Raw genomic sequence first — 71,073 nt, forward strand, 5'->3', positions numbered from 1 at the left:
GGCAACTGTGGCTGGTTTGACAGTGCCAAGTGCCTCCTGCAAACTGACATCAGGAACCTGGCCTGCTGAGTTTTGTTTTTCTGGGGAAAGGCCATGGTTGCTGTGCAGGGCTCTGTGGCGAGTAGTGGCCTGGCGCCTGCTGAAAGTCCTCACGGTTGAGGATAGCTCCCAGATGCAAGGTGCCCCCACAGGCAACTGTGGCTGGTTTGACAGTGCCAAGTGCCTCCTGCAAACTGACATCAGGAACCTGGCCTGGTGCCTTTTGCTTCTCAGGGGAAATGCCATGGTTTGTGTCCAGGGCCTAGTGGCCAGTAGTGGCCGGTCGTCTGCTGAAATTCCTCACAATTTAGGATACCTCCGAGATGCAAGGTGCCCCCACAGGCAACAGTGGCTGGTTTAACAGTGCCAAATGCCTCCTGCAAACTGACATCAGGAACCTGGCCTGGTGACTTTTGTTTCTCTGGGGAAACGCCATGATTCATGTCCAGTGCCCGGTGACATGGAGTGGCCGGCTGCCTGCTGAAATTCCGAACGGATCAGGATGCCTCCCAGATGCAAGGGGCCCCCACAGGCAACTGTGGTTGGTTTGACAGTGCCAAGCGCCTTCTGCAAACTGACATCAGGAACCTGGCATGGTGACTTTTGTTTCCCAGGGGAAAGGCTATGGCTCGTGTCCTGGGCCCTGTGGCCCGGAGTGGCCGGCTGCCTGCTGAAATTCCAAACGGATCAGGATACCTCCCAGATGCAAGGGGCCCCCACAGGCACCTGTGGCTGGTTTGACAGTGCCAAGTGCCTCCTGCAAACTGACATCAGGAACCTGGCCTGGTGACTTCTGTTTCTCTGGGGAAAGGCCATGGTTCAAGTCCAGGGCCGGGTGGCTAGGGTTGGCCGGCTGTCTGTTGAAATTCCGAACGGATGAGGATGCCTCCCAGACCTAAGGTAACACCACAGGCGCCTGTGGCTGGTTTGACAGTGCCAGGTGCCTCCTGCAAACTGACATCAGGAACCTGGCCTGGTGACTTTTGTTTCTCTGGGGAATGGCCATGTTTCGTGTCAAGTGCCCCGTGGCCTGGAGTGGCCGGATGCCTGCGGAAATTCCGAACGGATCAGTATACCGCCTAGATGCAAGGTGCCCCCACAGGCAACTGTGGCTGGTTTGACAGTGCCAAGTGCCTCCTGCAAACTGACATCAGGAACCTGGCCTGGTGACTTTTGTTTCTCAGGGGAAAGGCCATCGTTCGTGTCCAGTGCCCGGTGGCCTGTAGTGGCCGGCTGCCTGCAGAAATTCCGCACGGATGAGGATACCACAAGGATGCAAGATGCCCCCACAGGCAACTGTGGCTGGTTTGACAGTGCCAAGTGCCTCCTGCAAACTGACATCAGGAACCTGGCCTGGTGACTTTTGTTTCTCTGGGGAAAGGCCATGGTTACTGTGCAGGGCTTGGTGGCGAGTAGTGGCCGGCCGCCAGCTGAAATTCCTCACGGTTGAGGATACCTCCCAGATGAAAGGAGCCCGCACAGGCAACTGTGGCTGGTTTGACAGTGCCAAGTGCCTCCTGCAAACTGACATCAGCAACCTGGCCTGGTGACTTTTGTTTCTCTGGGGAATGGCCATGTTTCGTGTCAAGTGCCCCGTGGCCTGGAGTGGCCGGATGCCTGCGGAAATTCCGAACGGATCAGTATACCGTCTATATGCAAGGTGCCCCCACACGCAACTGTGGCTGGTTTGACAGTGCCAAGTGCCTCCTGCAAACTGACATCAGCAACCTGGCCTGGTGACTTTTGTTTCTCTGGGGAAAGGCCATCGTTCGTGTCCAGTGCCCCGTGGCCTGGAGTGGCCGGATGCCTGCGGAAATTCCGAACGGATCAGTATACCGTCTAGATGCAAGGTGCCCCCACACGCAACTGTGGCTGGTTTGACAGTGCCAAGTGCCTCCTGCAAACTGACATCAGGAACCTGGCCTGGTGACTTTTGTTTCTCTGGGGAAAGGCCATCGTTCGTGTCCAGTGCCCGGTGGCCTGGAGTGGCCGGCTGCCTGCAGAAATTCCGCACGGATGAGGATACCACAAGGATGCAAGATGCCCCCACAGGCAACTGTGGCTGGTTTGACAGTGCCAAGTGCCTCCTGCAAACAGACATCAGGAACCTGGCCTGGTGAGTTTTGTTTCTCTGGGGAAAGGCCATGGTTCCTGTGCAGGGCTTGGTGGCGAGTAGTGGCCGGCCGCCAGCTGAAATTCCTCACGGTTGAGGATACCTCCCAGATGAAAGGAGCCCGCACAGGCAACTGTGGCTGGTTTGACAGTGCCAAGTGCCTCCTGCAAACTGACATCAGCAACGTGGCGGGGGAGTTTTGTTTCTCTGGGGAAAGGCCATCGTTCGTGTCCAGTGCACGGCGGCCTGGAGTGGCCGGCTGCCTGCTGAAATTCCTCACGGTTGAGGATAGCTCCCAGATGCAAGCTGCCCCCACAGGCAACTGTTGGCAGTTTGACAGTGCCAAGTGCCTCCTGCAAACTGACATCAGTGACCTGGCCTGGTGAATTTTGTTTCTCTGGGGAAAGGCCATCGTTCTTGTCCAGTGCCTGGTGGCCTGGAGTGCCCGGCTGCCTGCTGAAATTCCGCACAGATGAGGATACCACCTCGAAGCAAATGCCCCCACAGGCACCAGTGGCTGGTTTGACAGTGCCAAGTGCCTCCTGCAAACTGACATCAGGAACCTGGCCTGGTGACTTTTGTTTCTCTGGGGAAAGGCCATCGTTCTTGTCCAGTGCCCGGTGGCCTGGAGTGGCCGTCCGCCTGCTGAAATTCCGCACGGATGAGGATACCACAAGGATGCAAGATGCCCCCACAGGCAACTGTGGCTGGTTTGACAGTGCCAAGTGCCTCCTGCAAACTGACATCAGGAACCTGGCCTGCTGAGTTTTGTTTTTCTGGGGAAAGGCCATGGTTCCTGTGCAGGGCTCTGTGGCGAGTAGTGGCCGGGCGCCTGCTGAAATTCCTCACGGTTGAGGATAGCTCCCAGATGCAAGGTGCCCCCACAGGCAACTGTGGCTGGTTTGACAGTGCCAAGTGCCTCCTGCAAACTGACATCAGGAACCTGGCCTGGTGCCTTTTGCTTCTCAGGGGAAATGCCATGGTTTGTGTCCAGGGCCTAGTGGCCAGTAGTGGCCGGTCGTCTGCTGAAATTCCTCACAATTTAGGATACCTCCGAGATGCAAGGTGCCCCCACAGGCAACAGTGGCTGGTTTAACAGTGCCAAATGCCTCCTGCAAACTGACATGAGGAACCTGGCCTGGTGACTTTTGTTTCTCTGGGGAAACGCCATGATTCATGTCCAGTGCCCGGTGACATGGAGTGGCCGGCTGCCTGCTGAAATTCCGAACGGATCAGGATGCCTCCCAGATGCAAGGGGCCCCCACAGGCAACTGTGGTTGGTTTGACAGTGCCAAGCGCCTTCTGCAAACTGACATCAGGAACCTGGCATGGTGACTTTTGTTTCCCAGGGGAAAGGCTATGGCTCGTGTCCTGGGCCCTGTGGCCCGGAGTGGCCGGCTGCCTGCTGAAATTCCAAACGGATCAGGATACCTCCCAGATGCAAGGGGCCCCCACAGGCACCTGTGGCTGGTTTGACAGTGCCAAGTGCCTCCTGCAAACTGACATCAGGAACCTGGCCTGGTGACTTCTGTTTCTCTGGGGAAAGGCCATGGTTCAAGTCCAGGGCCGGGTGGCTAGGATTGGCCGGCTGTCTGTTGAAATTCCGAACGGATGAGGATGCCTCCCAGACCTAAGGTAACACCACAGGCGCCTGTGGCTGGTTTGACAGTGCCAGGTGCCTCCTGCAAACTGACATCAGGAACCTGGCCTGGTGACTTTTGTTTCTCTGGGGAATGGCCATGTTTCGTGTCAAGTGCCCCGTGGCCTGGAGTGGCCGGATGCCTGCGGAAATTCCGAACGGATCAGTATACCGCCTAGATGCAAGGTGCCCCCACAGGCAACTGTGGCTGGTTTGACAGTGCCAAGTGCCTCCTGCAAACTGACATCAGGAACCTGGCCTGGTGACTTTTGTTTCTCTGGGGAAAGGCCATGGTTACTGTGCAGGGCTTGGTGGCGAGTAGTGGCCGGCCGCCAGCTGAAATTCCTCACGGTTGAGGATACCTCCCAGATGAAAGGAGCCCGCACAGGCAACTGTGGCTGGTTTGACAGTGCCAAGTGCCTCCTGCAAACTGACATCAGCAACCTGGCCTGGTGACTTTTGTTTCTCTGGGGAAAGGCCATCGTTCGTGTCCAGTGCACGGCGGCCTGGAGTGGCCGGCTGCCTGCTGAAATTCCTCACGGTTGAGGATAGCTCCCAGATGCAAGCTGCCCCCACAGGCAACTGTTGGTAGTTTGACAGTGCCAAGTGCCTCCTGCAAACTGACATCAGTGACCTGGCCTGGTGACTTTTGTTTCTCTGGGGAAAGGCCATGGTTCATGTCCAGTGCCCGGTGGCTAGGAGTGGCCGGCTGCCTGCTGAAATTCCGCACAGATGAGGATACCACCTAGAAGCAAATGCCCCCACAGGCACCAGTGGCTGGTTTGACAGTGCCAAGTGCCTCCTGCAAACTGACATCAGGAACCTGGTCTGGTGACTTTTGCTTCTCAGGGGAAAGGCCATGGTTCATGTCCAGGGCCTAGTGGCCAGTAGTGGCCGTTCGCCTGCTGAAATTCCTCACGATTTAGGATACCTCCGAGATGCAAGGTGCCCCACAGGTAACAGTGACTGGTTTAAAAGTGCCAAGTGCCTCCTGCAAACTGACATCAGGAACCTGGCCTGCTGAGTTTTGTTTTTCTGGGGAAAGGCCATGGTTCCTGTGCAGGGCTTGGTGGCGAGTAGTGGCCGGGCGCCTGCTGAAATTCCTCACGGTTGAGGATACCTCCCAGATGAAAGGAGCCCGCACAGGGAACTGTGGCTGGTTTCACAGTGCCAAGTGCCTCCTGCAAACTGACATCAGCAACCTGGCCGGGGGAGTTTTGTTTCTCTGGGGAAAGGCCATCGTTCGTGTCCAGTGCCCGGCGGCCTGGAGTGGCCGGCTGCCTGCTGAAATTCCTCACGGTTGAGGATAGCTCCCAGATGCAAGGTTCCCACATAGGCAACTGTGGCTGGTTTGACAGTGCCAAGTGCCTCCTGCAAACTGACATCAGGGACCTGGCCTGGTGCCTTTTGCTTCTCAGGGGAAATGCCATGCTTCATGTCCAGGGCCTAGTGGCCAGTAGTGGCCGGTCGCCTGCTGAAATTCCTAACGATTTAGGATACCTCCGAGATGCAAGGTGCCCCCACAGGCAACAGTGGCTGGTTTAACAGTGCCAAGTGCCTCCTGCAAACTGACATCAGGAACCTGGCCTGGTGACTTTTGTTTCTCTGGGGAAACGCCATGATTCATGTCCAGTGCCCGGTGGCATGGAGTGGCTGGCTGCCTGCTGAAATTCCGAACGGATCAGGATGCCTCCCAGATGCAAGGGGCCCCCACAGGCAACTGTGGTTGGTTTGACAGTGCCAAGCGCCTTCTGCAAACTGACATCAGGAACCTGGCATGGTGACTTTTGTTTCCCAGGGGAAAGGCTATGGCTCGTGTCCTGGCCCCGGTGGCCCGGAGTGGCCGGCTGCCTACTGAAATTCCGAACGGATCAGGATACCTCCCAGATGCAAGGGGCCCACACAGGCAACTGTGGCTGGTTTGACAGTGCCAAGTGCCTCCTGCAAACTGACATCAGGAACCTGGCCTGTGACTTTTGTTTCTCTGGGGAAAGGCCATCGTTCCTCTACAGGGCCCGGTGGCCCGGATTGGCCGGCTGTCTGTTGAAATTCCGCACGGATCAGGATGCCTCCCAGACCAAAGGTACCACCACAGGCGCCTGTGGCTGGTTTGACAGTGCCAAGTGCCTCCTGCAAACTGACATGAGGAACCTGGCCTGGTGACTTTTGTTTCTCTGGGGAATGGCCATGTTTCGTGTCAAGTGCCCCGTGGCCTGGAGTGGCCGGATGCCTGCGGAAATTCCGAACGGATCAGTATACCGTCTAGATGCAAGGTGCCCCCACACGCAACTGTGGCTGGTTTGACAGTGCCAAGTGCCTCCTGCAAACTGACATCAGGAACCTGGCCTGGTGACTTTTGTTTCTCTGGGGAAAGGCCATCGTTCGTGTCCAGTGCCCGGTGGCCTGGAGTGGCCGGCTGCCTGCAGAAATTCCGCACGGATGAGGATACCACAAGGATGCAAGATGCCCCCACAGGCAACTGTGGCTGGTTTGACAGTGCCAAGTGCCTCCTGCAAACAGACATCAGGAACCTGGCCTGGTGACTTTTGTTTCTCTGGGGAAACGCCATGATTCATGTCCAGTGCCCGGTGGCATGGAGTGGCTGGCTGCCTGCTGAAATTCCGAACGGATCAGGATGCCTCCCAGATGCAAGGGGCCCCCACAGGCAACTGTGGTTGGTTTGACAGTGCCAAGCGCCTTCTGCAAACTGACATCAGGAACCTGGCATGGTGACTTTTGTTTCCCAGGGGAAAGGCTATGGCTCGTGTCCTGGCCCCGGTGGCCCGGAGTGGCCGGCTGCCTACTGAAATTCCGAACGGATCAGGATACCTCCCAGATGCAAGGGGCCCACACAGGCAACTGTGGCTGGTTTGACAGTGCCAAGTGCCTCCTGCAAACTGACATCAGGAACCTGGCCTGTGACTTTTGTTTCTCTGGGGAAAGGCCATCGTTCCTCTACAGGGCCCGGTGGCCCGGATTGGCCGGCTGTCTGTTGAAATTCCGCACGGATCAGGATGCCTCCCAGACCAAAGGTACCACCACAGGCGCCTGTGGCTGGTTTGACAGTGCCAAGTGCCTCCTGCAAACTGACATCAGGAACCTGGCCTGGTGACTTTTGTTTCTCTGGGGAATGGCCATGTTTCGTGTCAAGTGCCCCGTGGCCTGGAGTGGCCGGATGCCTGCGGAAATTCCGAACGGATCAGTATACCGTCTAGATGCAAGGTGCCCCCACACGCAACTGTGGCTGGTTTGACAGTGCCAAGTGCCTCCTGCAAACTGACATCAGGAACCTGGCCTGGTGACTTTTGTTTCTCTGGGGAAAGGCCATCGTTCGTGTCCAGTGCCCGGTGGCCTGGAGTGGCCGGCTGCCTGCAGAAATTCCGCACGGATGAGGATACCACAAGGATGCAAGATGCCCCCACAGGCAACTGTGGCTGGTTTGACAGTGCCAAGTGCCTCCTGCAAACAGACATCAGGAACCTGGCCTGGTGAGTTTTGTTTCTCTGGGGAAAGGCCATGGTTCCTGTGCAGGGCTTGGTGGCGAGTAGTGGCCGGCCGCCAGCTGAAATTCCTCACGGTTGAGGATACCTCCCAGATGAAAGGAGCCCGCACAGGCAACTGTGGCTGGTTTGACAGTGCCAAGTGCCTCCTGCAAACTGACATCAGCAACGTGGCGGGGGAGTTTTGTTTCTCTGGGGAAAGGCCATCGTTCGTGTCCAGTGCACGGCGGCCTGGAGTGGCCGGCTGCCTGCTGAAATTCCTCACGGTTGAGGATAGCTCCCAGATGCAAGCTGCCCCCACAGGCAACTGTTGGCAGTTTGGCAGTGCCAAGTGCCTCCTGCAAACTGACATCAGTGACCTGGCCTGGTGAATTTTGTTTCTCTGGGGAAAGGCCATCGTTCTTGTCCAGTGCCTGGTGGCCTGGAGTGCCCGGCTGCCTGCTGAAATTCCGCACAGATGAGGATACCACCTCGAAGCAAATGCCCCCACAGGCACCAGTGGCTGGTTTGACAGTGCCAAGTGCCTCCTGCAAACTGACATCAGGAACCTGGTCTGGTGACTTTTGCTTCTCAGGGGAAAGGCCATGGTATGTGTCCAGGGCCTAGTGGCCAGTAGTGGCTGGTCGCCTGCTGAAATTCCTCACGATTTAGGATACCTCCGAGATGTAAGGTGCCCCCACAGGCAACAGTGGCTGGTTTAACAGTGCCAAGTGCGTCCTGCAAACTGACATCAGGAACCTGGCCTGCTGACTTTTGTTTCTCTGGGGAAACGCCATGATTCATGTCCAGTGCCCGGTGGCATGGAGTGGCCGGCTGCCTGCTGAAATTCCTCACGGATCAGGATGCCTCCCAGATCCAAGGGGCCCCCACAGTCAACTGTGGTTGGTGTGACAGTGCCAAGCGCCTTCTGTAAACTGACATCAGGAACCTGGCATGGTGACTTTTGTTTCTCTGGGGAAAGGCTATGGCTCGTGTCCTGGGCCCGGTGGCCCGGAGTGGCCGGATGCCTGCTGAAATTCCGAACAGATCAGGATACCTCCCAGATGCAAGGGGCCCCCACAGGCACATGTGGCTGGTTTGACAGTGCCAAGTGCCTCCTGCAAACTGACATCAGGAACCTGGCCTGGTGACTTCTGTTTCTCAGGGGAAAGGCAATGGTTCAAGTCCAGGGCCGGGTGGCCCGGATTGGCCGGCTGTCTGTTGAAATTCCGCACGGATGAGGATGCCTCCCAGACCTAAGGTAACACCACAGGCGCCTGTGGCTGGTTTGACAGTGCCAGGTGCCTCCTGCAAACTGACATCAGGAACCTGGCATGGTGACTTTTGTTTCTCTGGGGAAAGGCCATCGTTCGTGTCCTGTGCCTGGTGGCCTGGAGTGCCCGGCTGCCTGCTGAAATTCCGCACGGATCAGGATACCACAAGGATGCAAGATGCCCCCACAGGCAACAGTGGCTGATTTGACAGTGCCAAGTGCCTCCTGCAAACTGACATCCGGAACCTGGCCTGGTGACTTTTGTTTCTCTGGGGAATGGCCATGTTTCGTGTCAAGTGCCCGGTGGCCTGGAGTGGCCGGCTGCATGCTGAAATTCCGCACGAATGAGGATACCACAAGGATGCAAGATGCCCCCACAGGCAACAGTGGCTGGTTTGACAGTGCCAAGTGCCTCCTGCAAACTGACATCAGGAACCTGGCATGGTGACTTTTGTTTCTCTGGGGAAAGGCCATGGTTTCTGTACAGGGCCTGGTGGCCAGTAGTGGCCGGCCGACTGCTGAAATTCCTCACGGTTGAGAATACCTCCCAGATGCAAGGTGCCCCCACAGTCACCTGTGGCTGGTTTGACAGTGCCAAGTGCCTCCTGCAAACTGACATCAGGAACCTGGCCTGGTAACTTTTGTTTCTCTGGGGAAAGGCCATCGTTCGTGTCCAGGGCCTGGTGGCCTGGAGTGCCCGTCCGCCTGCTGAAATTCCGCACGCACCAGGATGCCTCCTGACCGAAAGTACCACTATATGCACCTGTGGTTGGTTTGACAGTGCCAAGTGCCTCCTGCAAACTGACATCACGAACCTGGCCTGGTGACATTTTTTCTCTAGGGAAACGCCATGATTCATGTCCAGTGCCCGGTGGCATGGAGTGGCCGGCTGCCTGCTGAAATTCCTCACGGTTGAGGATAGCTCCCAGATGTAAGGGGCCTCCACAGGCAACTGTGGTGGGTTTGACAGTGCCAAGCGCCTTCTGCAAACTGACATCAGGAACCTGGCATGGTGACTTTTGTTACTCAGGGGAAAGGCTAAGGCTTGTGTCCTGGGCCCAGTGGCCCGGAGTGGCTGGCTGCCTGTTGAAATTCCGAACGGATCAGGATACCTCCCAGATGGAAAGTGCATCCAAAGGCAACTGTGGCTGGTTTTACAGTGCCAAGTGCCTCCTGCAAACTGACATCCGGAACCTGGCCTGGTGACTTTTGTTTCTCTGGGGAAAGGCCATCGTTGTTATCCAGGGCACGGTGGACCGGAGTGGACGGATGCCTGCGGAAATTCCGAATGGATCAGTATACCTTCTAGATGCAAGGTGCCCCCACAGGCACCTGTGGCTGGTTTGACAGTGCCAAGTGCCTCCTGCAAGCTTACATCAGGAACCTGGCCTGGTGAATTTGTTTCTCTGGGGAAAGGCCATCGTTCTTGTCCAGGTCCTGGTGGCCCAGAGTGGCCGGCCGCCTGCTGAAATTCCTCACGGTTGAGGATACCACCTAGAAGCAAGTGCCCCCACAGGCAACTGTGGCTGATTTGACAGTGCCAAGTGCCTCCTGCAAACTGACATCAGCAACCTGGCCTGGTGACTTTTGTTTCTCTGGGGAAAGGCCATCGTTCGTGTCCAGTGCCTGGTGGCCTGGAGTGCCCGGCTGCCTGCTGAAATTCCGCACGGATCAGGATACCACAAGGATGCAAGATGTCCCCACAGGCACCTGTGGCTGGTTTGACAGTGCCAAGTGCCTCCTGCAAACTGACATCAGGAACCTGGCCTGGTGACTTTTGTTTCTCAGGGGAAAGGCCATCGTTCCTATTCAGGGCCCGGTGGCCCGGAGTGGCCGGATGCCTGCTGAAATTCTGAATGGATCAGTATACCGCCTAGATGCATGGTGCCCCCACAGGCACCTGTGGCTGGTTTGACAGTGCCAAGTGCCTCCTGCAAACTGACATCAGCAACCTGGCCTGGTGACTTTTGTTACTCAGGGGAAAGGCCATTGTTCCTATCCAGGGCCCGGTGGCCCGGAGTGGCCGGATGCCTGCTGAAATTCTGAATGGATCAGTATACCGCCTAGATGCATGGTGCCCGCACAGGCAAATGTGGCTGGTTTGACAGTGCCAAGTGCCTCCTGCAAACTGACATCAGGAACCTGGCCTGGTAACTTTTGTTTCTCTGGGGAAAGGCCATCGTTCGTGTCCAGGGCCTGGTGGCCTGGATTGGCCGTCCGCCTGCTGAAATTCCACACGGACCAGGATGCCTCCTGACCGAAAGTACCACTATATGCACCTGTCTCTGGTTCGACAGTGCCAAGTGCCTCCTGCAAACTGACATCAGGAACCTGGCCTGGTGACTTTTGTTTCTCTGGGGAATGGCCATGGCTCATGTCCAGTGCCCGGTGGCAAGGAGTGGCCGGCTGCCTGCTGAAATTCCGCATAGATGAGGATACCACCTAGAAGCAAATGCCCCCACAGGCAACAGTGGCTGGTTTGACAGTGCCAAGTGCCTCCTGCAAACTGACATCAGGAACCTGGCCTGCTGACTTTTGTTTCTCTGGGGAAAGGCCATGGTTCATGTTCAGTGCCCGGTGGCATGGAGTGGCCGGCTGCCTGCTGAAATTCCGCATGGATGAGGACGCCACCAGGATGAAAGATGCCTCCACAGGCACCTGTGGCTGGTTTGACAGTGCCTAGTGCCTCCTTCAAACTGACATCAGGAACCTGGCCGGCTGAGTTTTGTTTCTCTGGGGAAAGGCCATCGTTCCGGTCCTGGTCCCTGTAGCCCTGAGTGGCCGGATGCCACTCAGGGATCAGTATAGCGCCTAGATGCAAGGTGCCCCCACAGGCAACAGTGGCTGGTTTGACAGTGCCAAGTGCCTCCTGCAAACTGACATCAGGAACCTGGCCGGGTGACTTTTGTTTCTCTGGGGAAAGGCCATTGTTCGTTTCCAGGGCCCGGTGGCCCTGAGTGGCCGGATGCCTGCTGAAATTCCGAATGGATCAAGATGCCTCCGAGATGGAAAGTGCCCCCACAGGCAACTGTGGCTGGTTTGACAGTGCCAAGTGCCTCCTGCAAACTGACATCAGCATCCTGGCCTGCTGAGTTTTGTTTCTCAGGGGAAAGGCCATCGTTCCTCTCTAGGGCCCGGTGGCCCAGAGTGGCCGGATGCCTGCTGAAATTTCGAACGGATCAGGATACCGCCTAGATGCAAGGTGCCCGCACAGGCAAATGTGGCTGGTTTGACAGTGCCAAGTGCCTCCTGCAAACTGACATCAGCAACCTGGCCTGGTAACTTTTGTTTCTCTGGGGAATGGCCATGGTTTCTGTACAGGGCCTGGTGGCCAGTAGTGGCCGGCCGACTGCTGAAATTCCTCACGGTTGAGAATACCTCCCAGATGCAAGGTGCCCCCACAGGCACCTGTGGCTGGTTTGACAGTGCCAAGTGCCTCCTGCAAACTGACATCAGGAACCTGGCCTGGTAACTTTTGTTTCTCTGGGGAAAGGCCATCGTTCGTGTCCAGGGCCTGGTGGCCTGGAGTGCCCGGCTGCCTGCTTAAATTTCGCACGGACCAGGATGCCTCCTGACCGAAAGTGCCACTATATGCACCTGTGTCTGGTTTGACAGTGCCAAGTGCCTCCTGTAAAATGACATCAGGAACCTGGCCTGGTGACTTTTGTTTCTCTGGGGAATGGCCATGGTTTCTGTACAGGGCCTGGTGGCCAGTAGTGGCTGGCCGCCTGCTGAAATTCCTCACGGTTGAGAATACCTCCCAGATGCAAGGTGCCCCCACAGGCACCTGTGGCTGGTTTGACAGTGCCAAGTGCCTCCTGCAAACTGACATCACGAACCTGGCCTGGTGACATTTTTTTCTCTGGGGAAACGCCATGATTCATGTCCAGTGCCCGGTGGCATGGAGTGGCCGGCTGCCTGCTGAAATTCCTCACGGATCAGGACGCCTCCCAGATGTAAGGGGCCTCCACAGGCAACTGTGGTGGGTTTGACAGTGCCAAGCGCCATCTGCAAACTGACATCAGGAACCTGGCATGGTGACTTTTGTTACTCAGGGGAAAGGCTAAGGCTTGTGTCCTGGGCCCGGTGGCCCGGAGTGGCTGGCTGCCTGTTGAAATTCCGAACGGATCAGGATACCTCCCAGATGGAAAGTGCATCCAAAGGCAACTGTGGCTGGTTTTACAGTGCCAAGTGCCTCCTGCAAACTGACATCCGGAACCTGGCCTGGTGACTTTTGTTTCTCTGGGGAAAGGCCATCGTTGTTATCCAGGGCACGGTGGACCGGAGTGGACGGATGCCTGCGGAAATTCCGAATGGATCAGTATACCTTCTAGATGCAAGGTGCCCCCACAGGCACCTGTGGCTGGTTTGACAGTGCCAAGTGCCTCCTGCAAGCTTACATCAGGAACCTGGCCTGGTGAATTTGTTTCTCTGGGGAAAGGCCATCGTTCTTGTCCAGGTCCTGGTGGCCCAGAGTGGCCGGCCGCCTGCTGAAATTCCTCACGGTTGAGGATACCACCTAGAAGCAAGTGCCCCCACAGGCAACTGTGGCTGATTTGACAGTGCCAAGTGCCTCCTGCAAACTGACATCAGCAACCTGGCCTGGTGACTTTTGTTTCTCTGGGGAAAGGCCATCGTTCGTGTCCAGTGCCTGGTGGCCTGGAGTGCCCGGCTGCCTGCTGAAATTCCGCACGGATCAGGATACCACAAGGATGCAAGATGTCCCCACAGGCACCTGTGGCTGGTTTGACAGTGCCAAGTGCCTCCTGCAAACTGACATCAGCAACCTGGCCTGGTGACTTTTGTTTCTCAGGGGAAAGGCCATCGTTCCTATTCAGGGCCCGGTGGCCCGGAGTGGCCGGATGCCTGCTGAAATTCTGAATGGATCAGTATACCGCCTAGATGCATGGTGCCCCCACAGGCACCTGTGGCTGGTTTGACAGTGCCAAGTGCCTCCTGCAAACTGACATCAGCAACCTGGCCTGGTGACTTTTGTTTCTCAGGGGAAAGGCCATTGTTCCTATCCAGGGCCCGGTGGCCCGGAGTGGCCGGATGCCTGCTGAAATTCTGAATGGATCAGTATACCGCCTAGATGCATGGTGCCCGCACAGGCAAATGTGGCTGGTTTGACAGTGCCAAGTGCCTCCTGCAAACTGACATCAGGAACCTGGCCTGGTAACTTTTGTTTCTCTGGGGAAAGGCCATCGTTCGTGTCCAGGGCCTGGTGGCCTGGATTGGCCGTCCGCCTGCTGAAATTCCACACGGACCAGGATGCCTCCTGACCGAAAGTACCACTATATGCACCTGTCTCTGGTTCGACAGTGCCAAGTGCCTCCTGCAAACTGACATCAGGAACCTGGCCTGGTGACTTTTGTTTCTCTGGGGAATGGCCATGGCTCATGTCCAGTGCCCGGTGGCAAGGAGTGGCCGGCTGCCTGCTGAAATTCCGCATAGATGAGGATACCACCTAGAAGCAAATGCCCCCACAGGCAACAGTGGCTGGTTTGACAGTGCCAAGTGCCTCCTGCAAACTGACATCAGGAACCTGGCCTGCTGACTTTTGTTTCTCTGGGGAAAGGCCATGGTTCATGTTCAGTGCCTGGTGGCATGGAGTGGCCGGCTGCCTGCTGAAATTCCGCATGGATGAGGACGCCACCAGGATGAAAGATGCCTCCACAGGCACCTGTGGCTGGTTTGACAGTGCCTAGTGCCTCCTTCAAACTGACATCAGGAACCTGGCCGGCTGAGTTTTGTTTCTCTGGGGAAAGGCCATCGTTCCGGTCCTGGTCCCTGTAGCCCTGAGTGGCCGGATGCCACTCAGGGATCAGTATAGCGCCTAGATGCAAGGTGCCCCCACAGGCAACAGTGGCTGGTTTGACAGTGCCAAGTGCCTCCTGCAAACTGACATCAGGAACCTGGCCGGGTGACTTTTGTTTCTCTGGGGAAAGGCCATTGTTCGTTTCCAGGGCCCGGTGGCCCTGAGTGGCCGGATGCCTGCTGAAATTCCGAATGGATCAAGATGCCTCCGAGATGGAAAGTGCCCCCACAGGCAACTGTGGCTGGTTTGACAGTGCCAAGTGCCTCCTGCAAACTGACATCAGCATCCTGGCCTGCTGAGTTTTGTTTCTCAGGGGAAAGGCCATCGTTCCTCTCTAGGGCCCGGTGGCCCAGAGTGGCCGGATGCCTGCTGAAATTTCGAACGGATCAGGATACCGCCTAGATGCAAGGTGCCCGCACAGGCAAATGTGGCTGGTTTGACAGTGCCAAGTGCCTCCTGCAAACTGACATCAGCAACCTGGCCTGGTAACTTTTGTTTCTCTGGGGAATGGCCATGGTTTCTGTACAGGGCCTGGTGGCCAGTAGTGGCCGGCCGACTGCTGAAATTCCTCACGGTTGAGAATACCTCCCAGATGCAAGGTGCCCCCACAGGCACCTGTGGCTGGTTTGACAGTGCCAAGTGCCTCCTGCAAACTGACATCAGGAACCTGGCCTGGTAACTTTTGTTTCTCTGGGGAAAGGCCATCGTTCGTGTCCAGGGCCTGGTGGCCTGGAGTGCCCGGCTGCCTGCTTAAATTTCGCACGGACCAGGATGCCTCCTGACCGAAAGTGCCACTATATGCACCTGTGTCTGGTTTGACAGTGCCAAGTGCCTCCTGTAAAATGACATCAGGAACCTGGCCTGGTGACTTTTGTTTCTCTGGGGAATGGCCATGGTTTCTGTACAGGGCCTGGTGGCCAGTAGCGGCTGGCCGCCTGCTGAAATTCCTCACGGTTGAGAATACCTCCCAGATGCAAGGTGCCCCCACAGGCACCTGTGGCTGGTTTGACAGTGCCAAGTGCCTCCTGCAAACTGACATCACGAACCTGGCCTGGTGACATTTTTTTCTCTGGGGAAACGCCATGATTCATGTCCAGTGCCCGGTGGCATGGAGTGGCCGGCTGCCTGCTGAAATTCCTCACGGATCAGGACGCCTCCCAGATGTAAGGGGCCTCCACAGGCAACTGTGGTGGGTTTGACAGTGCCAAGCGCCATCTGCAAACTGACATCAGGAACCTGGCATGGTGACTTTTGTTTCTCAGGGCAAAGGCTAAGGCTCGTGTCCTGGGCCCGGTGGCCCGGAGTGGCTGGCTGCCTGTTGAAATTCCGAACGGATCAGGATACCTCCCAGATGCAGGGGGCCCCCACAGGCACCTGTGGCTGGTTTGACAGTGCCAAGTGCCTCCTGCAAACTGACATCAGGAACCTGGCCTGGTGACTTTTGTTTCTCTGGGGAAAGGCCATCGTTGTTATCCAGGGCACGGTGGACCGGAGTGGACGGATGCCTGCGGAAATTCCGAATGGATCAGTATACCTTCTAGATGCAAGGTGCCCCCACAGGCACCTGTGGCTGGTTTGACAGTGCCAAGTGCCTCCTGCAAGCTTACATCAGGAACCTGGCCTGGTGAATTTGTTTCTCTGGGGAAAGGCCATCGTTCTTGTCCAGGTCCTGGTGGCCCAGAGTGGCCGGCCGCCTGCTGAAATTCCTCACGGTTGAGGATACCACCTAGAAGCAAGTGCCCCCACAGGCAACTGTGGCTGGTTTGACAGTGCCAAGTGCCTCCTGCAAACTGACATCAGGAACCTGGCCTGGTGACTTTTGTTTCTCTGGGGAAAGGCCATCGTTCGTGTCCAGTGCCTGGTGGCCTGGAGTGCCCGGCTGCCTGCTGAAATTCCGCACAGATGAGGATACCACCTCGAAGCAAATGCCCCCACAGGCACCTGTGGCTGGTTTGACAGTGCCAAGTGCCTCCTGCAAACTGACATCAGCAACCTGGCCTGGTGACTTTTGTTTCTCAGGGGAAAGGCCATTGTTCCTATCCAGGGCCCGGTGGCCCGGAGTGGCCGGATGCCTGCTGAAATTCTGAATGGATCAGTATACCGCCTAGATGCATGGTGCCCGCACAGGCAACAGTGGCTGGTTTGACAGTGCCTAGTGCCTCCTGCAAACTGACATCAGGAACCTGGCCGGGTGACTTTTGTTTCTCTGGGGAAAGGCCATCGTTCGTGTCCAGGGCCTGGTGGCCTGGATTGGCCGTCCGCCTGCTGAAATTCCACACGGACCAGGATGCCTCCTGACCGAAAGTACCACTATATGCACCTGTCTCTGGTTTGACAGTGCCAAGTGCCTCCTGCAAACTGACATCAGGAACCTGGCCTGGTGACTTTTGTTTCTCTGGGGAATGGCCATGGCTCATGTCCAGTGCCCGGTGGCAAGGAGTGGCCGGCTGCCTGCTGAAATTCCGCATAGATGAGGATACCACCTAGAAGCAAATGCCCCCACAGGCAACAGTGGCTGGTTTGACAGTGCCAAGTGCCTCCTGCAAACTGACATCAGGAACCTGGCCGGGTGACTTTTGTTTCTCTGGGGAAAGGCCATTGTTCGTTTCCAGGGCCCGGTGGCCCTGAGTGGCCGGATGCCTGCTGAAATTCCGAATGGATCAAGATGCCTCCGAGATGGAAAGTGCCCCCACAGGCAACTGTGGCTGGTTTGACAGTGCCAAGTGCCTCCTGCAAACTGACATCAGCATCCTGGCCGGCTGAGTTTTGTTTCTCAGGGGAAAGGCCATCGTTCCTCTCTAGGGCCCGGTGGCCCAGAGTGGCCGGATGCCTGCTGAAATTTTGAACGGATCAGGATACCGCCTAGATGCAAGGTGCCCGCACAGGCAAATGTGGCTGGTTTGACAGTGCCAAGTGCCTCCTGCAAACTGACATCAGCAACCTGGCCTGGTAACTTTTGTTTCTCTGGGGAATGGCCATGGTTTCTGTACAGGGCCTGGTGGCCAGTAGTGGCCGGCCGACTGCTGAAATTCCTCACGGTTGAGAATACCTCCCAGATGCAAGGTGCCCCCACAGGCACCTGTGGCTGGTTTGACAGTGCCAAGTGCCTCCTGCAAACTGACATCAGGAACCTGGCCTGGTAACTTTTGTTTCTCTGGGGAAAGGCCATCGTTCGTGTCCAGGGCCTGGTGGCCTGGAGTGCCCGGCTGCCTGCTTAAATTTCGCACGGACCAGGATGCCTCCTGACCGAAAGTGCCACTATATGCACCTGTGTCTGGTTTGACAGTGCCAAGTGCCTCCTGCAAACTGACATCAGGAACCTGGCCTGGTAACTTTTGTTTCTCTGGGGAATGGCCATGGTTTCTGTACAGGGCCTGGTGGCCAGTAGTGGCTGGCCGCCTGCTGAAATTCCTCACGGTTGAGAATACCTCCCAGATGCAAGGTGCCCCCACAGGCACCTGTGGCTGGTGTGACAGTGCCAAGTGCCTCCTGCAAACTGACATCAGGAACCTGGCATGGTGACTTTTGTTTCTCTGGGGAAAGGCCATCGTTCGTGTCCAGGGCCTGGTGGCCTGGAGTGGCCGTCCGCCTCCTGAAATTCCGCACGCACCAGGAGGCCTCCTGACCGAAAGTACCACTATATGCACCTGTGGCTGGTTTGACAGTGCCAAGTGCCTCCTGCAAACTGACATCAGGAACCTGGCCTGGTGAACATTTGTTTCTCTGGGGAAACGCCATGATTCATGTCCAGTGCCCGGTGGCATGGAGTGGCCTGCTGCCTGCTGAAATTCCGCATGGATGAGGAGGCCACCAGGATGCAAGATGCCTCCACAGGCACCTGTGGCTGGTTTGACAGTGCCTAGTGCCTCCTGCAAACTGACATCAGGAACCTGGCCGGCTGAGTTTTGTTTCTCTGGGGAAAGGCCATCGTTCCGGTCCTGGGCCCTGTAGCCCTGAGTGGCCGGATGCCACTCAGGGATCAGTATACCGCCTAGATGCAAGGTGCCCCCACAGGCAACAGTGGCTGGTTTGACAGTGCCAAGTGCCTCCGGCAAACTGACATCAGGAACCTGGCCTGGTGACTTTTGTTTCTCTGGGGAAAGGCCATCGTTCGTGTCCAGGGCCTGGTGGCCTGGATTGGCCGTCCGCCTGCTGAAATTCCACACGGACCAGGATGCCTCCTGACCGAAAGTACCACTATATGCACCTGTCTCTGGTTTGACAGTGCCAAGTGCCTCCTGCAAACTGACATCAGGAACCTGGCCTGGTGAACATTTGTTTCTCTGGGGAAACGCCATGATTCATGTCCAGTGCCCGGTGGCATGGAGTGGCCTGCTGCCTGCTGAAATTCCGCATGGATGAGGAGGCCACCAGGATGCAAGATGCCTCCACAGGCACCTGTGGCTGGTTCGACAGTGCCAAGTGCCTCCTGCAAACTGACATCAGGAACCTGGCCTGGTGACATTTTTTTCTCTGGGGAAACGCCATGATTCATGTCCAGTGCCCGGTGGCATGGAGTGGCCGGCTGCCTGCTGAAATTCCTCACGGATCAGGACGCCTCCCAGATGTAAGGGGCCTCCACAGGCAACTGTGGTGGGTTTGACAGTGCCAAGCGCCATCTGCAAACTGACATCAGGAACCTGGCATGGTGACTTTTGTTTCTCAGGGGAAAGGCTAAGGCTCGTGTCCTGGGCCCGGTGGCACGGAGTGGCTGGCTGCCTGTTGAAATTCCGAACGGATCAGGATACCTCCCAGATGCAGGGGGCCCCCACAGGCACCTGTGGCTGGTTTGACAGTGCCAAGTGCCTCCTGCAAACTGACATCAGGAACCTGGCCTGGTGACTTTTGTTTCTCTGGGGAAAGGCCATCGTTGTTATCCAGGGCACGGTGGACCGGAGTGGACGGATGCCTGCGGAAATTCCGAATGGATCAGTATACCTTCTAGATGCAAGGTGCCCGCACAGGCAACTGTTGCTGGTTTGACAGTGCCAAGTGCCTCCTGCAAGCTTACATCAGGAACATGGCCTGGTGAATTTGTTTCTCTGGGGAAAGGCCATCGTTCTTGTCCAGGGCCTGGTGGCCCAGAGTGGCCGGCCGCCTGCTGAAATTCCTCACGGTTGAGGATACCACCTAGAAGCAAGTGCCCCCACAGGCACCAGTGGCTGGTTTAACAGTGCCAAGTGCCTCCTGCAAACTGACATCAGGAACCTGGCCTGGTGACTTTTGTTTCTCTGGGGAATGGCCATGGCTCATGTCCAGTGCCCGGTGGCAAGGAGTGGCCGGCTGCCTGCTGAAATTCCGCATAGATGAGGATACCACCTAGAAGCAAATGCCCCCACAGGCACCAGTGGCTGGTTTGACAGTGCCAAGTGCCTCCTGCAAACTGACATCAGGAACCTGGCCTGGTGACTTTTGTTTCTCTGGGGAAAGGCCATGGTTCATGTTCAGTGCCCGGTGGCATGGAGTGGCCGGCTGCCTGCTGAAATTCCGCATGGATGAAGACGCCACCAGGATGCAAGATGCCTCCACAGGCACCTGTGGCTGGTTTGACAGTGCCAAGTGCCTCCTGCAAACTGACATCAGGAAACTGGCCGGCTGAGTTTTGTTTCTCTGGGGAAAGGCCATCGTTCCGGTCCTGGTCCCTGTAGCCCTGAGTGGCCGGATGCCACTCAGGGATCAGTATAGCGCCTAGATGCAAGGTGCCCCCACAGGCAACAGTGGCTGGTTTGACAGTGCCAAGTGCCTCCTGCAAACTGACATCAGGAACCTGGCCTGGTGACTTTTGTTTCTCTGGGGAAAGGCCAATGTTCGTTTCCAGGGCCCGGTGGCCCTGAGTGGCCGGATGCCTGCTGAAATTCCGAATGGATCAAGATGCCTCCGAGATGGAAAGTGCCCCCACAGGCAACTGTGGCTGGTTTGACAGTGCCAAGTGCCTCCTGCAAACTGACATCAGCATCCTGGCCGGCTGAGTTTTGTTTCTCAGGGGAAAGGCCATCGTTCCTCTCTAGGGCCCGGTGGCCCAGAGTGGCCGGATGCCTGCTGAAATTTCGAACGGATCAGGATACCGCCTAGATGCAAGGTGCCCGCACAGGCAACTGTGGCTGGTTTGACAGTGCCAAGTGCCTCCTGCAAACTGACATCAGCAACCTGGCCTGGTAACTTTTGTTTCTCTGGGGAATGGCCATGGTTTCTGTACAGGGCCTGGTGGCCAGTAGTGGCCGGCCGACTGCTGAAATTCCTCACGGTTGAGAATAGCTCCCAGATGCAAGGTGCCCCCACAGGCACCTGTGGCTGGTTTGACAGTGCCAAGTGCCTCCTGCAAACTGACATCAGGAACCTGGCCTGGTAACTTTTGTTTCTCAGGGGAAAGGCCATCGTTCGTGTCCAGGGCCTGGTGGCCTGGATTGGCCGTCCGCCTGCTTAAATTCCGCAGGGACCAGGATGCCTCCTGACCGAAAGTGCCACTATATGCACCTGGGTCTGGTTTGACAGTGCCAAGTGCCTCCTGCAAAATGACATCAGGAACCTGGCCGGCTGAGTTTTGTTTCTCTGGGGAAAGGCCATCGTTCCGGTCCTGGGCCCTGTAGCCCTGAGTGGCCGGATGCCACTCAGGGATCAGTATACCGCCTAGATGCAAGGTGCCCCCACAGGCAACAGTGGCTGGTTTGACAGTGCCAAGTGCCTCCTGCAAACTGACATCAGCATCCTGGCCGGGTGACTTTTGTTTCTCTGGGGAATGGCCATTGTTCGTTTCCAGGGCCTGGTAGCCCTGAGTGGCCGGATGCCTTCTGAAATTCCGAATGGATCAAGATGCCTCCCAGATGGAAAGTGCCCCCACAGGCAACTGTGGCTGGTTTGACAGTGCCAAGTGCCTCCTGCAAACTGACATCAGCAACCTGGCCGGCTGAGTTTTGTTTCTCTGGGGAAAGGCCATCGTTCGTGTCCAGGGCCTGGTGGCCTGGAGTGCCCGTCCGCCTGCTGAAATTCCACCAGGACCAGGATGCCTCCTGACCGAAAGTAACACTATATGCACCTGTGTCTGGTTTGACAGTGCCAAGTGCCTCCTGCAAACTGACATCAGGAACCTGGCCTGGTGACTTTTGTTTCTCTGGGGAATGGCCATGGTTTCTGTACAGGGCCTGGTGGCCAGTAGAGGCCGTCCGACTGCTGAAATTCCTCACGGTTGAGAATACCTCCCAGATGCAAGGTGCCCCCACAGGCAACAGTGGCTGGTTTGACAGTGCCAAGTGCCTCCTGCAAACTGACATCAGGAACCTGGCCTGGTAACTTTTGTTTCTCTGGGGAAAGGCCATCGTTCGTGTCCAGTGCCCGGTGGCAAGGAGTGGCCGTCCGCCTGCTGAAATTCCGCACGCACCAGGATGCCTCCTGACCGAAAGTACCACTATATGCACCTGTGGCTGGTTTGACAGTGCCAAGTGCCTCCTGCAAACTGACATCAGGAACCTGGCCTGGTGACATTTGTTTCTCTGGGGAAACGCCATGATTCATGTCCAGTGCCCGGTGGCATGGAGTGGCCGGCTGCCTGCAGAAATTCCGCATAGATGAGGATACCACCTAGAAGCAAATGCCCCCACAGGCACCAGTGGCTGGTTTGACAGTGCCAAGTGCCTCCTGCAAACTGACATCAGGAACCTGGCCTGCTGACTTTTGTTTCTCTGGGGAAAGGCCATGGTTCATGTTCAGTGCCCGGTGGCATGGAGTGGCCGGCTGCCTGCTGAAATTCCGCATGGATGAAGACGCCACCAGGATGCAAGATGCCTCCACAGGCACCTGTGGCTGGTTTGACAGTGCCTAGTGCCTCCTGCAAACTGACATCAGGAAACTGGCCGGCTGAGTTTTGTTTCTCTGGGGAAAGGCCATCGTTCCGGTCCTGGTCCCTGTAGCCCTGAGTGGCCGGATGCCACTCAGGGATCAGTATAGCGCCTAGATGCAAGGTGCCCCCACAGGCACCTGTGGCTGGTTTGACAGTGCCAAGTGCCTCCTGCAAACTGACATCAGGAACCTGGCCTGGTAACTTTTGTTTCTCTGGGGAATGGCCATGGTTTCTGTACAGGGCCTGGTGGCCAGTAGTGGCTGGCCGCCTGCTGAAATTCCTCACGGTTGAGAATACCTCCCAGATGCAAGGTGCCCCCACAGGCACCTGTGGCTGGTGTGACAGTGCCAAGTGCCTCCTGCAAACTGACATCAGGAACGTGGCATGGTGACTTTTGTTTCTCTGGGGAAAGGCCATCGTTCGTGTCCAGGGCCTGGTGGCCTGGAGTGGCCGTCCGCCTCCTGAAATTCCGCACGCACCAGGAGGCCTCCTGACCGAAAGTACCACTATATGCACCTGTGGCTGGTTTGACAGTGCCAAGTGCCTCCTGCAAACTGACATCAGGAACCTGGCCTGGTGAACATTTGTTTCTCTGGGGAAACGCCATGATTCATGTCCAGTGCCCGGTGGCATGGAGTGGCCTGCTGCCTGCTGAAATTCCGCATGGATGAGGAGGCCACCAGGATGCAAGATGCCTCCACAGGCACCTGTGGCTGGTTTGACAGTGCCTAGTGCCTCCTGCAAACTGACATCAGGAACCTGGCCGGCTGAGTTTTGTTTCTCTGGGGAAAGGCCATCGTTCCGGTCCTGGGCCCTGTAGCCCTGAGTGGCCGGATGCCACTCAGGGATCAGTATACCGCCTAGATGCAAGGTGCCCCCACAGGCAACAGTGGCTGGTTTGACAGTGCCAAGTGCCTCCGGCAAACTGACATCAGGAACCTGGCCTGGTGACTTTTGTTTCTCTGGGGAAAGGCCATCGTTCGTGTCCAGGGCCTGGTGGCCTGGATTGGCCGTCCGCCTGCTGAAATTCCACACGGACCAGGATGCCTCCTGACCGAAAGTACCACTATATGCACCTGTCTCTGGTTTGACAGTGCCAAGTGCCTCCTGCAAACTGACATCAGGAACCTGGCCTGGTGAACATTTGTTTCTCTGGGGAAACGCCATGATTCATGTCCAGTGCCCGGTGGCATGGAGTGGCCTGCTGCCTGCTGAAATTCCGCATGGATGAGGAGGCCACCAGGATGCAAGATGCCTCCACAGGCACCTGTGGCTGGTTCGACAGTGCCAAGTGCCTCCTGCAAACTGACATCAGGAACCTGGCCTGGTGACATTTTTTTCTCTGGGGAAACGCCATGATTCATGTCCAGTGCCCGGTGGCATGGAGTGGCCGGCTGCCTGCTGAAATTCCTCACGGATCAGGACGCCTCCCAGATGTAAGGGGCCTCCACAGGCAACTGTGGTGGGTTTGACAGTGCCAAGCGCCATCTGCAAACTGACATCAGGAACCTGGCATGGTGACTTTTGTTTCTCAGGGGAAAGGCTAAGGCTCGTGTCCTGGGCCCGGTGGCACGGAGTGGCTGGCTGCCTGTTGAAATTCCGAACGGATCAGGATACCTCCCAGATGCAGGGGGCCCCCACAGGCACCTGTGGCTGGTTTGACAGTGCCAAGTGCCTCCTGCAAACTGACATCAGGAACCTGGCCTGGTGACTTTTGTTTCTCTGGGGAAAGGCCATCGTTGTTATCCAGGGCACGGTGGACCGGAGTGGACGGATGCCTGCGGAAATTCCGAATGGATCAGTATACCTTCTAGATGCAAGGTGCCCGCACAGGCAACTGTTGCTGGTTTGACAGTGCCAAGTGCCTCCTGCAAGCTTACATCAGGAACATGGCCTGGTGAATTTGTTTCTCTGGGGAAAGGCCATCGTTCTTGTCCAGGGCCTGGTGGCCCAGAGTGGCCGGCCGCCTGCTGAAATTCCTCACGGTTGAGGATACCACCTAGAAGCAAGTGCCCCCACAGGCACCAGTGGCTGGTTTAACAGTGCCAAGTGCCTCCTGCAAACTGACATCAGGAACCTGGCCTGGTGACTTTTGTTTCTCTGGGGAAAGGCCATCGTTCTTGTCCAGTGCCTGGTGGCCTGGAGTGCCCGGCTGCCTGCTGAAATTCCGCACGGATCAGGATACCACAAGGATGCAAGATGCCCCCACAGGCACCTGTGGCTGGTTTGACAGTGCCAAGTGCCTCCTGCAAACTGACATCCGGAACCTGGCCTGGTGACTTTTGTGTCTCTGGGGAAAGGCCATGGTTCCTGTGCAGGGCCTGGTGGCGTGTAGTGGCCGGCCGCCAGGTGAAATTCCTCACGGTTGAGGATACCTCCCAGATTAAAGGAGTCCGCACAGTCACCTGTGGCTGGTTTGACAGTGCCAAGTGCCTCCTACAAACTGACATCAGGAACCTGGCCTGGTGACTTTTGTTTCTCTGGGGAAAGGCCATGGTTCAAGTCCAGTGCCCGGTGGCTAGGAGTGGCCGGATGCCTGCTGAAATTCCGAATGGATCAGGATACCACCTAGAAGCAAATGCCCCCACAGGCACCAGTGGCTGGTTTGACAGTGCCAAGTGCCTCCTGCAAACTGACATCAGGAACCTGGCCTGGTGACTTTTGTTTCTCTGGGGAAAGGCCATGGTTCATGTCCAGTGCCCGGTGGCATGGAGTGGCCGGCTGCCTGCTGAAATTCCGCATGGATGAGGACGCCACCAGAATGCAAGATGCCTCCACAGGCACCTGTGGCTGGTTTGACAGTGCCAAGTGCCTCCTGCAAACTGACATCAGGAACCTGGCCGGCTGAGTTTTGTTTTTCTGGGGAAAGGCCATCGTTCCGGTCCTGGGCCCTGTAGCCCTTATTGGCCGGAAGCCAATCAGGGATCAGTATAGCGCCTAGATGCAAGGTGCCCCCACAGGCAACAGTGGCTGGTTTGACAGTGCCTAGTGCCTCCTGCAAACTGACATCAGGAACCTGGCCGGGTGACTTTTGTTTCTCTGGGGAAAGGCCATCGTTCGTGTCCAGGGCCTGGTGGCCTGGATTGGCCGTCCGCCTGCTGAAATTCCACACGGACCAGGATGCCTCCTGACCGAAAGTACCACTATATGCACCTGTCTCTGGTTTGACAGTGCCAAGTGCCTCCTGCAAACTGACATCAGGAACCTGGCCTGGTGACTTTTGTTTCTCTGGGGAATGGCCATGGCTCATGTCCAGTGCCCGGTGGCAAGGAGTGGCCGGCTGCCTGCTGAAATTCCGCATAGATGAGGATACCACCTAGAAGCAAATGCCCCCACAGGCACCAGTGGCTGGTTTGACAGTGCCAAGTGCCTCCTGCAAACTGACATCAGGAACCTGGCCTGGTGACTTTTGTTTCTCTGGGGAAAGGCCATGGTTCATGTTCAGTGCCCGGTGGCATGGAGTGGCCGGCTGCCTGCTGAAATTCCGCATGGATGAAGACGCCACCAGGATGCAAGATGCCTCCACAGGCACCTGTGGCTGGTTTGACAGTGCCAAGTGCCTCCTGCAAACTGACATCAGGAAACTGGCCGGCTGAGTTTTGTTTCTCTGGGGAAAGGCCATCGTTCCGGTCCTGGTCCCTGTAGCCCTGAGTGGCCGGATGCCACTCAGGGATCAGTATAGCGCCTAGATGCAAGGTGCCCCCACAGGCAACAGTGGCTGGTTTGACAGTGCCAAGTGCCTCCTGCAAACTGACATCAGGAACCTGGCCTGGTGACTTTTGTTTCTCTGGGGAAAGGCCAATGTTCGTTTCCAGGGCCCGGTGGCCCTGAGTGGCCGGATGCCTGCTGAAATTCCGAATGGATCAAGATGCCTCCGAGATGGAAAGTGCCCCCACAGGCAACTGTGGCTGGTTTGACAGTGCCAAGTGCCTCCTGCAAACTGACATCAGCATCCTGGCCGGCTGAGTTTTGTTTCTCAGGGGAAAGGCCATCGTTCCTCTCTAGGGCCCGGTGGCCCAGAGTGGCCGGATGCCTGCTGAAATTTCGAACGGATCAGGATACCGCCTAGATGCAAGGTGCCCGCACAGGCAACTGTGGCTGGTTTGACAGTGCCAAGTGCCTCCTGCAAACTGACATCAGCAACCTGGCCTGGTAACTTTTGTTTCTCTGGGGAATGGCCATGGTTTCTGTACAGGGCCTGGTGGCCAGTAGTGGCCGGCCGACTGCTGAAATTCCTCACGGTTGAGAATAGCTCCCAGATGCAAGGTGCCCCCACAGGCACCTGTGGCTGGTTTGACAGTGCCAAGTGCCTCCTGCAAACTGACATCAGGAACCTGGCCTGGTAACTTTTGTTTCTCAGGGGAAAGGCCATCGTTCGTGTCCAGGGCCTGGTGGCCTGGATTGGCCGTCCGCCTGCTTAAATTCCGCAGGGACCAGGATGCCTCCTGACCGAAAGTGCCACTATATGCACCTGGGTCTGGTTTGACAGTGCCAAGTGCCTCCTGCAAAATGACATCAGCAACCTGGCCTGGTGACTTTTGTTTCTCTGGGGAATGGCCATGGTTTCTGTACAGGGCCTGGTGGCCAGTAGTGGCCGGCCGCCTGCTGAAATTCCTCACGGTTGAGAATACCTCCCAGATGCAAGGTGCCCCCACAGGCACCTGTGGCTGGTGTGACAGTGCCAAGTGCCTCCTGCAAACTGACTCAGGAACCTGGCAGGGTAACTTTTGTTTCTCTGGGGAAAGGCCATCGTTCGTGTCCAGGACCTGGTGGCCTGGAGTGGCCGTCTGCCTCCTGAGATTCTGCACGCACCAGGATGCCTCCTGACCGAAAGTACCACTATATGCACCTGTGGCTGGTTTGACAGTGCCATGTGCCTCCTGCAAACTGACATCAGGAACCTGGCCTGGTGACTTTTGTTTCTCTGGGGAAAGGCCATGGTTCATGTCCAGTGCCCGGTGGCATGGAGTGGTCGGCTGCCTGCTGAAATTCCGCATGGATGAGGACGCCACCAGAATGCAAGATGCCTCCACAGGCACCTGTGGCTGGTTTGACAGTGCCAAGTGCCTCCTGCAAACTGACATCAGCAACCTGGCCTGGTGACTTTTGTTTCTCTGGGGAATGGCCATGGCTCATGTCCAGTGCCCGGTGGCAAGGAGTGGCCGGCTGCCTGCTGAAATTCCGCATAGATGAGGATACCACCTAGAAGCAAATGCCCCCACAGGCACCAGTGGCTGGTTTGACAGTGCCAAGTGCCTCCTGCAAACTGACATCAGGAACCTGGCCTGCTGACTTTTGTTTCTCTGGGGAAAGGCCATGGTTCATGTTCAGTGCCCGGTGGCATGGAGTGGCCGGCTGCCTGCTGAAATTCCGCATGGATGAAGACGCCACCAGGATGCAAGATGCCTCCACAGGCACCTGTGGCTGGTTTGACAGTGCCTAGTGCCTCCTGCAAACTGACATCAGGAAACTGGCCGGCTGAGTTTTGTTTCTCTGGGGAAAGGCCATCGTTCCGGTCCTGGTCCCTGTAGCCCTGAGTGGCCGGATGCCACTCAGGGATCAGTATAGCGCCTAGATGCAAGGTGCCCCCACAGGCACCTGTGGCTGGTTTGACAGTGCCAAGTGCCTCCTGCAAACTGACATCAGGAACCTGGCCTGGTGACTTTTGTTTCTCTGGGGAAAGGCCATTGTTCGTTTCCAGGGCCCGGTGGCCCTGAGTGGCAGGATGCCTGCTGAAATTCCGAATGGATCAAGATGCCTCCCAGATGGAAAGTGCCCCCACAGGCAACTGTGGCTGGTTTGACAGTGCCAAGTGCCTCCTGCAAACTGACATCAGCATCCTGGCCGGCTGAGTTTTGTTTCTCAGGGGAAAGGCCATCGTTCCTCTCTAGGGCCCGGTGGCCCAGAGTGGCCGGATGCCTGCTGAAATTTCGAACGGATCAGGATACCGCCTAGATGCAAGGTGCCCGCACAGGCAAATGTGGCTGGTTTGACAGTGCCAAGTGCCTCCTGCAAACTGACATCAGCAACCTGGCCTGGTAACTTTTGTTTCTCTGGGGAATGGCCATGGTTTCTGTACAGGGCCTGGTGGCCAGTAGTGGCAGGCCGCCTGCTGAAATTCCTCACGGTTGAGAATACCTCCCAGATGCAAGGTGCCCCCACAGGCACCTGTGGCTGGTTTGACAGTGCCAAGTGCCTCCTGCAAACTGACATCAGGAACCTGGCCTGGTAACTTTTGTTTCTCTGGGGAAAGGCCATCGTTCGTGTCCAGGGCCTGGTGGCCTGGATTGGCCGTCCGCCTGCTTAAATTCCGCACGGACCAGGATGCCTCCTGACCGAAAGTGCCACTATATGCACCTGTGTCTGGTTTGACAGTGCCTAGTGCCTCCTGCAAACTGACATCAGGAACCTGGCCGGCTGAGTTTTGTTTCTCTGGGGAAAGGCCATCGTTCCGGTCCTGGGCCCTGTAGCCCTGAGTGGCCGGATGCCACTCAGGGATCAGTATACCGCCTAGATGCAAGGTGCCCCCACAGGCAACAGCGGCTGGTTTGACAGTGCCAAGTGCCTCCTGCAAACTGACATCAGCATCCTGGCCGGGTGACTTTTGTTTCTCTGGGGAATGGCCATTGTTCGTTTCCAGGGCCTGGTAGCCCTGAGTGGCCGGATGCCTTCTGAAATTCCGAATGGATCAAGATGCCTCCCAGATGGAAAGTGCCCCCACAGGCAACTGTGGCTGGTTTGACAGTGCCAAGTGCCTCCTGCAAACTGACATCAGCAACCTGGCCGGCTGAGTTTTGTTTCTCTGGGGAAAGGCCATCGTTCGTGTCCAGGGCCTGGTGGCCTGGAGTGCCCGTCCGCCTGCTGAAATTCCACCAGGACCAGGATGCCTCCTGACCGAAAGTAACACTATATGCACCTGTGTCTGGTTTGACAGTGCCAAGTGCCTCCTGCAAACTGACATCAGGAACCTGGCCTGGTGACTTTTGTTTCTCTGGGGAATGGCCATGGTTTCTGTACAGGGCCTGGTGGCCAGTAGAGGCCGTCCGACTGCTGAAATTCCTCACGGTTGAGAATACCTCCCAGATGCAAGGTGCCCCCACAGGCAACAGTGGCTGGTTTGACAGTGCCAAGTGCCTCCTGCAAACTGACATCAGGAACCTGGCCTGGTAACTTTTGTTTCTCTGGGGAAAGGCCATCGTTCGTGTCCAGTGCCCGGTGGCAAGGAGTGGCCGTCCGCCTGCTGAAATTCCGCACGCACCAGGATGCCTCCTGACCGAAAGTACCACTATATGCACCTGTGGCTGGTTTGACAGTGCCAAGTGCCTCCTGCAAACTGACATCAGGAACCTGGCCTGGTGACATTTGTTTCTCTGGGGAAACGCCATGATTCATGTCCAGTGCCCGGTGGCATGGAGTGGCCGGCTGCCTGCAGAAATTCCGAACGGATCAGGATGCCTCCCAGATGTAAGGGGCCCCCACAGGCAACTGTGGTGGGTTTGACAGTGCCAAGCGCCATCTGCAAACTGACATCAGGAACCTGGCATGGTGACTTTTGTTTCTCAGGGGAAAGGTTATGGCTCGTGTCCTGGGCCCGGTGGCCCGGAGTGGCTGGCTGCCTGCTGAAATTCCGAACGGATCAGGATACCACAAGGATGCAAGATGCCCCCACAGGCACCAGTGGCTCGTTTGACAGTGCCAAGTGCCTCCTGCAAACTGACATCAGGAACCTGACCTGGTGACTTTTTTTTCTCTGGGGAAAGGCCATGGTTCCTGTGCAGGGCCTGGTGGCGTGTAGAGGCCGGCCGCCAGCTGAAATTCCTCACGGTTGAGGATACCTCCCAGATTAAAGGAGTCCGCACAGTCACCTGTGGCTGGTTTGACAGTGCCAAGTGCCTCCTGCAAACTGACATCAGCAACCTGGCCTGGTGACTTTTGTTTCTCTGGGGAAAGGCCATCGTTCGTGTCCAGTGCCCGGTGGCCTGGAGTGGCCGGCTGCCTGCTGAAATTCCTCACGGTTGAGGATAGCTCCCAGATGCAAGGTGCCCGCACAGGCACCTGTGGCTGATTTGACAGTGCCAAGTGCCTCCTGCAAACTGACATTAGGAACCTGGCCTGCTGACTTTTGTTTCTCTGGGGAAAGGCCATGGTTCATGTCCAGTACCCGGTGGCATGGAGTGGCCGGATGCCTGCTGAAATTCCGCACAGATGAGGATACCTCCTAGATGGAAATTGCCCCCACAGGCACCTGTGGCTGCTTTGACAGTGCCAAGTGCCTCCTGCAAACTGACATCAGGAACCTGGCCGGCTGAGTTTTGTTTCTCTGGGGAAAGGCCATCGTTCCGGTCCTGGTCCCTGTAGCCCTGAGTGGCCGGATGCCACTCAGGGATCAGTATACCGCCTAGATGCAAGGTGCCCCCACAGGCAACAGTGGCTGGTTTGACAGTGCCAAGTGCCTCCGGCAAACTGACATCAGGAACCTGGCCTGGTGACTTTTGTTTCTCTGGGGAAAGGCCATGGTTCAAGTCCAGTGCCCGGTGGCTAGGAGTGGCCGGCTGCCTGCTGAAATTCCGCACAGATGAGGATACCACCTAGAAGCAAATGCCCCCACAGGCACCAGTGGCTGGTTTGACAGTGCCAAGTGCCTCCTGCAAACTGACATCAGGAACCTGGCCTGCTGACTTTTGTTTCTCTGGGGAAAGGCCATGGTTCATGTCCAGTGCCCGGTGGCATGGAGTGGCCGGCTGCCTGCTGAAATTCCGCATGGATGAGGACGCCACCAGGATGCAAGATGCCTCCACAGGCACCTGTGGCTGGTTTGACAGTGCCAAGTGCCTCCTGCAAACTGACATCAGCAACCTGGCCTGCTGACTTTTGTTTCTCTGGGGAACGGCCATGGTTCACATCGTGGAGCCGAACGCCTGGAGTGGCTGGCTGCCTGCTGAAATTCCGAACGGATCAGGATACCTCCCAGATGCAAGGGGCCCGCCCAGGCACCTGTGGCTGGTTTGACAGTGCCAAGTGCCTCCAGCGAACTGACATCAGGAACCTGGCCTGGTGACTTTTGTTTCTCTGGGGAAAGGCCATGTTTCGTGTCAAGTGCCCCGTGGCCTGGAGTGGCCGGCTGCCTGCTGAAATTCTGCACGTCTGAGGATACCTCCCAGATGCAAGGAGCCCCCACAGGCACCTGTGGCTGGTTTGACAGTGCCAAGTGTCGCCTGCTAACTGACTTCAGGAACCTGGCCTGGTGACTTTTGTTTCTCTGGGGAAAGGCCATCGTTGTTATCCAGGGCACGGTGGACCGGAGTGGACGGATGCCTGCGGAAATTCCAAATGGATCAGTATACCTTCTAGATGCAAGGTGCCTGCACAGGCAACTGTGGCTGGTTTGACAGTGCCAAGTGCCTCCTGCAAGCTGACATCAGGAACCTAGCCTGGTGACTTTTGTTTCTCTGGGGAAAGGCCATCGTTCTTGTCCAGGGCCTGGTGGCCTGGAGTGGCCGTCCGCCTGCTGAAATTCCTCACGGTTGAGGATACCTCCCAGATTAAAGGAGTCCGCACAGTCACCTGTGGCTGGTTTGACAGTGCCAAGTGCCTCCTACAAACTGACATCAGCAACCTGGCCGGGGAGTTTTGTTTCTCTGGGGAAAGGCCATCGTTCGTGTCCAGTGCCGGGTGGCCTGGAGTGGCCGGCTGCCTGCTGAAATTCCGCACGGTTGAGGATAGCTCCCAGATGCAAGGTGCCCGCACAGGCACCTGTGGCTGGTTTGACAGTGCCAAGTGCCTCCTGCAAACTGACATTAGGAACCTGGCCTGCTGACTTTTGTTTCACTGGGGAAAGGCCATGGTTCATGTCCAGTGCCCGGTGGCTAGGAGTGGCCGGCTGCCTGCTGAAATTCCTCACAGATGAGGATACCTCCTAGATGGAAATTGCCCCCACAGGCACCTGTGGCTGGTTTGACAGTGCCAAGTGCCTCCTGCAAACTGACATCAGGAACCTGGCCTGCTGACTTTTGTTTCTCTGGGGAAAGGCCATGGTTCATGTGCAGTGCCCGGTGGCTAGGAGTGGCCGGCTGCCTGCTGAAATTCTGCACAGCTGAGGATACCTCTCAGATGCAAGGAGCCCCCACTGGCACCTGTGGCTGGTCTGACAGTGCCAAGTGCCTCCTGCAAACTGACATCAGCAACCTGGCCTGGTGACTTTTGTTTCTCTGGGGAAAGTCCATCGTTGTTATCCAGGGCACAGTGGACCGGAGTGGACGGATGCCTGCGGAAATTCCGAATGGATCAGTATACCTTCTAGATGCAAGGTGCCCCCACAGGCAACTGTGGCTGGTTTGACAGTGCCAAGTGCCTCCTGCAAACTGACATCAGGAACCTGGCCTGGTGAATTTGTTTCTCTGGGGAAAGGCCATCGTTCTTGTCCAGGGCCCGGTGGCCCAGAGTGGCCGGCCGCCTGCTGAAATTCCTCACAGTTGAGGATACCACCTAGATGCAAGTGCCCCCATAGGCAACTGTGGCTGGTTTGACAGTGCCAAGTGCCTCCTGCAAACTGACATCAGGAAACTGGCCTGCTGACTTTTGTTTCTCTGGGGAAAGGCCATGGTTCATGTCCAGTGCCCGGTGGCATGGAGTGGCCGGATGCCTGCTGAAATTCCGCACAGAAGAGGATACCACCTAGATGGAAATTGCCCCCACAGGCACCTGTGGCTGGTTTGACAGTGCCAAGTGCCTCCTGCAAACTGACATCAGGAACCTGGCATGGTGACTTTTGTTTCTCTGGGGAAAGGCCATGGTTCATGTCCAGGGCCTGGTGGCATGGAGTGGCCGGCTGCCTGCTGAAATTCCGCATGGATGAGGACGCCACCAGGATGCAAGATGCCTCCACAGGCACTTGTGGCTGGTTTGAAAGTGCCAAGTGCCTCCTGCAAACTGACATCAGGAACCTGGCCTGGTGACTTTTGTGTCTCTGGGGAAAGGCCATCGTTCCGGTCCTGGGCCCTGTAGCCCTGAGTGGCCGGATGCCACTCAGGGATCAGTATACCGCCTAGATGCAAGGTGCCCCCACAGGCAACAGTGGCTGGTTTGACAGTGCCAAGTGCCTCCGGCAAACTGACATCAGCAACCTGGCCGGCTGAGTTTTGTTTCTTAGGGGAAAGGCCATCGTTCCTATCCAGGGCCCGGTGGCCCGGAGTGGCCGGATGCCTGCTGAAATTCCGAACGGATCTGTATACCGCCTAGATGCAAGGTGCCCCCAAAGGCAACTGTGGCTGGTTTGACAGTGCCAAGTGCCTCCTGCAAACTGACATCAGGAACCTGGCCTGGTGACATTTGTTTCTCTGGGGAAACGCCATGATTCATGTCCAGTGCCCGGTGGCATGGAGTGGCCGGCTGCCTGCAGAAATTCCGAACGGATCAGGATGCCTCCCAGATGTAAGGGGCCCCCACAGGCAACTGTGGTGGGTTTGACAGTGCCAAGCGCCATCTGCAAACTGACATCAGGAACCTGGCATGGTGACTTTTTTTTCTCAGGGGAAAGGCTATGGCTCGTGTCCTGGGCCCGGTGGCCCGGAGTGGCTGGCTGCCTGCTGAAATTCCGAACGGATCAGGATACCACAAGGATGCAAGATGCCCCCACAGGCACCAGTGGCTCGTTTGACAGTGCCAAGTGCCTCCTGCAAACTGACATCAGGAACCTGACCTGGTGACTTTTTTTTCTCTGGGGAAAGGCCATGGTTCCTGTGCAGGGCCTGGTGGCGTGTAGAGGCCGGCCGCCAGCTGAAATTCCTCACGGTTGAGGATACCTCCCAGATTAAAGGAGTCCGCACAGTCACCTGTGGCTGGTTTGACAGTGCCAAGTGCCTCCTGCAAACTGACATCAGCAACCTGGCCTGGTGACTTTTGTTTCTCTGGGGAAAGGCCATTGTTCGTGTCCAGTGCCCGGTGGCCTGGAGTGGCCGGCTGCCTGCTGAAATTCCTCACGGTTGAGGATAGCTCCCAGATGCAAGGTGCCCGCACAGGCAACTGTGGCTGGTTTGACAGTGCCAAGTACCTCCTGCAAACTGACATTAGGAACCTGGCCTGCTGACTTTTGTTTCTCCGGGGAAAGGCCATGGTTCGTGTCCAGTGCCCGGTGGCATGGAGTGGCCGGCTGCCTGCTGAAATTCCGCACAGATGAGGATACCACCTAGAAGCAAATGCCCCCACAGGCACCAGTGGCTGGTTTGACAGTGCCAAGTGCCTCCTGCAAACTGACATCAGGAACCTGGCCTGGTGACTTTTTTTTCTCTGGGGAAAGGCCATGGTTCCTGTGCAGGGCCTGGTGGCGTGTAGAGGCCGGCCGCCAGCTGAAATTCCTCACGGTTGAGGATACCTCCCAGATTAAAGGAGTCCGCACAGTCACCTGTGGCTGGTTTGACAGTGCCAAGTGCCTCCTGCAAACTGACATCAGCAACCTGGCCTGGTGACTTTTGTTTCTCTGGGGAAAGGCCATCGTTCGTGTCCAGTGCCCCGTGGCAAGGAGTGGCCGGCTGCCTGCTGAAATTCCTCACGGTTGAGGATAGCTCCCAGATGCAAGGTGCCCCCACAGGCACCTGTGGCTGGTTTGACAGTGCCAAGTGCCTCCTGCAAACTGACATTAGGAACCTGGCCTGCTGACTTTTGTTTCTCTGGGGAAAGGCCATGGTTCATGTCCAGTGCCCGGTGGCATGGAGTGGCCGGATGCCTGCTGAAATTCCGCACAGAAGAGGATACCACCTAGATGGAAATTGCCCCCACAGGCACCTGTGGCTGGTTTGACAGTGCCAAGTGCCTCCTGCAAACTGAAATCAGGAACCTGGCCTGCTGACTTTTGTTTCTCTGGGGAAAGGCCATGGTATGTGTCCAGTGCCCGGTGGCTAGGAGTGGCTGGCTGCCTGCTGAAATTCCGCATGGATGATGACGCCACCAGGATGCAAGATGACTCCACAGGCACCTGTGGCTGGTTTGACAGTGCCAAGTGCCTCCTGCAAACTGACATCAGGAACCTGGCCTGGTAACTTTTGTTTCTCTGGGGAAAGGCCATCGTTCCGGTCCTGGTCCCTGTAGCCCTGAGTGGTCGGATGCCACTCAGGGATCAGTATACCGCCTAGATGCAAGGTGCCCCCACAGGCAACAGTGGCTGGTTTGACAGTGCCAAGTGCCTCCGGCAAACTGACATCAGGAACCTGGCCTGTGAGAGCTCAGTACATCACTCCAGATGTCCAGAGCTACCGAGACAACCCTTGGGGGGCTCGAAAGCCCTAGAATGTTGCCAAAAGTCCCTGGTAGCTTAACTTTGATCCTTTTAAAGAAATGACACCTGAAGGTAAAGAGATGAGAGAATTTCATGTCTAAATGGTGAGAGAATGTTATTCACTTGTTAGAACTTAAGTTAGAATGCACTGTACAGGGGGGTTTTATGTATTGTACAGGGGGGTCTAGAATTCTGTACATAAATCAAAAGTCCCAAGATAGAAGAATTTGAGCGTGCCCTGTCCTTCTTCTTTCTTCTCCTTAGCATCCATGTTCAGGATGATGTTGGCATGTGTGGATTGGTTCATGGAAAGAAGACACTTGCCAACAAAGGCAGAAAGTATTGGGAAGTAAAGGTAAATATCGAATACGTAATTTTCATTATAAAAGAGACAACCACCTCGTGGGCGGGGGAGAGTGCCTTTGGCTGTCTTGCTGATCAGACCTCGGCTGGACAGACAGAAAATCTTTGTAGATAAAAAATAATAAACTCGACTGAAGACCGAAAGCAAAAGTCCAGACTCCTTCTTCGAGAGCGCGACCTACCCAGAAACACCTTTTCCCGTGCTGGGGCAGAGACAAGCAACAGCCGACCCCGGCATCTGGCGTCCCTGGGTGGGCACGAAGGGGGGCCCGAAGGTGGGCACGAGGAGCGACAGCTCAAGCGGAGAGCCGAAGAGTGAGCTGCAAAGAGAACACCCAGGTGGGCAGCACCCGAGCGGGCAGCTCCCAGGCGGGCAGTTCCCGGAGCTGGACTCATTCCCAGGAGAGCACTGATAACTCCTTGGGAAGGCAGCCAGAAGAGTCTGAAGAAGCAGCAGCCAAAGAGAGAACACCGCACTCCACTTCTCCCGAAGAAACCTCGTATCAGAACAGCCCGGATCGGAATCGGAAAGGCGCCTCCGAATCCATCTCCTGTGACCTGCTGGACGGGAACCGGGAGCCTCCAGACTGCTCTGACGACACAAATTCGGTGAGAAGGTCAAAATTAAGAAACATGGGGAACACACTCACACAGGAACAAATAGAAACATTGTCAGCCTTACAAGGCGTGACAGAAGCGTACGCAGAGGGGGTTTCTAAAAAGGAGCTCAAAGAGTTATTATTGTGGGTCAGATATAATTATCCGTTTGCAGAAACACATGTGTTGTTTGAGGTGGGCTTTTGGCAAGAAGTTAACAGACATTTATATTTTTTAGCTACCAGAAAGGAAGAGACGGCTTTCAAGCTGTTATCTCCAGCGAGAATTATGTTAGAGGCTATCTCTGCAAGGTGTCGGAGATCAGCCAGGGAATTAGGTTCCACAACTCCCACAAGGGCGGGGAAAACAGAGCATGGCTCGGTGCAGAGATTGGCTCTGGTTCCAATTGGCCCGGGGGGGACAGCTCCCGAGGGAGAGGAGCAAGGGAAAAAGGCACTGCTTTCAGCCCTGTCATCCCAAAGTCCCAAGAGACCTCCAAAACGCCCTGAAACCCCAGAAACTGAGGGGGGTTCAGGCTCCGATTCAGACGCGAATACAATCCCAACCCCAGAACAGCTAAGATCTTCACCCAGCGAGATCGAGGGGTCGGGGACGATTGTTCCTAAATTTCGGATCTCGGGGAACGAAGGGGCGGGGGAAGCGGAAGAATCGGGAAGGGGGGTCCGCGGGGGATTGAAGGGGGATGGGGAAACGCTTTCTCGCGGCGGCGCGGCGGCGACGGCGGCGGTCGCGACCGGCGGGGGGGGCGCGGAAGCGGTGGGGAACACGAGTTTTGGCACGGGTTTTGGGGGACCCACACCGGGGGTGGCGGCCTTGGCGGGCGCCGTGCCAAAGACGCACGCGGGGGGCGAGACACGCGGGACATCCGGGAAGGGCTCCCAAATCACAGCGTCCACGTCAGACGCGGGCAACAAGCTCGGAGCAGCCGCGGAATTCCGAGCAGCACCCGTAAGTAGACGTAGGGGACGCACGGCGGTGACGCAGGACCCGGAAGTCGAACCGCGGCGGTCAGCTCGCATCGCGGAGCAAACACGGGCACGGGCGAAGCAGAGATCACACACACGGGGACGGGGTGTGGACACAGCATCAGAGAGGGAGGAGTCGGGGACAGACACTGGGGAGGAGACATCAGAAGGGGAGCGGGGTGGAGACAGTGACGTCAGTCCAGGGGAGACGGGAAGCATTCCCGAAAAAGCGCACACGCGAAAAGTGCGAGCGGAGCGCGGTCGGGGGCGGGTCCGATCCTCCGTGACGTCTCGGGCGAGGAGGGGCCGATCTCGGGGCTCCGTATCCCGGGGCTCCACCCCTTCTCCGGTTCCAGGTTCCTCAATCCCAACCCCTGTGGTTCAGACCACTCCCATCTCAGGGCGGTGCTCAGGTGTTCAACCTCCATTGCTAGCTCAGTCAAAATCCGTGCAGGCTCAGGTTCCACAAACACAACTGCTGCAGCCAATCGATGTGGCTGAAGAGCCGATCGAACTCGTGACATCATCGCACCTGTCCAGGCAACCCAGTGGGGGGATAACCGAAATGCAGGGCAGAGCCACAACGTTATCTCGTGGCAGGACTGCAACCATGCAGCAGTTTTTTCCGACAACATATAAAGGGAAGGCAACGTTAAAGAAAACAGTACCACAGTTAGAACTTAAAGATACATTATACGAGGATCAAGGGCAAGAAGAAGACGTGATACGAATCGCAGCATCAGAGGGAATTCCAGCATGGATGTTTTCAACAGCAGAAGCAAAGAAAGGATATATGCCATCATTCGATGCGATGAAAAGGGTGCAGACACAAGAGTTTCAAATTCCTTATTTAAGTCCAGGAGCGAGGCCAAAGACCTCGAGTCAAAGACTGTTTGAAAAACAATCACTGTTGACTTCGAAGACTCCACTGTGCATGCAATTGCCAAAGGAATTTCTACAGGAAGAAGAGAAACAACCAATGAAAATGGTGGATTGGAAACAAGTCAAAAAGGAACTAACAGAAGAAGCTTTGCTGCAAGGATCAAGAGATCTGACAATGCCAGTGACATATGATGCGCAGGGGCAGAATCCAAGATGGGAAAGATTGAATCATGATGTGATCAAAGACTTAGCGAGAGCTGTTCAACGCAATGGACTAGATTCACCATACTTTAAACAGCTCCTGAGGGGGACATTTACTATGTATGACCTGACGCCATTTGATATTCGAAGCCTTGTGTCAATGCTCCTCACAGACACGCAGAATCTCATCTGGGAAAGAAGATGGCGAAGATATCTCACAGAGTTGAGGAACAATTATCAAGGCGGGCCAAACGCGAACCTCACTGAAGCACAGTTGGCAGGAGATCCTCCAAATGACAATCCAACAGAACAAGCGGTACGTCTTCCAAGGCGAGTGTTGAATGACATCAAGGAAGCGGCGCGGAAAGCGATCTTGCAGATCGCTCCAGCAGGAGTTCCAGATGTCCCATTTTCAACCATCAGACAAGGTCCCACAGAACCATATTCATCATTCATAGATCGACTCACGCAAGCAGTGGATCGACAGGTAACCATCAAAGCTGCGAAGCGACCACTCTTGGAAAGTCTCGCATTCGGCAATGCCAACCCGGATTGCCAACGAGTCATCACTGCAATGCCAGGAAGACCATCCTTAGTAGAGATGGTGGAAACATGCAGCAAGGTGGGAACGCCTCAACATGTTGCGTCGATCGTGAGAGATGAATTGAGAGGAGAGTGGGAAAACCAGCTAAAAGAACACTCGGGAAAACGATCAAAAGAAGAGATGCTGGACAAAATATTTCAACAGCAGAATGAAATTCTTGCAACCATCAAAAAGAAAAACAATCCACCAAGAGGACAGTGACACAGGCCTTCAAAAACAATTCTTACAGATCTAGAAATGATGGCGCAAATCATCATCAAGGGGAGAACAAAGTTGTTAACAATGGCAAGACGAGAATTTTCAATCATTCATTTACCATTGAAAAAAGATTATTTTAAATAAGCGATGCAGAAATCAAAAAATTTAATAATTGCATTGTTAACTTTCCCAAGAACTTGCACAATTCATTTTCCACAACACAGAGTGCTGCAGTCGCAAATATGTTACAGGGCAAAGCCAAGAATAAGTGAAGAACCTCTGGACGGGATCACAGTATTCACTGATAGCTCAGGGAAGACACACAAGTCAGTGATCACATAAGTGAACTCAGAGACAGGGAAATGGGACTCAGATGTAAGGATGATTCAGGGTTCTCCACAAATTGTGGAATTGGCAGCAGTCACTCAAGCATTTCAGTTGTTTGAACAACCTCTCAATCTGATTACGGATTCCACATATGTCGCGGGGGTAGTCAGACGCTTGAAAGGTTCACTCTTGAAAGAGGCCAACAATGAAATATTGTATTCATATTTGGTGAGCATAAAAACTTTGTTGGAAAATAGAGAACATGAATATTTTATCACACACATCAAAACTCACACAACACTTCCAGAATTTTTAGCAGAGGGGAATGCTCGAGCAGACAAGTTGACAATGCCCATTTCACATTGTATGTGTTGAATTTTCTAAATAGTTCATCCTCAAAACCCAATCCTCCAATCTTGAGACATTTCTCAAACAGTTCACAAGCAAGATTAAGGGAGAATCCTTTAGTTTTGGTCAGAAACCCAGAATCAAGACAGATAGAAGGTCCTTTCAAACTAATCACTTAGGGCAAAGGTTTCGCTTGTGTTTCCACAGAGCAAGGTCCGAAGTGGGTGTCAACACGACATGTGAAGCCGTTTCGAACGCAAGAACAAAAGAACACAGATCCCAAAAACAGAGAAACAAGTACTCAGACAGAGGAGGAGACTCAAACTACAAGCAATAATCTAGAAGAAACAGAAGAATAAAAGACTTTGAAGGTTTTCTGAAAAACTTTGGGTGGAAAATGGTGATATTTAGTCAGAAAGGTGGGGTGATGAACTTTGCAATGTTCATGTATTTTGTCTCATTGCCAATGGTTTTGAACAACAAAACAAATTTACCAGTCAATCAGCCAAAGAAAAATGTTTGGGAAACTTTAACCCAAGCAGCAGATTTAAATAGCATTTGCCTAACGCATTCCAGACCAGGGAGGCCATTTTCAGCATGCATGATTGGATTGCCAGTGAATGAATGGCCAATTCCAAAACACACTGCAATCGAGATCTCACAGATCGTTAAAGATCCTGTGAATGAATGGTATACTTGGACACATTCTCTTCCTGTAGCTTCTTCTGAACCTCAGGAATTGGAGATTTTCGGGTCCATAACAATGAATGTATGCATGAAATTGGAAGTTTCAGGTACAGCAAAGCCAAACAAAACTATTGATGTTACTCCCAGTCATGAATTCTACAGAAATGCGTCAGCCTGGTGCAACAACACCATGGTGACAGACAAAGGGTCACTCCAAGTCCCAGTGCAACTGCCAAGGGAATTCTTTTTGATTTGTGGAGACAGGATTTGGCATGTTATTCCTGCGAATGCCAAGGGAGGTCCATGCAGCATTGGAAAAATTTCAATGCTGACGCCAGATTTAAAGATGCAGAGAGAACAAAAACATAAAGAAAAAAGATCTTTACAATATTTCGATGAGAATTGTGATGACAGGGTTTACACTTGGAGCAAAGCAAGGAAAATTGCGATAGCAATTTTCTCACCTCAGGCAGCATCAAGAATTGCTTTGACTCAATTGGATCGTATGGGTTGTTGGCTGAGCAAGCATGCTCAATCAGTCTCTCTTGCACTGAGTGACATGTTACAAAACATAAACAGTGTAAGACAGGCAACTCTACAAAACAGAGCAGCAATCGATTATCTTTTGCTTGCTCACGGCCATGGGTGCAAAAAATTTGAAGGAATGTGCTGTATGAATCTCTCCGACCATTCCAAGTCAATTCATGAAAATATCGAAAAAATAGAGGAGAGTGTGAAGAAACTTGGCGAGATCACTGGATCTTAGATTGAAGACATAGCAAAGTTTTTTGAGCTTTCACCTTTGGGAAAAGAAATTTTAAAGATAGGGTTTCAAATTTTGGTGATTCTCATAGTTCTCTTAATTGTAATTCCATGCATTCTTTTATGTGTGCGGGGTGTCATGAGTCGAGTTGTAAAAAGGGTGCTTTTGGTGCAAACAGAAGGGGGAGATGTGAGAGCTCAGTACATCACTCCAGATGTCCAGAGCTACCGAGACAACCCTTGGGGGGCTCGAAAGCCCTAGAATGTTGCCAAAAGTACCTGGTAGCTTAACTTTGATCCTTTTAAAGAAATGACACCTGAAGGTAAAGAGATGAGAGAATTTCATGTCTAAATGGTGAGAGAATGTTATTCACTTGTTAGAACTTAAGTTAGAATGCACTGTACAGGGGGGTTTTATGTATTGTACAGGGGGGTCTAGAATTCTGTACATAAATCAAAAGTCCCAAGATAGAAGAATTTGAGCGTGCCCTGTCCTTCTTCTTTCTTCTCCTTAGCATCCATGTTCAGGATGATGTTGGCATGTGTGGATTGGTTCATGGAAAGAAGACACTTGCCAACAAAGGCAGAAAGTATTGGGAAGTAAAGGTAAATATCGAATACGTAATTTTCATTATAAAAGAGACAACCACCTCGTGGGCGGGGGAGAGTGCCTTTGGCTGTCTTGCTGATCAGACCTCGGCTGGACAGACAGAAAATCTTTGTAGATAAAAAATAATAAACTTGACTGAAGACCGAAAGCAAAAGTCCAGACTCCTTCTTCGAGAGCGCGACCTACCCAGAACCACCTTTTCCCGTGCTGGGGCAGAGACAAGCAACAGCCGACCCCGGCACTGGCCTGGTGACTTTTGTTTCTCTGGGGAAAGGCCATGGTTCAAGTCCAGTGCCCGGTGGCTAGGAGTGGCCGGCTGCCTGCTGAAATTCCGCACAGATGAGGATACCACCTAGAAGCAAATGCCCCCACAGGCACCAGTGGCTGGTTTGACAGTGCCAAGTGCCTCCTGCAAACTGACATCAGGAACCTGGCCTGCTGACTTTTGTTTCTCTGGGGAAAGGCCATGGTTCATGTCCAGTCCCCGGTGGCATGGAGTGGCCGGCTGCCTGCTGAAATTCCGCATGGATGAGGACGCCACCAGGATGCAAGATGCCCCCACATGCAACTGTGGCTGGTTTGACAGTGCCAAGTGCCTCCTGCAAACTGACATCAGCAACCTGGCCTGCTGACTTTTGTTTCTCTGGGGAACGGCCATGGTTCACATCGTGGAGCCGAACGCCTGGAGTGGCCGGCTGCCTGCTGAAATTCCGCACGGATCAGGATACCTCCCAGATGCAAGGTGCCCCCACAGGCAACAGTGGCTGGTTTGACAGTGCCAAGCGCCTCCTGCAAACTGACATCAGGAACCTGGCCGGCTGAGTTTTGTTTCTCAGGGGAAAGGCCATCGTTCGTGTCCAGGGCCTGGTGGCCTGGAGTGGCCGTCCGCCTGCTGAAATTCCGCACGCACCAGGATGCCTCCTGGCCGAAAGTACCATTATATGCACCTGTGGCTGGTTTGACAGTGCCAAGTGCCTCCTGCAAACTGACATCAGGAACCTAGCCTGGTGACATTTGTTTCTCCGGGGATAGGCCATGATTCATGTCCAGTGCCCGGTGGCATGGAGTGGGCGCCTGCCTGCTGAAATTCCGAACGGATCAGGATGCCTCCCAGATGTAATGGGCCCCCACAGGCAACAGTGGCTGGTTTGACAGTGCCAAGCGCCTCCTGCAAACTGACATCAGGAACCTGGCCTGGTGACTTTTGTTTCTCAGGGGAAAGGCTATGGCTCGTGTCCTGGGCCCGGTGCCCCGGAGTGGCCGGCTGCCTGCTGAAATTCCGAACGGATCAGGATACCTCCCAGATGCAAGGGGCCCGCACAGGCACCTGTGGCTGGTTTGACAGTGCCAAGTGCCTCCAGCGAACTGACATCAGGAACCTGGCCTGGTGACTTTTGTTTCTCTGGGGAAAGGCCATGTTTCGTGTCAAGTGCCCCGTGGCCTGGAGTGGCCGGCTGCCTGCTGAAATTCTGCACGGCTGAGGATACCTCCCAGATGCAAGGAGCCCCCACAGGCACCTGTGGCTGGTTTGACAGTGCCAAGTGTCGCCTGCTAACTGACTTCAGGAACCTGGCCTGGTGACTTTTGTTTCTCTGGGGAAAGGCCATCGTTGTTATCCAGGGCACGGTGGACCGGAGTGGACGGATGCCTGCGGAAATTCCAAATGGATCAGTATACCTTCTAGATGCAAGGTGCCTGCACAGGCAACTGTGGCTGGTTTGACAGTGCCAAGTGCCTCCTGCAAGCTGACATCAGGAACCTAGCCTGGTGAGTTTTGTTTCTCTGGGGAAAGGCCATCGTTCGTGTCCAGGGCCTGGTGGCCTGGAGTGGCCGTCCGCCTGCTGAAATTCCTCACGGTTGAGGATACCTCCCAGATTAAAGGAGTCCGCACAGTCACCTGTGGCTGGTTTGACAGTGCCAAGTGCCTCCTACAAACTGACATCAGCAACCTGGCAGGGGAGTTTTGTTTCTCTGGGGAAAGGCCATCGTTCGTGTCCAGTGCCGGGTGGCCTGGAGTGGCCGGCTGCCTGCTGAAATTCCTCACGGTTGAGGATAGCTCCCAGATGCAAGGTGCCCGCACAGGCACCTGTGGCTGGTTTGACAGTGCCAAGTGCCTCCTGCAAACTGACATTAGGAACCTGGCCTGCTGACTTTTGTTTCACTGGGGAAAGGCCATGGTTCATGTCCAGTGCCCGGTGGCTAGGAGTGGCCGGCTGCCTGCTGAAATTCCTCACAGATGAGGATACCTCCTAGATGGAAATTGCCCCCACAGGCACCTGTGGCTGGTTTGACAGTGCCAAGTGCCTCCTGCAAACTGACATCAGGAACCTGGCCTGGTGACTTTTGTTTCTCTGGGGAAAGGCCATGGTTCATGTGCAGTGCCCGGTGGCTAGGAGTGGCCGGCTGCCTGCTGAAATTCTGCACAGCTGAGGATACCTCTCAGATGCAAGGAGCCCCCACTGGCACCTGTGGCTGGTCTGACAGTGCCAAGTGCCTCCTGCAAACTGACATCAGGAACCTGGCCTGGTGACTTTTGTTTCTCTGGGGAAAGGCCATCGTTGTTATCCAGGGCACAGTGGACCGGAGTGGACGGATGCCTGCGGAAATTCCGAACGGATCAGTATACCTTCTAGATGCAAGGTGCCCCCACAGGCAACTGTGGCTGGTTTGACAGTGCCAAGTGCCTCCTGCAAACTGACATCAGGAACCTGGCCTGGTGAATTTGTTTCTCTGGGGAAAGGCCATCGTTCTTGTCCAGGGCCCGGTGGCCCAGAGTGGCCGGCCGCCTGCTGAAATTCCTCACAGTTGAGGATACCACCTAGATGCAAGTGCCCCCATAGGCAACTGTGGCTGGTTTGACAGTGCCAAGTGCCTCCTGCAAACTGACATCAGGAACCTGGCCTGCTGACTTTTGTTTCTCTGGGGAAAGGCCATGGTTCATGTCCAGTGCCCGGTGGCATGGAGTGGCCGGATGCCTGCTGAAATTCCGCACAGAAGAGGATACCACCTAGATGGAAATTGCCCCCACAGGCACCTGTGGCTGGTTTGACAGTGCCAAGTGCCTCCTGCAAACTGACATCAGGAACCTGGCATGGTGACTTTTGTTTCTCTGGGGAAAGGCCATGGTTCATGTCCAGGGCCTGGTGGCATGGAGTGGCCGGCTGCCTGCTGAAATTCCGCATGGATGAGGACGCCACCAGGATGCAAGATGCCTCCACAGGCACTTGTGGCTGGTTTGAAAGTGCCAAGTGCCTCCTGCAAACTGACATCAGGAACCTGGCCTGGTGACTTTTGTGTCTCTGGGGAAAGGCCATCGTTCCGGTCCTGGGCCCTGTAGCCCTGAGTGGCCGGATGCCACTCAGGGATCAGTATACCGCCTAGATGCAAGGTGCCCCCACAGGCAACAGTGGCTGGTTTGACAGTGCCAAGTGCCTCCGGCAAACTGACATCAGCAACCTGGCCGGCTGAGTTTTGTTTCTTAGGGGAAAGGCCATCGTTCCTATCCAGGGCCCGGTGGCCCGGAGTGGCCGGATGCCTGCTGAAATTCCGAACGGATCTGTATACCGCCTAGATGCAAGGTGCCCCCAAAGGCAACTGTGGCTGGTTTGACAGTGCCAAGTGCCTCCTGCAAACTGACATCAGGAACCTGGCCTGCTGACTTTTGTTTCTCTGGGGAAACGCCATGATTCATGTCCAGTGCCCGGTGGCATGGAGTGGCCGGCTGCCTGCTGAAATTCCGCACAGATGAGGATACCACCTAGAAGCAAATGCCCCCACAGGCACCAGTGGCTGGTTTGACAGTGCCAAGTGCCTCCTGCAAACTGACATCAGGAACCTGGCCTGGTGACTTTTTTTTCTCTGGGGAAAGGCCATGGTTCCTGTGCAGGGCCTGGTGGCGTGTAGAGGCCGGCCGCCAGCTGAAATTCCTCACGGTTGAGGATACCTCCCAGATTAAAGGAGTCCGCACAGTCACCTGTGGCTGGTTTGACAGTGCCAAGTGCCTCCTGCAAACTGACATCAGCAACCTGGCCTGGTGACTTTTGTTTCTCTGGGGAAAGGCCATCGTTCGTGTCCAGTGCCCGGTGGCCTGGAGTGGCCGGCTGCCTGCTGAAATTCCTCACGGTTGAGGATAGCTCCCAGATGCAAGGTGCCCGCACAGGCACCTGTGGCTGGTTTGACAGTGCCAAGTGCCTCCTGCAAACTGACATTAGGAACCTGGCCTGCTGACTTTTGTTTCACTGGGGAAAGGCCATGGTTCATGTCCAGTGCCCGGTGGCATGGAGTGGCCGGATGCCTGCTGAAATTCCGCACAGAAGAGGATACCACCTAGATGGGAATTGCCCCCACAGGCACCTGTGGCTGGTTTGACAGTGCCAAGTGCCTCCTGCAAACTGACATCAGGAACCTGGCCTGCTGACTTTTGTTTCTCTGGGGAAAGGCCATGGTATGTGTCCAGTGCCCGGTGGCATGGAGTGGCTGGCTGCCTGCTGAAATTCCGCATGGATGATGACGCCACCAGGATGCAAGATGACTCCACAGGCACCTGTGGCTGGTTTGACAGTGCCAAGTGCCTCCTGCAAACTGACATCAGGAACCTGGCCGGCTGAGTTTTGTTTCTCTGGGGAAAGGCCATCGTTCCGGTCCTGGTCCCTGTAGCCCTGAGTGGCCGGATGCCACTCAGGGATCAGTATACCGCCTAGATGCAAGGTGCCCCCACAGGCAACAGTGGCTGGTTTGACAGTGCCAAGTGCCTCCGGCAAACTGACATCAGGAACCTGGCCTGGTGACTTTTGTTTCTCTGGGGAAAGGCCATGGTTCAAGTCCAGTGCCCGGTGGCTAGGAGTGGCCGGCTGCCTGCTGAAATTCCGCACAGATGAGGATACCACCTAGAAGCAAATGCCCCCACAGGCACCAGTGGCTGGTTTGACAGTGCCAAGTGCCTCCTGCAAACTGACATCAGGAACCTGGCCTGCTGACTTTTGTTTCTCTGGGGAAAGGCCATGGTTCATGTCCAGTGCCCGGTGGCATGGAGTGGCCGGCTGCCTGCTGAAATTCCGCATGGATGAGGACGCCACCAGGATGCAAGATGCCTCCACAGGCACCTGTGGCTGGTTTGACAGTGCCAAGTGCCTCCTGCAAACTGACATCAGCAACCTGGCCTGCTGACTTTTGTTTCTCTGGGGAACGGCCATGGTTCACATCGTGGAGCCGAACGCCTGGAGTGGCCGGCTGCCTGCTGAAATTCCGCACGGATCAGGATACCTCCCAGATGCAAGGTGCCCCCAAAGGCATCTGTGGCTGGTTTGACAGTGCCAAGCGCCTCCTGCAAACTGACATCAGGAACCTGGCCGGCTGAGTTTTGTTTCTCAGGGGAAAGGCCATCGTTCGTGTCCAGGGCCTGGTGGCCTGGAGTGGCCGTCCGCCTGCTGAAATTCCGCACGCACCAGGATGCCTCCTGGCCGAAAGTACCATTATATGCACCTGTGGCTGGTTTGACAGTGCCAAGTGCCTCCTGCAAACTGACATCAGGAACCTAGCCTGGTGACATTTGTTTCTCCGGGGATAGGCCATGATTCATGTCCAGTGCCCGGTGGCATGGAGTGGGCGCCTGCCTGCTGAAATTCCGAACGGATCAGGATGCCTCCCAGATGTAATGGGCCCCCACAGGCAACAGTGGCTGGTTTGACAGTGCCAAGCGCCTCCTGCAAACTGACATCAGGAACCTGGCCTGGTGACTTTTGTTTCTCAGGGGAAAGGCTATGGCTCGTGTCCTGGGCCCGGTGCCCCGGAGTGGCTGGCTGCCTGCTGAAATTCCGAACGGATCAGGATACCTCCTAGATGCAAGGGGCCCGCACAGGCACCTGTGGCTGGTTTGACAGTGCCAAGTGCCTCCAGCGAACTGACATCAGGAACCTGGCCTGGTGACTTTTGTTTCTCTGGGGAAAGGCCATGTTTCGTGTCAAGTGCCCCGTGGCCTGGAGTGGCCGGCTGCCTGCTGAAATTCTGCACGGCTGAGGATATCTCCCAGATGCAAGGAGCCCCCACAGGCACCTGTGGCTGGTTTGACAGTGCCAAGTGTCGCCTGCTAACTGACTTCAGGAACCTGGCCTGGTGACTTTTGTTTCTCTGGGGAAAGGCCATCGTTGTTATCCAGGGCACGGTGGACCGGAGTGGACGGATGCCTGCGGAAATTCCGAATGGATCAGTATACCTTCTAGATGCAAGGTGCCTGCACAGGCAACTGTGGCTGGTTTGACAGTGCCAAGTGCCTCCTGCAAGCTGACATCAGGAACCTAGCCTGGTGACTTTTGTTTCTCTGGGGAAAGGCCATCGTTCGTGTCCAGGGCCTGGTGGCCTGGAGTGGCCGTCCGCCTGCTGAAATTCCTCACGGTTGAGGATACCTCCCAGATTAAAGGAGTCCGCACAGTCACCTGTGGCTGGTTTGACAGTGCCAAGTGCCTCCTACAAACTGACATCAGCAACCTGGCCGGGGAGTTTTGTTTCTCTGGGGAAAGGCCATCGTTCGTGTCCAGTGCCGGGTGGCCTGGAGTGGCCGGCTGCCTGCTGAAATTCCTCACGGTTGAGGATAGCTCCCAGATGCAAGGTGCCCGCACAGGCACCTGTGGCTGGTTTGACAGTGCCAAGTACCTCCTGCAAACTGACATTAGGAACCTGGCCTGCTGACTTTTGTTTCACTGGGGAAAGGCCATGGTTCATGTCCAGTGCCCGGTGGCTAGGAGTGGCCGGCTGCATGCTGAAATTCCTCACAGATGAGGATACCTCCTAGATGGAAATTGCCCCCACAGGCACCTGTGGCTGGTTTGACAGTGCCAAGTGCCTCCTGCAAACTGACATCAGGAACCTGGCCTGGTGACTTTTGTTTCTCTGGGGAAAGGCCATGGTTCATGTGCAGTGCCCGGTGGCTAGGAGTGGCCGGCTGCCTGCTGAAATTCTGCACAGCTGAGGATACCTCTCAGATGCAAGGAGCCCCCACTGGCACCTGTGGCTGGTCTGACAGTGCCAAGTGCCTCCTGCAAACTGACATCAGCAACCTGGCCTGGTGACTTTTGTTTCTCTGGGGAAAGGCCATCGTTGTTATCCAGGGCACAGTGGACCGGAGTGGACGGATGCCTGCGGAAATTCCGAATGGATCAGTATACCTTCTAGATGCAAGGTGCCCCCACAGGCAACTGTGGCTGGTTTGACAGTGCCAAGTGCCTCCTGCAAACTGACATCAGGAACCTGGCCTGGTGAATTTGTTTCTCTGGGGAAAGGCCATCGTTCTTGTCCAGGGCCCGGTGGCCCAGAGTGGCCGGCCGCCTGCTGAAATTCCTCACAGTTGAGGATACCACCTAGATGCAAGTGCCCCCATAGGCAACTGTGGCTGGTTTGACAGTGCCAAGTGCCTCCTGCAAACTGACATCAGGAACCTGGCCTGCTGACTTTTGTTTCTCTGGGGAAAGGCCATGGTTCATGTCCAGTGCCCGGTGGCATGGAGTGGCCGGATGCCTGCTGAAATTCCGCACAGAAGAGGATAAAACCTAGATGGAAATTGCCCCCACAGGCACCTGTGGCTGGTTTGACAGTGCCAAGTGCCTCCTGCAAACTGACATCAGGAACCTGGCATGGTGACTTTTGTTTCTCTGGGGAAAGGCCATGGTTCGTGTCCAGGGCCTGGTGGCCTGGAGTGCCCGGCTGCCTGCTTAAATTTCGCACGGACCAGGATGCCTCCTGACCGAAAGTGCCACTATATGCACCTGTGTCTGGTTTGACAGTGCCAAGTGCCTCCTGCAAACTGACATCAGGAACCTGGCCTGGTGACTTTTGTTTCTCTGGGGAATGGCCATGGTTCCTGTACAGGGCCTGGTGGCCAGTAGTGGCTGGCCGCCTGCTGAAATTCCTCACGGTTGAGAATACCTCCCAGATGCAAGGTGCCCCCACAGGCACCTGTGGCTGGTTTGACAGTGCCAAGTGCCTCCTGCAAACTGACATCAGGAACCTGGCCTGGTAACTTTTGTTTCTCTGGGGAAAGGCCATCCTTCGTGTCCAGGGCCTGGTGGCCTGGAGTGGCCGTCCGCCTGCTGAAATTCCGCACGCACCAGGATGCCTCCTGACCGAAAGTACCACTATATGCACCTGTGGCTGGTTCGACAGTGCCAAGTGCCTCCTGCAAACTGACATCAGGAACCTGGCCTGGTGACATTTGTTTCTCCGGGGATAGGCCATGATTCATGTCAAGTTCCCGGTGGCATGGAGTGGGCGCCTGCCTGCTGAAATTCCGAACGGATCAGGACTCCTCCCAGATGTAAGGGGCCTCCACAGGCAACTGTGGTGGGTTTGACAGTGCCAAGCGCCATCTGCAAACTGACATCAGGAACCTGGCATGGTGACTTTTGTTTCTCAGGGGAAAGGCTAAGGCTCGTGTCCTGGGCCCGGTGGCCCGGAGTGGCTGGCTGCCTGTTGAAATTCCGAACGGATCAGGATACCTCCCAGATGCAGGGGGCCCCCACAGGCACCTGTGGCTGGTTTGACAGTGCCAAGTGCCTCCTGCAAACTGACATCAGGAACCTGGCCTGGTGACTTTTGTTTCTCTGGGGAAAGGCCATCGTTCGTGTCCAGTGCCTGGTGGCCTGGAGTGCCCGGCTGCCTGCTGAAATTCCGCACGGATCAGGATACCACAAGGATGCAAGATGTCCCCACAGGCACCTGTGGCTGGTTTGACAGTGCCAAGTGCCTCCTGCAAACTGACATCAGGAACCTGGCCTGGTGACTTTTGTTTCTCAGGGGAAAGGCCATCGTTCCTATTCAGGGCCCGGTGGCCCGGAGTGGCCGGATGCCTGCTGAAATTCTGAATGGATCAGTATACCGCCTAGATGCATGGTGCCCCCACAGGCACCTGTGGCTGGTTTGACAGTGCCAAGTGCCTCCAGCGAACTGACATCAGCAACCTGGCCTGGTGACTTTTGTTTCTCAGGGGAAAGGCCATTGTTCCTATCCAGGGCCCGGTGGCCCGGAGTGGCCGGATGCCTGCTGAAATTCTGAATGGATCAGTATACCGCCTAGATGCATGGTGCCCGCACAGGCAAATGTGGCTGGTTTGACAGTGCCAAGTGCCTCCTGCAAACTGACATCAGGAACCTGGCCTGGTAACTTTTGTTTCTCTGGGGAAAGGCCATCGTTCGTGTCCAGGGCCTGGTGGCCTGGATTGGCCGTCCGCCTGCTGAAATTCCACACGGACCAGGATGCCTCCTGACCGAAAGTACCACTATATGCACCTGTCTCTGGTTTGACAGTGCCAAGTGCCTCCTGCAAACTGACATCAGGAACCTGGCCTGGTGACTTTTGTTTCTCTGGGGAATGGCCATGGCTCATGTCCAGTGCCCGGTGGCAAGGAGTGGCCGGCTGCCTGCTGAAATTCCGCATAGATGAGGATACCACCTAGAAGCAAATGCCCCCACAGGCAACAGTGGCTGGTTTGACAGTGCCAAGTGCCTCCTGCAAACTGACATCAGGAACCTGGCCTGCTGACTTTTGTTTCTCTGGGGAAAGGCCATGGTTCATGTTCAGTGCCCGGTGGCATGGAGTGGCCGGCTGCCTGCTGAAATTCCGCATGGATGAGGACGCCACCAGGATGAAAGATGCCTCCACAGGCACCTGTGGCTGGTTTGACAGTGCCTAGTGCCTCCTGCAAACTGACATCAGGAACCTGGCCGGCTGAGTTTTGTTTCTTTGGGGAAAGGCCATCGTTCCGGTCCTGGTCCCTGTAGCCCTGAGTGGCCTGATGCCACTCAGGGATCAGTATAGCGCCTAGATGCAAGGTGCCCCCACAGGCACCTGTGGCTGGTTTGACAGTGCCAAGTGCCTCCTGCAAACTGACATCAGGAACCTGGCCTGGTGACTTTTGTTTCTCTGGGGAAAGGCCATTGTTCGTTTCCAGGGCCCGGTGGCCCTGAGTGGCAGGATGCCTGCTGAAATTCCGAATGGATCAAGATGCCTCCCAGATGGAAAGTGCCCCCACAGGCAACTGTGGCTGGTTTGACAGTGCCAAGTGCCTCCTGCAAACTGACATCAGCATCCTGGCCGGCTGAGTTTTGTTTCTCAGGGGAAAGGCCATCGTTCCTCTCTAGGGCCCGGTGGCCCAGAGTGGCCGGATGCCTGCTGAAATTTCGAACGGATCAGTATACCGCCTAGATGCAAGGTGCCCGCACAGGCAAATGTGGCTGGTTTGACAGTGCCAAGTGCCTCCTGCAAACTGACATCAGCAACCTGGCCTGGTAACTTTTGTTTCTCTGGGGAATGGCCATGGTTTCTGTACAGGGCCTGGTGGCCAGTAGTGGCCGGCCGACTGCTGAAATTCCTCACGGTTGAGAATACCTCCCAGATGCAAGGTGCCCCCACAGGCACCTGTGGCTGGTTTGACAGTGCCAAGTGCCTCCTGCAAACTGACATCAGGAACCTGGCCTGGTAACTTTTGTTTCTCTGGGGAAAGGCCATCGTTCGTGTCCAGGACCTGGTGGCCTGGAGTGGCCGTCCGCCTCCTGAGATTCCGCACGCACCAGGATGCCTCCTGACAGAAAGTACCACTATATGCACCTGTGGCTGGTTTGACAGTGCCAAGTGCCTCCTGCAAACTGACATCAGGAACCTGGCCTGGTGAACATTTGTTTCTCTGGGGAAACGCCATGATTCATGTCCAGTGCCCGGTGGCATGGAGTGGCCGGCTGCCTGCTGAAATTCCGCATGGATGAGGAGGCCACGAGGATGCAAGATGCCTCCACAGGCACCTGTGGCTGGTTTGACAGTGCCTAGTGCCTCCTGCAAACTGATATCAGGAACCTGGCCGGCTGAGTTTTGTTTCTCTGGGGAAAGGCCATCGTTCCGGTCCTGGGCCCTGTAGCCCTGAGTGGCCGGATGCCACTCAGGGATCAGTATACCGCCTAGATGCAAGGTGCCCCCACAGGCAACAGTGGCTGGTTTGACAGTGCCAAGTGCCTCCTGCAAACTGACATCAGCATCCTGGCCGGGTGACTTTTGTTTCTCTGGGTAATGGCCATTGTTCGTTTCCAGGGCCTGGTAGCCCTGAGTGGCCGGATGCCTTCTGAAATTCCGAATGGATCAAGATGCCTCCCAGATGGAAAGTGCCCCCACAGGCAACTGTGGCTGGTTTGACAGTGCCAAGTGCCTCCTGCAAACTGACATCAGCAACCTGGCCGGCTGAGTTTTGTTTCTCTGGAGAAAGGCCATCGTTCGTGTCCAGGGCCTGGTGGCCTGGAGTGCCCGTCCGCCTGCTGAAATTCCACAAGGGCCAGGATGCCTCCTGACCGAAAGTAACACTATATGCACCTGTGTCTGGTTTGACAGTGCCAAGTGCCTCCTGCAAACTGACATCAGGAACCTGGCCTGGTGACTTTTGTTTCTCTGGGGAATGGCCATGGTTTCTGTACAGGGCCTGGTGGCCAGTAGAGGCCGTCCGACTGCTGAAATTCCTCACGGTTGAGAATACCTCCCAGATGCAAGGTGCCCCCACAGGCACCTGTGGCTGGTTTGACAGTGCCAAGTGCCTCCTGCAAACTGACATCAGGAACCTGGCCTGGTGACATTTGTTTCTCTGGGGAAACGCCATGATTCATGTCCAGTGCCCGGTGGCATGGAGTGGCCGGCTGCCTGCAGAAATTCCGAACGGATCAGGATGCCTCCCAGATGTAAGGGGCCCCCACAGGCAACTGTGGTGGGTTTGACAGTGCCAAGCGCCATCTGCAAACTGACATCAGGAACCTGGCATGGTGACTTTTGTTTCCCAGGGGAAAGGCTATGGCTCGTGTCCTGGGCCCGGTGGCCCGGAGTGGCTGGCTGCCTGCTGAAATTCCGAACGGATCAGGATACCACAAGGATGCAAGATGCCCCCACAGGCACCAGTGGCTCGTTTGACAGTGCCAAGTGCCTCCTGCAAACTGACATCAGGAACCTGGCCTGGTGACTTTTGTTTCTCTGGGGAAAGGCCCTGGTTCCTGTGCAGGGCCTGGTGGCGTGTAGTGGCCGGCCGCCAGCTGAAATTCCTCACGGTTGAGGATAGCTCCCAGATTAAAGGAGTCCGCACAGTCACCTGTGGCTGGTTTGACAGTGCCAAGTGCCTCCTGCAAACTGACATCAGCAACCTGGCCTGCTGACTTTTGTTTCTCTGGGGAAAGGCCATGGCTCATGTCCAGTGCCCGGTGGCATGGAGTGGCCGGCTGCCTGCTGAAATTCCGCACAGATGAGGATACCACCTAGAAGCAAATGCCCCCACAGGCACCAGTGGCTGGTTTGACAGTGCCAAGTGCCTCCTGCAAACTGACATCAGGAACCTGACCTGGTGACTTTTTTTTCTCTGGGGAAAGGCCATGGTTCCTGTGCAGGGCCTGGTGGCGTGTAGAGGCCGGCCGCCAGCTGAAATTCCTCACGGTTGAGGATACCTCCCAGATTAAAGGAGTCCGCACAGTCACCTGTGGCTGGTTTGACAGTGCCAAGTGCCTCCTGCAAACTGACATCAGCAACCTGGCCTGGTGACTTTTGTTTCTCTGGGGAAAGGCCATCGTTCCGGTCCTGGTCCCTGTAGCCCTGAGTGGCCGGATGCCACTCAGGGATCAGTATACCGCCTAGATGCAAGGTGCCCCCACAGGCAACAGTGGCTGGTTTGACAGTGCCAAGTGCCTCCGGCAAACTGACATCAGGAACCTGGCCTGGTGACTTTTGTTTCTCTGGGGAAAGGCCATGGTTCAAGTCCAGTGCCCGGTGGCTAGGAGTGGCCGGCTGCCTGCTGAAATTCCGCACAGATGAGGATACCACCTAGAAGCAAATGCCCCCACAGGCACCAGTGGCTGGTTTGACAGTGCCAAGTGCCTCCTGCAAACTGACATCAGGAACCTGGCCGGCTGAGTTTTGTTTCTCAGGGGAAAGGCCATCGTTCGTGTCCAGGGCCTGGTGGCCTGGAGTGGCCGTCCGCCTGCTGAAATTCCGCACGCACCAGGATGCCTCCTGGCCGAAAGTACCACTATATGCACCTGTGGCTGGTTTGACAGTGCCAAGTGCCTCCTGCAAACTGACATCAGGAACCTAGCCTGGTGACATTTGTTTCTCCGGGGATAGGCCATGATTCATGTCCAGTGCCCGGTGGCATGGAGTGGGCGCCTGCCTGCTGAAATTCCGAACGGATCAGGATGCCTCCCAGATGTAATGGGCCCCCACAGGCAACAGTGGCTGGTTTGACAGTGCCAAGCGCCTCCTGCAAACTGACATCAGGAACCTGGCCTGGTGACTTTTGTTTCTCAGGGGAAAGGCTATGGCTCGTGTCCTGGGCCCGGTGCCCCGGAGTGGCTGGCTGCCTGCTGAAATTCCGAACGGATCAGGATACCTCCCAGATGCAAGGGGCCCGCACAGGCACCTGTGGCTGGTTTGACAGTGCCAAGTGCCTCCAGCGAACTGACATCAGGAACCTGGCCTGGTGACTTTTGTTTCTCTGGGGAAAGGCCATGTTTCGTGTCAAGTGCCCCGTGGCCTGGAGTGGCCGGCTGCCTGCTGAAATTCTGCACGGCTGAGGATACCTCCCAGATGCAAGGAGCCCCCACAGGCACCTGTGGCTGGTTTGACAGTGCCAAGTGTCGCCTGCTAACTGACTTCAGGAACCTGGCCTGGTGACTTTTGTTTCTCTGGGGAAAGGCCATCGTTGTTATCCAGGGCACGGTGGACCGGAGTGGACGGATGCCTGCGGAAATTCCAAATGGATCAGTATACCTTCTAGATGCAAGGTGCCTGCACAGGCAACTGTGGCTGGTTTGACAGTGCCAAGTGCCTCCTGCAAGCTGACATCAGGAACCTAGCCTGGTGACTTTTGTTTCTCTGGGGAAAGGCCATCGTTCGTGTCCAGGGCCTGGTGGCCTGGAGTGGCCGTCCGCCTGCTGAAATTCCTCACGGTTGAGGATACCTCCCAGATTAAAGGAGTCCGCACAGTCACCTGTGGCTGGTTTGACAGTGCCAAGTGCCTCCTACAAACTGACATCAGCAACCTGGCCGGGGAGTTTTGTTTCTCTGGGGAAAGGCCATCGTTCGTGTCCAGTGCCGGGTGGCCTGGAGTGGCCGGCTGCCTGCTGAAATTCCTCACGGTTGAGGATAGCTCCCAGATGCAAGGTGCCCACACAGGCACCTGTGGCTGGTTTGACAGTGCCAAGTGCCTCCTGCAAACTGACATTAGGAACCTGGCCTGCTGACTTTTGTTTCACTGGGGAAAGGCCATGGTTCATGTCCAGTGCCCGGTGGCTAGGAGTGGCCGGCTGCCTGCTGAAATTCCTCACAGATGAGGATACCTCCTAGATGGAAATTGCCCCCACAGGCACCTGTGGCTGGTTTGACAGTGCCAAGTGCCTCCTGCAAACTGACATCAGGAACCTGGCCTGGTGACTTTTGTTTCTCTGGGGAAAGGCCATGGTTCATGTGCAGTGCCCGGTGGCTAGGAGTGGCCGGCTGCCTGCTGAAATTCTGCACAGCTGAGGATACCTCTCAGATGCAAGGAGCCCCCACTGGCACCTGTGGCTGGTCTGACAGTGCCAAGTGCCTCCTGCAAACTGACATCAGCAACCTGGCCTGGTGACTTTTGTTTCTCTGGGGAAAGGCCATCGTTGTTATCCAGGGCACAGTGGACCGGAGTGGACGGATGCCTGCGGAAATTCCGAATGGATCAGTATACCTTCTAGATGCAAGGTGCCCCCACAGGCAACTGTGGCTGGTTTGACAGTGCCAAGTGCCTCCTGCAAACTGACATCAGGAACCTGGCCTGGTGAATTTGTTTCTCTGGGGAAAGGCCATCGTTCTTGTCCAGGGCCCGGTGGCCCAGAGTGGCCGGCCGCCTGCTGAAATTCCTCACAGTTGAGGATACCACCTAGATGCAAGTGCCCCCATAGGCAACTGTGGCTGGTTTGACAGTGCCAAGTGCCTCCTGCAAACTGACATCAGGAACCTGGCCTGCTGACTTTTGTTTCTCTGGGGAAAGGCCATGGTTCATGTCCAGTGCCCGGTGGCATGGAGTGGCCGGCTGCCTGCTGAAATTCCGCATGGATGAGGACGCCACCAGGATGCAAGATGCCTCCACAGGCACTTGTGGCTGGTTTGAAAGTGCCAAGTGCCTCCTGCAAACTGACATCAGGAACCTGGCCTGGTGACTTTTGTGTCTCTGGGGAAAGGCCATCGTTCCGGTCCTGGGCCCTGTAGCCCTGAGTGGCCGGATGCCACTCAGGGATCAGTATACCGCCTAGATGCAAGGTGCCCCCACAGGTAACAGTGGCTGGTTTGACAGTGCCAAGTGCCTCCGGCAAACTGACATCAGCAACCTGGCCGGCTGAGTTTTGTTTCTTAGGGGAAAGGCCATCGTTCCTATCCAGGGCCCGGTGGCCCGGAATGGCCGGATGCCTGCTGAAATTCCGAACGGATCTGTATACCGCCTAGATGCAAGGTGCCCCAAAAGGCAACTGTGGCTGGTTTGACAGTGCCAAGTGCCTCCTGCAAACTGACATCAGGAACCTGGCCTGGTGACATTTGTTTCTCTGGGGAAACGCCATGATTCATGTCCAGTGCCCGGTGGCATGGAGTGGCCGGCTGCCTGCAGAAATTCCGAACGGATCAGGATGCCTCCCAGATGTAAGGGGCCCCCACAGGCAACTGTGGTGGGTTTGACAGTGCCAAGCGCCATCTGCAAACTGACATCAGGAACCTGGCATGGTGACTTTTGTTTCTCAGGGGAAAGGCTATGGCTCGTGTCCTGGGCCCGGTGGCCCGGAGTGGCTGGCTGCCTGCTGAAATTCCGAACGGATCAGGATACCACAAGGATGCAAGATGCCCCCACAGGCACCAGTGGCTCGTTTGACAGTGCCAAGTGCCTCCTGCAAACTGACATCAGGAACCTGGCCTGGTGACTTTTGTTTCTCTGGGGAAAGGCCCTGGCTCCTGTGCAGGGCCTGGTGGCGTGTAGTGGCCGGCCGCCAGCTGAAATTCCTCACGGTTGAGGATACCTCCCAGATTAAAGGAGTCCGCACAGTCACCTGTGGCTGGTTTGACAGTGCCAAGTGCCTCCTGCAAACTGACATCAGCAACCTGGCCTGGTGACTTTTGTTTCTCTGGGGAAAGGCCATCGTTCGTGTCCAGTGCCCGGTGGCCTGGAGTGGCCGGCTGCCTGCTGAAATTCCTCACGGTTGAGGATATCTCCCAGATGCAAGGTGCCCGCACAGGCAACTGTGGCTGGTTTGACAGTGCCAAGTGCCTCCTGCAAACTGACATTAGGAACCTGGCCTGCTGACTTTTGTTTCTCTGGGGAAAGGCCATGGTTCATGTCCAGTGCCCGGTGGCATGGAGTGGCCGGCTGCCTGCTGAAATTCCGCACAGATGAGGATACCACCTAGAAGCAAATGCCCCCACAGGCACCAGTGGCTGGTTTGACAGTGCCAAGTGCCTCCTGCAAACTGACATCAGGAACCTGGCCTGGTGACTTTTTTTTCTCTGGGGAAAGGCCATGGTTCCTGTGCAGGGCCTGGTGGCGTGTAGAGGCCGGCCGCCAGCTGAAATTCCTCATGGTTGAGGATACCTCCCAGATTAAAGGAGTCCGCACAGTCACCTGTGGCTGGTTTGACAGTGCCAAGTGCCTCCTGCAAACTGACATCAGCAACCTGGCCTGGTGACTTTTGTTTCTCTGGGGAAAGGCCATCGTTCGTGTCCAGTGCCCGGTGGCCTGGAGTGGCCGGCTGCCTGCTGAAATTCCTCACGGTTGAGGATAGCTCCCAGATGCAAGGTGCCCGCACAGGCACCTGTGGCTGGTTTGACAGTGCCAAGTGCCTCCTGCAAACTGACATTAGGAACCTGGCCTGCTGACTTTTGTTTCTCTGGGGAAAGGCCATGGTTCATGTCCAGTGCCCGGTGGCATGGAGTGGCCGGATGCCTGCTGAAATTCCGCACAGAAGAGGATACCACCTAGATGGAAATTGCCCCCACAGGCACCTGTGGCTGGTTTGACAGTGCCAAGTGCCTCCTGCAAACTGACATCAGGAACCTGGCATGGTGACTTTTGTTTCTCTGGGGAACGGCCATGGTTCACATCGTGGAGCCGAACGCCTGGAGTGGCCGGCTGCCTGCTGAAATTCCGCACGGATCAGGATACCTCCCAGATGCAAGGTGCCCCCAAAGGCATCTGTGGCTGGTTTGACAGTGCCAAGCGCCTCCTGCAAACTGACATCAGGAACCTGGCCGGCTGAGTTTTGTTTCTCAGGGGAAAGGCCATGATTCATGTCCAGTGCCCGGTGGCATGGAGTGGGCGCCTGCCTGCTGAAATTCCGAACGGATCAGGATGCCTCCCAGATGTAATGGGCCCCCACAGGCAACAGTGGCTGGTTTGACAGTGCCAAGCGCCTCCTGCAAACTGACATCAGGAACCTGGCCTGGTGACTTTTGTTTCTCAGGGGAAAAGCTATGGCTCGTGTCCTGGGCCCGGTGCCCCGGAGTGGCTGGCTGCCTGCTGAAATTCCGAACGGATCAGGATACCTCCCAGATGCAAGGGGCCCGCACAGGCACCTGTGGCTGGTTTGACAGTGCCAAGTGCCTCCAGCGAACTGACATCAGGAACCTGGCCTGGTGACTTTTGTTTCTCTGGGGAAAGGCCATGGTTCATATCCTGGACCAGTTGGACCGGAGTGGCCGGCTGTCTGCTGAAATTCCGAACGGATCAGGATGCCGCCCAGATGAAAAGTGCCCAGCAGGCACCTGCGGTTGGTTTGACAGTGCCAAGTGCCTCCTGCAAACTGACATCAGGAACCTGGCCTGGTGACTTTTGTTTCTCTGGGGAAAGGCCATGGCCCATGTCCAGCGACAGGTGGCCCGGAGTGGCCGGCTGCCTGCTGAAATTCCGCATGGATCAGGATGCCTCCCAGACCGAAAACACCACCACAGGCAACTGTGGCTGGTTTGAGAGTGCCAAGTGCCTCCTGCAAACTGACATCAGGAACCTGGCCTGGTGACTTTTGTTTCTCTGGGGAAAGGCCATCATTCTTGTCCAGTACCCGGTGGCCCGGAGTGGCTGGCTGCCTTCTGAAATTCCTCACAGTTGAGGATACCTCCCAGACGCAAGGCGCCCCCAGAGGAAACTGTGGCTGGTTTGAGAGTGCCAAGTGCCTCCTGCAAACTGACATCAGGAACCTGGCCTGGTGACTTTTGTTTCTCTGGGGAAAGGCCATGGTTCATATCCTGGACCAGTTGGACCGGAGTGGCCGGCTGTCTGCTGAAATTCCGAACGGATCAGGATGCCGCCCAAATGCAAGGTGCTCCAACAGGCACCTGTGGCTGGTATGACAGTGCCCAGTGCCTCCTGCAAACTGACATCAGGAACCTGGCCTGGTGACTTTTGTTTCTCTGGGGAAAGGCCATCATTCTTGTCCAGGGCCCGGTGGCCCGGCGTGGCCGGCAGCCTGCAGAAATTCTGAACGGATCAGGATACCTCCCAGACCGAAAGTACCACGACAGGCAACTGTGGCTGGTTTGACAGTGCCTAGTGCCTCCTGCAAACTGACATCAGGAACCTGGCCTGGTGAGTTTTGTTTCTCTGGGAAAGGGCCATCATTCTTGTCCAGGGCCCGGTGGCCCGGTGTGGCCGGCAGCCTGCAGAAATTCTGAACGGATCAGGATACCTCCCAGACCGAAAATACCACCGCAGGCAACTGTGGCTGGTTTGAGAGTGCCAAGTGCCTCCTGCAAACTGACATCAGGAACCTGGCCTGGTGACTTTTGTTTCTCTGGGGAAAGGCCATGGTTCATATCCTGGACCAGTTGGACCGGAGTGGCCGGCTGTCTGCTGAAATTCCGAACGGATCAGGATGCCGCCCAGATGAAAAGTGCCCAGCAGGCACCTGCGGTTCGTTTGACAGTGCCAAGTGCCTCCTGCAAACTGACATCAGGAACCTGGCCTGGTGACTTTTGTTTCTCTGGGGAAAGGCCATGGCCCATGTCCAGCGACAGGTGGCCCGGAGTGGCCGGCTGCCTGCTGAAATTCCGAATGGATCAGGATGCCTCCCAGACCGAAAACACCACCACAGGCAACTGTGGCTGGTTTGACAGTGCCAAGTGCCTCCTGCAAACTGACATCAGGAACGTGGCCTGGTGACTTTTGTTTCTCTGGGGAAAGGCCATCATTCTTGTCCAGTGCCCAGTGGACCGGAGTGGCCGGCTGCCTGCTGAAATTCCGCATGGATCAGGATACCTCCCAGACGCAAGGTGCCCCCAGAGGAAACTGTGGCTGGTTTGAGAGTGCCAAGTGCCTCCTGCAAACTGACATCAGGAACCTGGCCTGGTGACTTTTGTTTCTCTGGGGAAAGACCATGATTCATGTCCAGGACCTGGAGGCCCGGAGTGGCCGGCTGTCTGCTGAAATTCCGCACGGATCAGGATGCCGCCCAAATGCAAGGTGCCCCCACAGGCCCCTGCGATTGGTTTGACAGTGCCCAGTGCCGCCTGCAAACTGACATCAGGAACCGAGCCTAGTGACTTTTGTTTCTCTGGAGAAAGGCAATCGTTCCTCTCCAGGACTCGGTGGCCCAGAGTGGCCGGCTGCCTGCTGAAATTTCGCACGGATCAGGACCGCCCAGATGCAAGGGGCCCCCACAGGCAACTGTGGCTGGTTTGACAGTGCCAAGTGCCTCCTGCAAAATGACATCAGGAACCTGGCCTGGTGATTTTTGTTTCTCTGGGGAAAGGCCATGGTTCATGTCCAGGGCCAGGTGGCCAGGAGTGGCCGGCTGCCTGCTGAAATTCCACACGGATCAGGATGCCGCCCAGATGTAAGGTGCCCCCACAGGCACCTGCGGTTGGTTTGACAGTGCCAAGTGCCTCCTGCAAACTGACATCAGGAACCTGGCCTGGAGACTTTTGTTTCTCTGGGAAAGGGCCATCATTCTTGTCCAGGGCCCGGTGGTCCGTCGTGGCCGGCAGCCTGCAGAAATTCTGAATGGATGAGGATACCTCCCAGACCGAAAATACCACCACAGGCAACTGTGGCTGGTTTGACAGTGCCTAGTGCCTCCTGCAAACTGACATCAGGAACCTGGCCTGGTGACTTTTGTTTCTCTGGGGAAAGGCCATGGTTCATATCCTGGACCAGTTGGACCGGAGTGGCCGGCTGCCTGCTGAAATTTCGAACGGATCAGGATGCCGCCCAGATGCAAAGTGCCCAGCAGGCACCTGCGGTTGGTTTGACAGTGCCAAGTGCCTCCTGCAAACTGACATCAGGAACCTGGCCTGGTGACTTTTGTTTCTCTGGGGAAAGGCCATGGTTCATATCCTGGACCAGTTGGACCGGAGTGGCCGGCTGTCTGCTGAAATTCCGAAGGGATCAGGATGCCGCCCAAATGCAAGGTGCTCCAACAGGCACCTGTGGCTGGTATGACAGTGCCCAGTGCCTCCTGCAAACTGACATCAGGAACCTGGCCTGGTGACTTTTGTTTCTCTGGTGAAAGGGCCATCATTCTTGTCCAGGGCCGGGTAGCCCGTAGTGGCCTTCTGCCTGCTGAAATTCCACACGGATCAGGACCGCCCATATGCAAGGTGCCCCCACAGGCAACTGCGGCTGGTTTGACAGTGCCACGTGCCTCCTGCAAACTGACATGAGGAACCTGCCCTGGAGACTTTTGTTTCTCTGGGGAATGGCCATGGTTCATGTCCAGCGCCACGTGGCCCGCAGTGGCCTGCGGCCTGCTTAAATTCCGCACGGATCAGGATACCTCCCATACCGAAAATACCACCACAGGCAACTGTGGCTGGTTTGACAGTGCCAAGTGCCTCCTGCAAACTGACATCAGGAACGTGGCCTGGTGACTTTTGTTTCTCTGGGGAAAGGCCATCATTCTTGTCCAGTGCCCAGTGGACCGGAGTGGCCGGCTGCCTGCTGAAATTCCGCACGGATCAGGATACCTCCCAGACGCAAGGTGCCCCCAGAGGAAACTCTGGCTGGTTTGAGAGTGCCAAGTGCCTCCTGCAAACTGACATCAGGAACCTGGCCTGGTGACTTTTGTTTCTCTGGGGAAAGGCCATGATTCATGTCCAGGACCTGGGGGCCCGGAGTGGCCGGCTGCCTGCTGAAATTCCGCACGGATCAGGATGCCGCCCAAATGCAAGGTGGCCCCACAGGCCCCTGCGATTGGTTTGACAGTGCCCAGTGCCGCCTGCAAACTGACATCAGGAACCGAGCCTAGTGACTTTTGTTTCTCTGGAGAAAGGCAATCGTTCCTCTCCAGGACTCGGTGGCCCAGAGTGGCCGGCTGCCTGCTGAAATTTCGCACGGATCAGGACCGCCCAGATGCAAGGGGCCCCCACAGGCAACTGTGGCTGGTTTGACAGTGCCAAGTGCCTCCTGCAAAATGACATCAGGAACCTGGCCTGGTGATTTTTGTTTCTCTGGGGAAAGGCCATGGTTCATGTCCAGGGCCAGGTGGCCAGGAGTGGCCGGCTGCCTGCTGAAATTCCACACGGATCAGGATGCCGCCCAGATGTAAGGTGCCCCCACAGGCACCTGCGGTTGGTTTGACAGTGCCAAGTGCCTCCTGCAAACTGACATCAGGAACCTGGCCTGGTGACTTTTGTTTCTCTGGGGAAAGGCCATGGTTCATGTCCAGCGCCAGGTGGCCAGAAGTGGCCGGCTGCCTGCTGAAATTCCGCACGTATGAGGATACATCCCTGATGCAAGTGCCCCCAGAGGGACCTGCGATATGTTTGACAGTGCCAAGTGCCTCCTGCAAATTGACATCAGGAACCGGGCCTAGTGACTTTTGTTTCTCTGGGGAAAGGCCATAGATGATGTCCAGTGCCCGGTGGCCCGGAGTCGCCGGCTGCATGCTGAAATTCCGAACCGATCAGGATACGTCCCGGATGCAATGTGCCCACACAGGCAACTGTGGCTGGTTTGACAGTGCCAAGTGCCTCCGGCAAACTGACATCAGGAACCTGGCCTGGTGACTTTTGTTTCTCTGGGGAAAGGCCATAGATCATGTACAGTGCCCGGTGGCCCGGCGTGGCCGGCTGCCTGCTGAAATTCCGCACGGATCAGGATACCTCCCAGACCGAAAATACCACCACAGGCAACTGTGGCTGGTTTGACAGTGCCAAGTGCCTCCTGCAAACTGACATCAGGAACCTGGCCTGGTGACTTTTGTTTCTCTGGGGAAAGGCCATGGTTCATATCCTGGACCAGTTGGACCGGAGTGGCCGGCTGTCTGCTGAAATTCCAAACGAATCAGGATGCCGCCCAGATGCAAAGTGCCCAGCAGGCACCTGCGGTTGGTTTGACAGTGCCAAGTGCCTCCTGAAAACTGACATCAGGAACCTGGCCTGGTGACTTTTGTTTCTCTGGGGAAAGGCCATAGATCGTGTACAGTGCCCGGTGGTCCGGAGTGGCCTGCTTCCTGCTGAAATTCCGCATGGATCAGGATGCCTCCCAGACCGAAAACACCACCACAGGCAACTGTGGCTGGTATGACAGTGCCTAGTGCCTCCTGCAAACTGACATCAGGAACCTGGTCTGGTGAGTTTTGTTTCTCTGGTGAAAGGGCCTTCATTCTTGTCCAGGGCCGGGTGGCCCGGTGTGGCCGGCAGCCTGCAGAAATTCTGAACGGATCAGGATACCTCCCAGACCGAAAATACCACCACAGGCAACTGTGGCTGGTTTGACAGTGCCAAGTGCCTCCTGCAAACTGACATCAGGAACCTGGCCTGGTGACTTTTGTTTCTCTGGGGAAAGGCCATCATTCTTGTCCAGTGCCCAGTGGACCGGAATGGCCGGCTGCCTGCTGAAATTCCGCACGGATCAGGATACCTCCCAGACGCAAGGTGCCCCCAGAGGAAACTCTGGCTGGTTTGAGAGTGCCAAGTGCCTCCTGCAAACTGACATCAGGAACCTGGCCTGGTGACTTTTGTTTCTCTGGGGAAAGGCCATGGTTCATATCCTGGACCAGTTGGACCGGAGTGGCCGGCTGCCTGCTGAAATTTCGCACGGATCAGGACCGCCCAAATGCAAGGGGCCCCCACAGGCAACTGTGGCTGGTTTGACAGTGCCAAGTGCCTCCTGCAAAATGACATCAGGAACCTGGCCTGGTGATTTTTGTTTCTCTGGGGAAAGGCCATGGTTCATGTCCAGGGCCAGGTGGGCAGGAGTGACCGGCTGCCTGCTGAAATTCCACACGGATCAGGATACCTCCCAGATGTAAGGTGCCCCCACAGGCACCTGCGGTTGGTTTGACAGTGCCAAGTGCCTCCTGCAAACTGACATCAGGAACCTGGCCTGGTGACTTTTGTTTCTCTGGGGAAAGGCCATGGTTCATGTCCAGCGCCAGGTGGCCCGAAGTGGCCGGCTGCCAGCTGAAATTCCGCACGTATGAGGATACATCCCTGATGCAAGGTGCCCCCACAGGAAATTGTGGCTGGTTTGACAGTGCCTAGTGCCTCCTGCAAACTGACATGAGGAACCTGGCCTGGTGACTTTTGTTTCTCAGGGGAAAGGCCATGGTTCATATCCTGGACCAGTTGGACCAGAGAGGCCGGCTGCCTGCTGAAATTCCAAACGAATCAGAATACCTCCCAGATGCAAGTGCCCCCAGAGGGACCTGCGATTTGTTTGACAGTGCCAAGTGCCTCCTGCAAATTGACATCAGGAACCGGGCCTAGTGACTTTTGTTTCTCTGGGGAAAGGCCATAGATGATGTCCAGTGCCCGGTGGCCCGGAGTGGCCGGCTGCATGCTGAAATTCCGAACCGATCAGGATACGTCCCGGATGCAATGTGCCCACACAGGCAACTGTGGCTGGTTTGACAGTGCCAAGTGCCTCCTGCAAACTGACATCAGGAACCTGGCCTGGTGACTTTTGTTTCTCTGGGGAAAGGCCTTAGATCATGTACAGTGCCCGGTGGCCCGGAGTGGCCGGCTGCCTGCTGAAATTCCGCACGGATCAGGATACCTCCCAGACCGAAAGTACCACCACAAGCAACTGTGGCTGGTTTGACAGTGCCTAGTGCCTCCTGCAAACTGACATGAGGAACCTGGCCTGGTGACTTTTGTTTCTCTGGGGAAAGCTCATCGTTCGTGTCCAGGGCCCGGTAGCCCGTAGTGGCCTTCTGCCTGCTGAAATTCCGAACGGATCAGGACCGCCCATATGCAAGGTGCCCCCACAGGCAACTGCGGCTGGTTTGACAGTGCCAAGTGCCTCCTGCAAACTGACATCAGGAACCTGGCCTGGTGACTTTTGTCTCTCTGGGGAATGGCCATGGTTCATGTCCAGCGCCAGGTGGCCTGCAGTGGCCGGCTGCCTGCTGAAATTCCGCATGGATCAGGATACCTCCCATACCGAAAGTACCACCACAGGCAACTGTGGCTGGTTTGACAGTGCCAAGTGCCTCTTGAAAACTGACATCAGGAACCTGGCCTGGTGACTTTTGTTTCTCTGGGAAAGGGCCATCATTCTTGTCCAGTGCCCAGTGGACCGGCGTGGCCAGCTGCCTGCTGAAATTCCGCACGGATCAGGATACCTCCCAGATGCAAGGTGCCCCCATTAGGCAACTGTGGCTGGTTTGAGAGTGCCTAGTGCCTCCTGCCAACTGACATCAGGAACCTCTCCTGGTGACTTTTGTTTCTCTGGGGAAAGGCCATGGTTCATGTCCAGGGCCTAGTGGCCCGCAATGGCCGGCTGCCTGCTGAAATTCCGCATGGATCAGGATACCTCCCATACCGAAAGTACCACCACATGCAACTGTGGCTGGTTTGACAGTGCCTAGTGCCTCCTGCAAACTGACATCAGGAACCTGGCCTGGAGACTTTTGTTTCTCTGGGAAAGGGCCATCATTCTTGTCCAGGGCCCGGTGGTCCGTCGTGGCCGGCAGCCTGCAGAAATTCTGAATGGATGAGGATACCTCCCAGACCGAAAATACCACCACAGGCAACTGTGGCTGGTTTGACAGTGCCAAGTGCCTCCTGCAAACTGACATCAGGAACCTGGCCTGGTTACTTTTGTTTCTCTGGGGAAAGGCCATGGTTCATATCCTGGACCAGTTGGCCCGGAGTGGCCGGCTGTCTGCTGAAATTCCGAACGAATCAGGATGCCGCCCAGATGCAAAGTGCCCAGCAGGCACCTGCGGTTGGTTTGACAGTGCCAAGTGCCTCCTGCAAACTGACATCAGGAACCTGGCCTGGTGACTTTTGTTTCTCTGGGGAAAGGCCATGGCCCATGTCCAGCGACAGGTGGCCCGGAGTGGCCGGCTGCCTGCTGAAATTCCGCATGGATCAGGATGCCTCCCAGACCGAAAACACCACCACAGGCAACTGTGGCTGGTTTGAGAGTGCCAAGTGCCTCCTGCAAACTGACATCAGGAACCTGGCCTGGTGACTTTTGTTTCTCTGGGGAAAGGCCATCATTCTTGTCCAGTACCCGGTGGCCCGGAGTGGCTGGCTGCCTTCTGAAATTCCTCACAGTTGAGGATACCTCCCAGACGCAAGGCGCCCCCAGAGGAAACTGTGGCTGGTTTGACAGTGCCAAGTGCCTCCTGCAAACTGACATCAGGAACCTGGCCTGGTGACTTTTGTTTCTCTGGGGAAAGGCCATGGTTCATATCCTGGACCAGTTGGACCGGAGTGGCCGGCTGTCTGCTGAAATTCCGCATGGATCAGGATGCCGCCCAAATGCAAGGTGCTCCAACAGGCACCTGTGGCTGGTATGACAGTGCCCAGTGCCTCCTGCAAACTGACATCAGGAACCTGGCCTGGTGACTTTTGTTTCTCTGGGGAAAGGCCATCATTCTTGTCCAGGGCCCGGTGGCCCGGCGTGGCCGGCAGCCTGCAGAAATTCTGAACGGATCAGGATACCTCCCAGACCGAAAGTACCACCACAGGCAACTGTGGCTGGTTTGAGAGTGCCTAGTGCCTCCTGCAAACTGACATCAGGAACCTGGCCTGGTGACTTTTGTTTCTCTGGGGAAAGGCCATGGTTCATGTCCAGGGCCTAGTGGCCCGCAATGGCCGGCTGCCTGCTGAAATTCCGCATGGATCAGGATACCTCCCATACCGAAAATACCACCACATGCAACTGTGGCTGGTTTGACAGTGCCTAGTGCCTCCTGCAAACTGACATCAGGAACCTGGCCTGGAGACTTTTGTTTCTCTGGGAAAGGGCCATCATTCTTGTCCAGGGCCCGGTGGTCCGTCGTGGCCGGCAGCCTGCAGAAATTCTGAATGGATGAGGATACCTCCCAGACCGAAAATACCACCACAGGCAACTGTGGCTGGTTTGACAGTGCCTAGTGCCTCCTGCAAACTGACATCAGGAACCTGGCCTGGTGACTTTTGTTTCTCTGGGGAAAGGCCATGGTTCATATCCTGGACCAGTTGGACCGGAGTGGCCGGCTGTCTGCTGAAATTTCGAACGGATCAGGATGCCGCCCAGATGCAAAGTGCCCAGCAGGCACCTGCGGTTGGTTTGACAGTGCCAAGTGCCTCCTGCAAACTGACATCAGGAACCTGGCCTGGTGACTTTTGTTTCTCTGGGGAAAGGCCATGGTTCATATCCTGGACCAGTTGGACCGGAGTGGCCGGCTGTCTGCTGAAATTCCGAAGGGATCAGGATGCCGCCCAAATGCAAGGTGCTCCAACAGGCACCTGTGGCTGGTATGACAGTGCCCAGTGCCTCCTGCAAACTGACATCAGGAACCTGGCCTGGTGACTTTTGTTTCTCTGGTGAAAGGGCCATCATTCTTGTCCAGGGCCGGGTAGCCCGTAGTGGCCTTCTGCCTGCTGAAATTCCACACGGATCAGGACCGCCCATATGCAAGGTGCCCCCACAGGCAACTGCGGCTGGTTTGACAGTGCCACGTGCCTCCTGCAAACTGACATGAGGAACCTGCCCTGGAGACTTTTGTTTCTCTGGGGAATGGCCATGGTTCATGTCCAGCGCCACGTGGCCCGCAGTGGCCTGCGGCCTGCTTAAATTCCGCACGGATCAGGATACCTCCCATACCGAAAATACCACCACAGGCAACTGTGGCTGGTTTGACAGTGCCAAGTGCCTCCTGCAAACTGACATCAGGAACGTGGCCTGGTGACTTTTGTTTCTCTGGGGAAAGGCCATCATTCTTGTCCAGTGCCCAGTGGACCGGAGTGGCCGGCTGCCTGCTGAAATTCCGCACGGATCAGGATACCTCCCAGACGCAAGGTGCCCCCAGAGGAAACTCTGGCTGGTTTGAGAGTGCCAAGTGCCTCCTGCAAACTGACATCAGGAACCTGGCCTGGTGACTTTTGTTTCTCTGGGGAAAGGCCATGATTCATGTCCAGGACCTGGGGGCCCGGAGTGGCCGGCTGCCTGCTGAAATTCCGCACGGATCAGGATGCCGCCCAAATGCAAGGTGCCCCCACAGGCCCCTGCGATTGGTTTGACAGTGCCCAGTGCCGCCTGCAAACTGACATCAGGAACCGAGCCTAGTGACTTTTGTTTCTCTGGAGAAAGGCAATCGTTCCTCTCCAGGACTCGGTGGCCCAGAGTGGCCGGCTGCCTGCTGAAATTTCGCACGGATCAGGACCGCCCAGATGCAAGGGGCCCCCACAGGCAACTGTGGCTGGTTTGACAGTGCCAAGTGCCTCCTGCAAAATGACATCAGGAACCTGGCCTGGTGATTTTTGTTTCTCTGGGGAAAGGCCATGGTTCATGTCCAGGGCCAGGTGGCCAGGAGTGGCCGGCTGCCTGCTGAAATTCCACACGGATCAGGATGCCGCCCAGATGTAAGGTGCCCCCACAGGCACCTGCGGTTGGTTTGACAGTGCCAAGTGCCTCCTGCAAACTGACATCAGGAACCTGGCCTGGTGACTTTTGTTTCTCTGGGGAAAGGCCATGGTTCATGTCCAGCGCCAGGTGGCCAGAAGTGGCCGGCTGCCTGCTGAAATTCCGCACGTATGAGGATACATCCCTGATGCAAGTGCCCCCAGAGGGACCTGCGATATGTTTGACAGTGCCAAGTGCCTCCTGCAAATTGACATCAGGAACCGGGCCTAGTGACTTTTGTTTCTCTGGGGAAAGGCCATAGATGATGTCCAGTGCCCGGTGGCCCGGAGTCGCCGGCTGCATGCTGAAATTCCGAACCGATCAGGATACGTCCCGGATGCAATGTGCCCACACAGGCAACTGTGGCTGGTTTGACAGTGCCAAGTGCCTCCGGCAAACTGACATCAGGAACCTGGCCTGGTGACTTTTGTTTCTCTGGGGAAAGGCCATAGATCATGTACAGTGCCCGGTGGCCCGGCGTGGCCGGCTGCCTGCTGAAATTCCGCACGGATCAGGATACCTCCCAGACCGAAAATACCACCACAGGCAACTGTGGCTGGTTTGACAGTGCCAAGTGCCTCCTGCAAACTGACATCAGGAACCTGGCCTGGTGACTTTTGTTTCTCTGGGGAAAGGCCATGGTTCATATCCTGGACCAGTTGGACCGGAGTGGCCGGCTGTCTGCTGAAATTCCAAACGAATCAGGATGCCGCCCAGATGCAAAGTGCCCAGCAGGCACCTGCGGTTGGTTTGACAGTGCCAAGTGCCTCCTGAAAACTGACATCAGGAACCTGGCCTGGTGACTTTTGTTTCTCTGGGGAAAGGCCATAGATCGTGTACAGTGCCCGGTGGTCCGGAGTGGCCTGCTTCCTGCTGAAATTCCGCATGGATCAGGATGCCTCCCAGACCGAAAACACCACCACAGGCAACTGTGGCTGGTATGACAGTGCCTAGTGCCTCCTGCAAACTGACATCAGGAACCTGGCCTGGTGAGTTTTGTTTCTCTGGTGAAAGGGCCTTCATTCTTGTCCAGGGCCGGGTGGCCCGGTGTGGCCGGCAGCCTGCAGAAATTCTGAACGGATCAGGATACCTCCCAGACCGAAAATACCGCCACAGGCAACTGTGGCTGGTTTGACAGTGCCAAGTGCCTCCTGCAAACTGACATCAGGAACCTGGCCTGGTGACTTTTGTTTCTC

This window comes from Passer domesticus, chromosome 11, assembly GCF_036417665.1.
Source record: "Passer domesticus isolate bPasDom1 chromosome 11, bPasDom1.hap1, whole genome shotgun sequence".
NCBI classification, from domain to species: Eukaryota; Metazoa; Chordata; class Aves; order Passeriformes; family Passeridae; genus Passer; species Passer domesticus.